The sequence below is a fragment of the Benincasa hispida genome, chromosome 5 (assembly GCF_027475165.1).
Source record: "Benincasa hispida cultivar pf3 chromosome 5, pf3_genome.v1.1, whole genome shotgun sequence".
Lineage (NCBI taxonomy): Eukaryota > Viridiplantae > Streptophyta > Magnoliopsida > Cucurbitales > Cucurbitaceae > Benincasa > Benincasa hispida.
The window spans coordinates 37,439,223-37,511,311 of NC_143482.1; the positions used below are offsets into that span (position 1 = coordinate 37,439,223).

The 72,089-nt window shown below is 35.0% G+C and overlaps 1 protein-coding gene and 2 pseudogenes across 1 annotated transcript; all 3 read right to left on the minus strand.

Moving 5' to 3' along the window:
• Positions 1-5,210: 5,210 nt before the first annotated feature.
• Positions 5,211-7,482, minus strand: LOC150036088 (L-type lectin-domain containing receptor kinase IX.1 pseudogene; annotated as a pseudogene).
• Positions 7,483-14,703: 7,221 nt separating this feature from the next.
• On the minus strand, positions 14,704-18,282 carry LOC150036089 (uncharacterized). The gene is made up of 5 exons (XM_090313562.1): positions 17,884-18,282; positions 17,678-17,735; positions 15,141-15,253; positions 14,881-15,026; positions 14,704-14,833 (listed from the first exon to the last, which is right to left on the minus strand). Exons 1-5 carry the CDS (start codon positions 18,280-18,282, stop codon positions 14,704-14,706), a joined length of 846 nt encoding a protein of 281 aa, XP_090169688.1.
• A 10,297-nt stretch (positions 18,283-28,579) lies between these two features.
• Positions 28,580-34,018, minus strand: LOC150036090 (uncharacterized; annotated as a pseudogene).
• Positions 34,019-72,089: the final 38,071 nt, after the last annotated feature.

Here is a 72,089-nt window from a genome sequence, read left to right on the forward strand (position 1 = left end):
CTTTGGAAAGAGGGAGAGAAATTTGAGAGGAAGAATAATTTTTTTTCCTGTGTTCTTTTGGAATCATCAGAATGATCTCTTCTCAGATACACTATGTGAAGAAGATGAAGAAGGCGTCAAAACTGAACTCCCCATACCTTCTGCCACACGATTGATGAAGAGAAAATTAGGGGGGAGGGGGAGTTGTAACTCCCTCCTTTAATTTTAAAATTAAATTAAAATTAAAATAAATTTAATTTAATTAATAATAATTATATATATAATAACTAACTTATTATATATATAACTATATGTTATATCAAATATAACACATAACATATAGTTATTATATTGTATCAAATACAATATAACCTATTGTTTTATTTCTCTCAATAATACATGACATTTAATATAAATCATATTTATACTAAATTTAATTATATGAATCTCATGCATATAATTAATATTTGAATCATATTCGAATATTTAATTCCTTTCAAAATAAACTTTATATTATAATGTATCAAATACGTTATATTAATTATATCACCTATAATTAATTTAATTAATTTTATAATATATAATTAATTTTCTCAATTAATTTAAACAATTCAAGTTAATCCAAAATTATTCTCAATAATCCCTGATGAGGTACAGAGAGGATCTCATAGACCTATGACTGAAACTCCAATGGTACTTGGATAATTAATTAAACCCTTTAATTAAATTACCCAACATCCATTAACTTCCAACCACTCCATTAAAGACCGACAACCGCACTCTTCACACTCTACAAATATATTTTTGTATCCATTAGATATAACCAGTCAATAGCGCAATGACCCTTCACAAATTGCTCGTAAGTACAGCTAGGCCAAAATTACCATTTTGCCCTTGTAGTAACATCTAACTCCTTAAGTACCACTGATCTCTCTAATAAACAATAAGTCATAGTCCAATTATGACCCAATCCCTCTCGGTCAAGAGAGGGTATGGCCACATTGTTCAAGCCCCAGAATCAACCCTTAAGAGAGCAATTTATCTACTTACCTCGACATCAGGGAAGGAGTGAATTCCGTCTTGTATAACTGTGTTCCTAGCTCCCCAATCGGACGAATCCGTAGTATCACAAGGATAAGGTACCCAACCTTATCCATTTACTACAAACCGTTTAGGTTATCATTTAAACATGATCCACCCGTATGTCTCTATATACATGTTTAAATTACATGAAATAACTGAGGATCTTTGTTTATTGAATTGAGTGCATGCTCATAAAATAACAATTATTTTATTAATAATAATTTGTTTATACGTAGTTTATAAACTACGAGAATACAAGAGAGATTTAGGACATCAATCCCAACAAATATTTGCCATAAATCTAGAAAAAAATTTGTTTTGTTGTTCTAAAATAAATCTACCTTTTCTTTATAGTGCATAGTTGAGATATTAACATGATAAGTAGTCTCCTAAACTAAACCATATAAGTACATTATACTTAAACATAAATACACACTATATTTTAAGAATTCAAGCAATCAATTTCAACATAATGATAAGAAGGGAAGGTGATGAGAAGTTCAAGGGAATAGAGATCAAAAGGGAGGGAGCCCTTAGGTAGATGACTCTAACTAGTGATAATTATAACTTTAAGTTGACAGAATCCAACTAAGCAGTGATTAGTAGAGTGATATGTATGAATAAACTAGCCTCATCCTAAATCAAACAGAGGCAATGGGATATAGATTTTTTAACAAACCTATTCAAAATTTGTATTTAGCATATTTATTTGTTTGTAGTTATTTACGATTATGATCTTAGGGTTTAGATTAATGCGCTATATAAACTCTCTAACCCTAGAGGCGCTGTTTGATGTAATTTTCTGAAAACATTCTCCCTAATAATACTGTTCTTCCTCTACCCGTGGACGTAGCTAACACACCGTTAGTAAACCATGTATATCTGTGTGTCGATCTTCTCTATCTCTACGTTCCTTTTTTGTGTTCTTTAATTGTCGATTTCATAACAAAATTCGCTACAACAATCGATAATGCTTTCGCTTCCTTGTATGCCATTTTTGCTATATTCGACATCATCGGTTGTCGTGTCTTTAATATCACCCTCTTCCCCATTGCAAAACTTATGTCCTTTAAGATGATTTTTGCAAAATAATGATAAAATGAGATTTGAAATTAAAGATTAGATCATATTTAATATTTTAAAAAGAAGATTACATATATTTTTTTAAACAACGTGGGAGATAATTTAGCAGAAATTCAAGATATTTGTTAAAAAATCTCCCAAGGAAAAATTACTTTTATGTAGTATAATTAAATATTCTGCTGACGACATTTGTGGGTTAAAAAAAAAAAGATCAACATCACATGCACATGAGGGATTTGCTATAATTCTGAAAAAATTTAGTTGTTTGCCATATATCCAAATAAAATCTAAAATGTTGCCATATACCTCAATTTCCCTAAAATTTTCATTTATTTAAACTCAACTAATTTAGATGAGTTGATAACCTAACCCAAATTATATGGATTGGATTGGGTTGATTGGACTTTTTGAACACCCCTACTTGACGAGAATAAGATTACATAGTTTGGTGCAATAAAAAAGGGTGGGACCCAATTGATTTTCATTCCACGATTATAAATACAATTCGTGGTAGTTAAACGACCTCTAATTGATAGTGATACAACTCTTAAACTTTAGAGGTATAAATTAATATTTGAGATTTTTACATAAAACATTCTCTTTAGGCCATATATTTAAAAAATGTCTTCAAATTTGAATTTTTTAAGAAAAGTTTTTAGTATTTTTTGGACAAGTTTACCCTTTTTATTATTTTTATTTCTGATTTTTATATATATTTCCCTATTTACGAAGACTTCTTAATGATGGAGGGAGAAACTGCATTTATTATGGAGTGAGAAAATGCATTTAATATGACTTTTTAACATCTTCAAATGGATAGAGAAAATGCATTTAATGAAATTTTATTTTCTATTTTCGTTGGTTTCACGTATTATTTTTTTTTCTAGATTCATGGTTATTTAAATATACCTCGGAACATTTTATTAGGTATATAAAAATATTCTAACAAATATATGAAATGTACCACAATATATAAATTAGAGATTGATTCAATTATAGACATGAATTACCATTTCGTTTTTCATGTTGATTTTTGATATTATGTGAAATATTCTATTGTTTGTTCAGTTGTGCATGTAATATATTTCATTGTTTATTTAGAAACTTTCTAAAAAATATATGAAATATACCGATAAATATATTTGATATCTAATTAAATATTCATGGTTATTTTTAAATATACCTTAGAGCGTAAATTTCAGAACATATATACAAGCGTGTATATATCATATATCATAAATTTAAAGAAGTCGAAAATCAACAAAAATATCTACCATAATATATAAATCACAAATAGACTTATATAAATCACAAATGGAGAGAAAATAAATGATTATATATCTATGTTACAGTATGTGTGTATATATATATATACACACATTTATTCTTGTTTTGTGTCCAACAACTCTCATTATCTTCATCTCGTCCAAAACCTCTACCATCGATTGGATCTTCTTGCCTAGCTACGCTGACTGGATCTACCCAAGTTCACGCTAGATTTGCTCATGTCCGGTGTTGGAAGCTTCGTCTTGCACCACGCCGTCTCACACTGTCTGTCTGCAACCATGCCATCATCTGCTTGAGCTCGCGTCAGATCTATTCGTGCCCGATATCAGAAGTTTCGCTTTGCGCGAGGCCATCTTGAGTTGTTTGTCTACAACCACACTGTCAAGAAGGAGAAAAAGAGAGGGAGGAGGAAGAAGAAAGAATAGAGGGAGGAGGAAGAAGATTCCAACGTATTTTTCTTTTTTAAAAAAACATCAATGGATGCGAAACCTTAGGACTGTGCATGGGAGAGAGAGAAACGAATATTCTTTTTATTTTTTTTGTTTTATAAAAAAACATGGATGAGGCCTAAATGGTAAATAGATACAAACTTTAGTGAAATTTTGTATTTTATTAGCCTATTTTTGAAATAAATTAAATGTTAAAGAAAAAAGTGTAGTATGGGTCTAGAATTATGACTATATGTGTAGAAAACCCTTAATATTTTTCTATAAGTTTTTCATCATCTTTCTTTCTCTTCTCCAATTCTCTTTCTTCTCCTCACCACTAAGTTTCTCTCTCTTTTCCCCTCCTCAGCCTGAGCTCTCTTCTCTCTTTCTCCTCATAACAATTAAAACATGTTTGGGAGTGATTCTAAAATGGTTAAAATCAGTTGTGTAATTTTTAAAATTCTTATAAGACTTATTTTTAATCCTTCAAACTAATTTTGATGACATGAAAATTACATTTAAATGTACAAAATTTATATTAAATTAATTTTTAGTGACTAATAGCGTGTTTGAGTGATTTTGACGATTGTAAAATCATTCTCAAATATATACAAAGTTTCTCTCCTTTCTTCTTTTCATCTGTGAGCTTAAGTAGTATGAAGTATGTAGTGATTGTCTATCACCTTTCTCTCTTCTTCTCCCTCACTTTTCTCTCTTTTCCTCAATGTTCCTCTATTTCTTTTTAATTTATTCTCAGCTTTCAGTTTCTTCTCTATCTCTTCTCTATCTCACTCCAACATATCAAAATTAGATCGATCAAAATTAGATCGATCGAGATGTATCCAGTCTATCTGTTTCGTAAAACATCTAAAAATCATCTATCACTGACCAACCGAACAAAAATGATAAGTCGATTTTCGTTCAAAACCGACATCGACGGATCAATGAACAACCCTAAATGAGTCAATAGGAAAATAATAATCATGTGGAAAGTCAACTCAGTAGTTAAACTCAACTAATCCCAAGCGGGTTGTCACGACGACCTTTGCAAAAATTTAAGCCATATTTTTGTAATTTTCAAGATTTTTTAGTTCAATAAATACAAAGGTAGAGATCAAACAAAAAGGAAAATAGCCTCTTTGAACTTTTATTACCACAATATAAGGTTTGATACTATATTTATAGTCAGATCCCACAAAAAATAAAAACCATTTGGGAATTATCACCAATAGCCAAAACTTTCACACTTTACACAAAACCAAATGTAACTTACATTCTAATTTACACAACCTATGTCTTCTTCATACAAATTTTTGAATCTAAGACAAACCAAAAGGAGCAACTGGGAAATTACCTTTAGCCCCATAGAAAGGAAGAAGAATTTACAAGGATGATTTGGAGGAAATAGGTTGAGATGTATCAGATTGCAATGATAATTGGGAGTTTGTGTTGGTTGAGTAAGTATAGGAAAAAGGGTTCTCATTGGCAGCTGTGGGAGCATAGAACAAAGGCACAGGCATTTGTGTTGGGAGTTTAGGCAAAGGGGCCTCAAAGTTCAGCACTTGAATTGCTTGCCTTATTGAAGCTCAAAGATTATGATTTGGGTGGGCACACCATAGCCCCACAGTCATTAAACACAACATTTCTTCTTGATTGAACTCTCCATGCAATGCCTTATCAACTGCCTCTAAAAGCCTTCCTTGTCCATACAACCCCCAAACCCAACTCACCAAACTAATCTTTTCTTCTTCTTCTTCATGGTGCTCCACTGCTTTTCTCCCACAAGCTATCTCCAATGCCACCACTCCGAAACTAAACACGTCAGATTCTTTGCTTGCTTTGCTTGTGAGGAGGGATTCTGGAGCTAGGTAGCCCATCGTGCCTGCCACGACTGTCGTGGGCGAGTGGAGACCATGGTCAACAAGCCTGGCTAGACCGAAATCGCCGACTTTCGCGTTGAAGTTTGAGTCCAACATTACATTGCTTGATTTGATATCTCTATGGACAACGCAGAGGTAGAGCAAGGCAGAGGCTATGCCATGAGCTATTTTGTATCTTACAGGCCAGGAGAGGCACGGTTTCTTACCGAACAAATGGGAATCCAAGCTCCCATTTGGCATGTACTCGTAAACGAGAAGGAAATGGCCACGTTCGTGACTGTATCAGACGAGTTGAACTAGATTCCGATGTCGCAAGTGGCTTATAATGTTCACTTCAGAGATGTACTCCTTTTTTCCTTGCTTGGAATTGCTTGATATCTTCTTTGCTGCTATTTCCATGTTTAGTTCTGTCACAAAGCCTTTGTAAACACCACCAAAACCCCCTTGTCCAAGCTTTCCTTCTTCAGCAAAGTTGTTGGTTGCTTTAACTAGTTCCTTATAAGAAAATCTCTTTGGTCCTGTTCCTTTAATGAACTCTTCATCAACAACATTCTCCACCATGCCAATTTCTTCATCATCAAAATCATCACCATCATCACCATCTCCCTCTTCTCTTTCTCTCTGTTTCCTCTTTATTCTTCTCCACCAAACACCAAATAACAAACCAGACAGAGATGTCAAGCCAACCAATCCAATAACCAACCCCACAATCCACAATTTGGATTTCTCCTCAACAGTTTCAGTTACAACAGTCAGATCCAAACTCGAAGTGAAATTCCAACTTCTAATTGCTTGAATTGGAATCGACTGACCTGTTGATGCAGAAAAGCCAACGATCACTCTCGCCGGAAGAATTTCCTTCAAATCAATGGAAATGTCAGTAAGATTCAACGTAATCGATTCGTTTGGAACCTGAGGATCTTTCAGCGTAACATCTAATCTCCCCAATGTTCCATTGTAAGTGATTCGAGCACCCAAAATATCTCCAGAGACCATTGTATTACTCCAAGTACGATTAGCGATGGAGACGATGGAATTCACGTCGACACCGACATGATTATCGCTAGAATCCCACTGATCTTTAAAGATATCGAACTCGACGGCGACGATCTGATTCGACGAATTTCCATCGTTCGATTGATTGAACAATCCTAGCCATCCGCCGCCGGAATTCAAAGGAGGCGATGTGGAATCCTCGGAAGCAATGAAGAAGGCGATTCCACCGGCGGAGGCGTTCGACATCCCATTAGTAAACAAGATCACAAACTCAAAATAAGTAGTGAAATCTGCGGATATGTTAGTAATTGGATGCCATAGTTGAATCGGCTCCGAGAAGTAAGCTCTTCCAGTATCATTGAAGACGCTGCCGCCGATCTGGTTGTCGGTTAGCCGGAGAGAAGGATGATTGAGAACTGTGCCTCTTGAAGCACTGTTGACGAGAGTGATATTGGAGGAATCAGGGAAAGAAGAGAAGGAGAAATTGGTGGAGCTGCAACAATGGAAGAAGGTGAAAATCAACAACAATAAACAAGATTTGAGAGGGGAATTTGAAGATTCAGAACACATTTTGAACTTCAAACAATTAAAAATCGGAAGAAAAGGATCACGAACCAGAGTTAATATGAAGAATCAAAGCAATATTCTAGAAGGGGGTGTTTGAATTTGTAGATTTATTGATCTTCTTGACAGCCACCAACCGGATTTTGTCCATGGCGTTCTGAGAACACCAGAAGTGACCTGGTCAAGAAGACTGAATCGTCGAATCGTCAAATATTTGGACCTCTTTTGAATTTTCTTCGGGCATGGCTTCAACTGTTTCATCTTCCATTTCTTGCTTTCGCGCGTTATTAGCAATGTATTTTAAAAATGTGACAAATATCAATTTATACCTTAAAGTTGATGTTAGACATTGTATCAATTTAAATCTTAAACTAAGAACTATATAATTTAAATCCTAAATTTTAGGAGTTGTATCAATTTTAATTTTAAACTTTGAGAATTATATGAATTTAAACCCCAAACTAATAATTGTATCAATTCAGACAATGAACTTTCATAATTGTATCATTTTCGCATAAATACTTTAGATCTATATTAAATAGATTAACCCTAAGACTATTTTCTTCCTCAACCAAAACTCCGTCCTTAGTGAGATCTCTGTAGATGAGATTCAAGAAAGATTGAGTGCTTATTGTTTTGGTATATTGGGGACCATAGCCCTAAGATCTCTTTATATACTAGTTCAATTAGGGTTTTTATTAAACCACTAACTAGGAATGAGCTTCTACCTATTAAGTCTATACTCAATTAGGAATCTAGAACCTTAATTAATTAGATCACATAATAGGGTCTGATTTAATAAAACAACCCAATGTGATAAAATATTAATCCACATACATAGCCCATACTTTAGTTATATGTATTATTGTTTAAATATGTCTAACAATCTCCCACTTGGGCTATGGCTGTGTACCTAATGTAATTAAATCACATAAACTTTAAGCACTCATAAACAAGTTGTTTCAATAATAGAATTCCCCTTTAGTTCAATCTAGTCCATCTCCTGTATTAGCATGAAATCAAGGCAACCTTCGTCACTACCCTTATAACTAAACCTTCCTTGATCACCAATTGTACATCCAATGACATACATTAAGTATGGCTGGATTGCATGGAAACTACATGCAAAATGATCTTGATCATGCCTGTTTCCAATTGGTCCAAATTTCTTAGCGAGATCATTCTTAAAAGCTTTATGCTAAACTGCATTTGCTAAACCACATGCATGATAAACAAGTTCAGATAATAAAATATAAACCATCAACTTTATTCTATATAGAAAATAAACAAAATAAGGTCAAAGAATATCATTAATAACAAACTCTCACTAAACCATAAAATAAAAAAAGTGACTAACACCCATGTGAGCAACATGCTCATGAAAAACTTTAGGTGGTAAACCATTAGTCAATAGATCTACCACCATAGAGTTTATTTCCGTGTTCTATAGAAATCTGACCATTCTGAACTATTTCTTTAACAACCAAAAACTTCACGTCTACATCATTGTCGACAAAATAATTCTAGTGATTTTTCTATGCCAACCATTATCCATAGCCCATTGACAAAATTTCGCAACTATATTATATGATTGTACGCCTCATAACATGCTATAAACTCTGCAACCATGGTAGAAGAAACCATAAGTGTTTGTTTAACACTTTTCTAGGTTATAGCTCCTCCAGCCAACATGAAAATATAGCTTGAAGTGGGTCGCAAAGTGTCTTGGCATCCAACATAATCGGAATCAGAATACCCAATGATCTCCAAAACTTTTGATCTCCGATAAGTGAGCATATAATCTTTTGTTCTCTATAAATAACCTGTTTGGCTACTTTCCAATGATTCGTTCTCGAGTTGCTCAAATATCTGTCTGACACTCCAACTATGAACACAATATCTGGACACATAAATACTTTAGCGTACATTAGACTTCCAACAGCCAATACATAGGGAACCTTCTGCACCTCCTTAGTCTCGAGTTTAGTCTTGGGGCATTGGCCTAAATGAAATTTATCACCTTCAACAACCGAGGTATCTCTTTGTGCACAATCTTTCATGTCAAATCTACTCAAAATTTTTTCAATATAGTTCTTTTATGACAATCTCAAAATACCTTGAGAACGATATTGTAGTATTTTAATTTCTAATACAAAAGAAGCATCACCAAGATCATTCATCTTAAAATTCCTTTAGAAATCTTTTAATGTCATGAAATGAACCTATATCATTACTTGCTATGAGTATATCATCGACATATAACACCAGAAAGATAGATTTACTCCCCCTAAACTTGTGATATACACAATCTTCTACTATATTCACCTTAAAACCAAAGGAGGTAATTACCTCATGTTATTTGTGTACTATTGACGAGAGGCTTGCTTGAGACCATAAATGGATTTCTTCAGTTTTCCCACTATAGACTTTGAATTACCAAACACAAAGTTTTTTGGTTGCACCAGATAAATCGTCTCATTAAGGTTACCATTGAGAAACACAGTTTTTACATCCATCTGATGTAGCTCTAAATCAAAGTGAGCTACCAGTGCCATGACTACCCTAAAAGAGTCTTTCGATGAAATTAAAGAGAAGGTCTTTTTGTAATTAATGCCTTCTTTTTGAGTAAAACCCTTTGCAACAAGACGAGCCTTATATCTTTCGATATTGATGTGTAAATCCCTTTTGGTTTTGAATATCTATTTACAAGCTATAGGTTTCATTCCTAATGACAATTCGACAAGTTCCCAGACGTCATTGTTTTTCATGGATTTTATTTCCTCTTCCATAGCATTTATCCACATTTGAGAGTTAGAATTTTGTAGAGCTTGTTGGAAGTTGATTGGATCATCTTTTATTATGCCCACATCATCTTGATGTTCTTGAAAAAATACAATATAATCATATAGAATTGCACTTCTTCTTTCTTTAGTGGATCTCCTTAGTGGCACTTCTTGAAGTTGTTGAGTTTGAACTTCAGGTTCAACAATGGGGACTTCAATGTTGTCTTGTTCTATAATTGGTTCAATAATGAAGTCAGGAATTGAAGTATGGACATCATTTATAATCACATGAGGAAAAGAAACTAATTCCTCTTCAAAGACAACTTTCCTTATGTTATCTTGCCCCCCCTCCCTCTAAACTCAACATCCTTAAGGAATCTAGTATTTCCTGTCTCAAACCATGATCTAGAAGTGGGATCATAAACTTGAATCCCTGAGAGTGTTCAGAATACCCAACAAAATAGCAACTAATAGTTCTTGAGTCCAATTTTCTTTTGTTAGGCCTGTAAGGCCTAGCATTAGTTGGACAAACCTAGATGTGAAGATGCATAATACTAGGCTTCTTTCCTATCCACAGCTCATAAGGGTTTTAGCTACTACTTTACTAGGTACCCTATTAAGGATATATGTTGTAGTCTTTAGTGCCTCACCCCAGAGGGATTCTCCTAGAGAAGAACGACTAATCATACTTCTTACCATATCCTTAAGTATTCTATTTCGCCTTTCCACTACACCATTCATGTTGGGTTTGCTCGGCATAGTGTACTGCGGGATGATTCCACATTCCTCTAGGTATTCGACAAGGGGTCTTGGACGTTGCTCACATGATCCATCATATCTACCATAGTAATCACCACCACGATCAGATTTGACAGCCTTAATTTTCTTTCCAAGTTGAAGTCCAATTTCAACTTTGAAAAACTTGAAAACGTCCAAAGATTGAGACTTTTCATAAATAAAATATAGGTACCCATATCTTGAATAGTTATTTATGAACGTAATAAAATATTGTTGTCTATTCCAAGAAGCTGTAGGGAATAGACCACAAATGTCTGTATGTATTAGTTTTAAGATGTTTGAGTATCTATTGGTACCTAATTTTCTTTTATGTTTGTTTTTCCTTAATACATTCCACACAAACGTCGAAGTTACTTAAATTAAGGGAATAAAAAATTTCATTTGACACAAGTCTCTGAATTCTCTGTTTAGAGATGTGATCTAAATGCTTGTGCCATAACGTAGCGAAATTCTCATTTAATTTACACTTTGTACCACATGAATTAGATAACAAGGTCTTGTTAAGTGAAGCAAAAGAATCAATCATATAAGGATTATCAATTAAAGAACCAGTACCAATAAACTTGGAATCTTGAAAAAGACTAACTTTATTATTTCCAAAAGAACAAGAAAAATCAAATTTGTCCAAACTAGAAATAGAAACTAAATTTCGTCTAAACACTGGTACAACAAAAGTATCATTCAAATCCAAATAACAACCAGTTTTTAAACATAATCTAAAATTTCCAATAGCTTCAACTAGAACTGATTTGTCATAGCCTACATAGATGAATCTTTCAACAACACTTGGCTGTTGGCTCCATAGGCAACCCTACATTGATATACTTATATGAGTAGTAGCTCCAAAATCTACTTACCAAGTATCTATTGATACAAAAGCTAAATTAACTATAGAACAAACTAAAGTAAGAAGCTTACCTTTCGTTACACGCCACTTGGCATACTTGGGACAATCTTTTTTGAAGTGGCATTCCTTTTTGCAGAAAAAACAAGGATTTTCAGTAGCCTGCTTCTTATTTTTATTCTGTTGAGATGTCCCTTCTACAGTATCTATATATTTCTTTTTCCTTTTATCATGAGAGTTAATTGCCAAATGAGCACTTTCTGTCCTTTCTCTATTAGTTCTATTTTCTTTTTACACACACTGTGAGACAAACTCATTAATACTCAATTTATCCTTTTGAATATTATAACTTATCTTAAACTGAGTGAATTGTGTAAAAAGAGAAATAAGTATCAGATGTATGAGTAAATTTTCATTTATCTCGATATCAAATGCTTTTAATTTACCCGCGAGATTGGACATTTCCATAATGTACTCCCTTATATTCCCATTGACCTTATACCTCATGGAAGTTAAAGAAGTCAAAGACTACTTGCATCCTCTTTTTTCTTTTGAGCAAAATATTTCTCAATTTGAACAAGAAACTTATTAACATTTTCACTCTTCATGATAGAGCCTTGAAAAGACTCTAGAATGGAGTGCCTAATGATCATCAGAGACATGCGATTTAACTGTTCCCATTTCTCTATATTAATCATATTCGGCTGTTCATCAGTAGAAATAGGTTTATTGGCCCTTAATGCATGGTCTAGATATTGGGATTGCTGTCCTAAATCTCTCTTGTATTCTCATAGTTTGTAAATTTTATATAAACAAATTGTTATCATTAAAATAATTGTTATTTTATGAGCATACACTCAATCCAAGAAGCAAAGATCCTAGATTATTTTATGTAATTTAAATATGTATGTAGAAATATACAGGTTGGATCATGTTTAAATGATAACATAAATGGTCTGTAGTAGATGGATAAGGCTGGGTACCTTATCCTGGTAACACTACATATACAACTAGCTTTGTAGATGTTACAAGTGGTGTAAAGTGCTACAAATGATCTGATCTTGATCAATTATGTAGAGACATGTGAGCGGGGGCATCCTATACAAAGAGTTTTTATAAGACTGGACTATGAAATGACTAGTTTAATTATATAACACCGTTAATAATAGAGACTTACATTTCACCAAAATGACTATAGGGAACATGACCTGAATCCTGAGTGAGTTGTGAACTCCTGCCTATGAAGGCGATCCTTTAATTTGCATGGGTGAGAGTGGCCAGATCGTCGACTCAATATGCCTACCATTTTGGGATTCGTTCGATTGAGGAGCTGGGAACACAACTACAAAAAATGGAATTCACTCATTCCCTGATGTCGGGGTAAGTAGATAAATTGATCTCTTAAGGGATGGTTCTAGAGCTTGAACAAGGTGGTCACACCCTCTCTTGGCCCGAGAGGGATTTTTTCATAGTTGAACTATGACTTATTATTCATTAGAGGGATTAGTGGTACTTAAGGAGTTAGATATAACCAAAGGGGCAAAACGACAATTTTAGCCTAGTTGTACTTACGAGCAATTTGTGAAGGGTCACTGCATTGTTGATTAGTTATATCCAATAGACACAGAAATATATCTATAGTGCGAAGAGTGTAGTTGTCGGTCTTTAGTGGAGTGACCGGAAGTTGATGGATGTTGAATAAATAATTGTTGAATAATTTAATTAAAGGAGTTCAATTAATTATTCAAGCACCATTGGAGCTTCAATCTATAGGTCTACAAGATCCTCTCTATAGATCAACATGGATTATTGAAGACATCCAACTATGGGCCGATTTCCCTTCAAAAGTTTCTAAGCTTACACATTCCTCTAGAGTATTTTAACTTAGAGGGAAACCACAAGTGTCATGGCCGCCCCAGGTTAATCATACCCTTGAAAAAGAAGACTAAACCCTTATTTTTTCCTTTTTCTTTTCTCTCTCTTTTCTCTTGATTTTTTATAGCACGAAATTTTATATCAATTGACTACATCTCAAAGCATGCATTACTAAATTGAATTGTGGAAGGACTAATATCTATCACCAAGGCCTTTCAGAGTGACAACAAACTCATGGTCCCATAATTCAATTCTAAGCAAGTAAACAAGATCAAGATGGATATGCAAAGGGCTTATAGATGTATGAAAAAAATTAAGCAAAATTTTCGAAAACTCCATGAAAATCATGAATCCTTTCATTCGACCTATTCTCATGCAAGAACAATACATATGAGTGCGTCATAGAATAGTCATCACGAGGAACAAAACATCACGATAAACTACAATTATGCAAGATCGAAATAAATCAAAACACCCAACCCTATCTTTTAAAGCACACATTGTCCTCAATGTGATTAAAAATAAAGCACAAGGGATCAGAAAAATTTCCTAAACAATGGAGTAAAGGAAGGATATATGAGATTCGAATTAACTCTTTTCAACCAACAAACCTAGCAATTCAAGAAGGATAGAAAGAATTAGGCTCAATGATAAAAGAAAAATTACATAATTGAAATCTAATCTATGAAAGAAAGTAAATTTAAAGCCTAGCTACCTCCAGGAAGCACAAATTTTAGGGTCGGTTGCTCGGTCGTGGTAAATCATTATCATATGTAAACCGGTGAGTCCAATTGGTAGGCAATGTCAAAGCAACCTAAAGACTCGCCATCATGGAAGACCTTCAATCTGTGCCCATTCACTTTCAAATTTTTCTCTATCTCAAGATTAATGATATCTACTGCACCATAGGGGTAAACGTGAGAAATGCCAAATGGCCCAAACCACTTTGATCGAAGTTTTCTAGGCATAATTTCAAATGGGAGTTATATAAAAGAACTTTTTACCCTACCTTAAACTCGTTGGTGCATTCATCCTGTCATGAAAATCTTTTGCTCTTTGTTTGTAGATTAGAGAATTTTCAAATGATTCTAACCTGGGCTCTTTTAATTCCTGAAGCTGTAAAAGACGAAAGCCTCCCCAGCTGCCTCAGAATCCCAGTTGCACTTCTTTACTGCCCAATATGCCTTATGCTGAATCTCAACTGAAAGATGACAAGCTTTTCCATAGACCATCCTAGAGACATCCCAATAGGGGTATTGAAGGCCGTTTTGTCAACTTACAAAGCATCGTCAAGCCGAAGGCTCCAATCTTTCCTTCCTGGGTTGACCACTTTCTCCAAAATAGCCTTCACCTCCTTGTTGAACACCTCTGCTTGCCCATTCGTTTGAGAGTGGTATAAGGTGGCAATATGATGTTGTACACCATACTTTTTCAACAAGGAAGAAATTACTCGATTGCATAAATATGATCCTTAATCGCTGATGATAGCTTTAGGGAAGCCAAATCTGCATAAAATGTTAGACTACAAGAACCCTACGACCACTTTAGCATCATCAGTAGTAGTGGCCTTTGCTTTCACCCCTTTTGGAAACATATCCATTGCCAAAAGAATATACTTAAACCCACAAGATGAAGGAAATAGTCCCATAAATTCTATTCCCCATACGTCAAACATCTCAAAGAAAAGAATAGGGACTTGTGGTATTTCATTCCTACGAGACAAACCTCCTGACTTTTGACAACATTTACAAGTCTTACAAAGAAAATATGCTTCCTTAAACAAAGTATCCCAATATAAACCAGAATCTATGACTTTTTTAGTGGTTCTTTTGGGCCTAAAGTGGCCATTATATGCATGCTTATGAAAAAATTCTAGAACAAAAAATAAATCGTTATTAAGGACACACCTTCTAACAACCTAATCAGCACCGAATTTCCACAAGTAAGGCTCTTCCAAGACATAATATTTTGACTCACTTTTTAATTTATCTCGTCTATGCTTGTTCATTCCATAAGGGTGATAGGATATACAAGCATGCAACGAAAGAAAACAGAATCAATAAGCACTATAATTACATTTAATTTGAGTTCTAAAGCATGCTATTTTAGAAAACCAAAAGGTGGGTTTCAAGTTTCACATACCTTTGATGAAATTTTCCAATCCAAGCTGCCCTTCACGTTAATTCACCTCCAAATCTTCAATGAACCACCAAGTGATCTTCTCTACCATTCTCAGCCTTGAATTTAAGTGGTAGATCTCAAAGTGGAGTGAAATTGGTGAGGGAATTAGAGAGGGTTTTTGAGGAAGAAGAACACTGGTAGCATTTTCCCAAAATCAGAAAGCCTTTTTTTTTTATTTTTTATATCTAAAAAATTCAGAGCCTTTTTATTCATTAAGTGCATGCAAGCACTCATGAGTCAGCTCAATGACATCTCATTCAACAACATTGGAGTGGGCTAGGTGTTGAACGCCAAGGAGGAACACCTCCTACTAGGTTCAAATGTGGGAAAAACCCACTTTGAACTCCAATTTGTGTTTCAAATTTATTTCCTTTTAATTAATTCTATAACTAATAAAAATTTGATTTCATTAATTCTTAATTAACCAAATCTAAATTACAAAATTCAATTTCTTAAATTGAATTTAAAATTGGAAATTAATTTTATTTTTAATTAATTAAACATAATTAATTAATTAATTAATTTAATATAAAATTTTAAATTGATCACATGCCTAATTTTAAACATGAATCCTATTCATGTAATTGTTATTTAAATCAAGATTTAAATATTATAAACTCTCCAATTTCGTTTAATTCCAATAAATTAAACGTTAATTATATCAAATATATAATTATACAAACCCTAATTCAAATTCGAACTTATTCAAATTCAAACCCTAATTCAACTTGAACATTTTCAAATTAAAATTCAATTTGAACAGTTCAAATTGATATCATTCCAAATTCACTCAATTTAATAATTCAAGGTGTTCATGTTTTACGAGCTAGTAGAGAGATCTTATGGACCTACAGATCATAAGCTCCAACGATATAAGATTAATTGGCTAAAACTCTGTAGACCGAATTAATCAGTATTCGTTAACTATCAAGTCACACCACTATAGCTCCATAGTTGCACTCTTCTCACTGTAGATATATTTGTGTCCACATGATTTAACCATAACCAGTAAGTCGACCCTTCACAGGTTGTTCGTAATAACGGCTGGGTCAATATGTTATTTTACCCCCGATATTACGTCTTATTTCTTAAGTTCCTATTGATCCTCTAATGAACAATTGGTTTGTGATCCAATCACTAAACTGGATCCCTCTCGGGCCAATGAGATGGTGGGGTCCCTTGTTCAAGACCTGGATTCAATACTTAAGAGAACAACCTTTCTCCTATCTCTAAATCAGGTAGGCATGAATTCCGTCTTGCATCCTATGTCTCCAATTATCTAGTTGGTCTTACCTCTGAAATGGGAGGCTTATTGAGTCGGCGTTGTTGAGCCAACACTCACCTATGCAAATCTAAAGATAATTCTGAATAAATAGGAGTTCATAGTTAGCTCAAGATTAAGATCGAGTTACCTAGGTCATATAAGCGAAATAGTTAGTCTTAAAAAGTAAATAGCGTTATAAGTAAGAGTAACTTTTTCTTGGTCCGATCTTATGCCAACTCATTGCATAGGATGCCCCCACTCCACATGTCAATACATGGATGAATCAAGACCACTTCGTTTGTAGCACCTTTACAACAACTTGTAACCGCTATAGAGTAGGTCGCATCCAATAGTGTTATCAGAATAAGGCACCCAATCTTATTCGTATACTATAGACCATTTTGGCTATTTACTCGAACTTGATCCATTCTTATGTCCCTACATAAAGTTCAAGTATTCATGTAAGAGCCATGGATCTTAGTCTATTGGATTTAGACTGTATGAATGAAATTTAAAGTTTCAATAACATCTTTATTTAAGAAAAGTTTAATAACATCTTTATTGATAATAGAATGTGTTTGACTTTACAAACTGCAAGTTTTAGGACATACAACCCAACAAAGGGAACTCACCAGTAGTCAAATAACTAACGAGGTCAGCATACCAGGGAATAATAGAAATACTGTCTGCCTGCATCAGTGTATGGTCAGGGAAGTCTCCATCAGAACTAAGACAACCACTGTCAGCTACAAGCCTGCTCAAGTGATCGATGACGACATTCTCACATCCCTTTCTGTCTTGAAGCTTCAGGTTAAACTCTTGAAGGAGAAGAACTCACCTCAATAAATTTGGGCTTGGAATCCTTCTTAGATATGAGATAGCGTAAAGCTGCATGATCAGAAAAAACAACTACTTCAGATCTAATAATATAAGAGCGAAATTTTTCAAAAGCAAAAACAACAGCTAAAAACTCATTTTCTGTCGTGTTATAGTTACACTGAGCCAGATTGAGGGTCTTTGAAGTGTAGTAGATCATGTGATATTTCTTATCAATCTTCTGTCCTAAAACTGCTCCTACAGCATGATCGCTCGCATCACACATAATCTCGAAGGGAAGATCCCAACGAGGAGCCTGAATAACCGAAGCACACGACAAGGTGTTCTTCAGCACGTCAAAGCTTGCCTTGCATTCATCATTAAACTTGAAAGCCACATCCTTGTGAAGAAGAGAGGTCATCGGCTAAGCAATTTTGCTAAAATCTTTAATAAACCTGCGATAGAAACTTGTATGTCCAAGAAAAGATCAAACCTTCCTTATGTTTGTGGGGTAAGGGGGCTTAGCAATAAGATCAATTTTAACAGGATCTACCTCAATTCCATGCTAAAAAACAATGTGTCCTAAGACAATTTCATGTGAGGCCATAAAATGACATTTTTCAAAATTAAGAACAAGGTTAGACTCAATGCATCTCTCTAGCACCCTAAACCACGAAGTAAAATAGTTTTAAGTGAAGTTTCTAATAAATGTACTGAGACTTCAACAATGATTGTTGAAGGGGCTAATACATCAACAAGGTTGATGTCCGTTCATCCAGTCATATGCATCCATCTCAAGAGTTGAGATTGCCTCGACGTAGTGGAAGGATTATAAACCCACTTGTACGCTACACGGGTTTAACAGAAGCCCAAGACAACATAGCTGATGATGGTATTGAGGATCCATCGTCTTATAAACAAACAATGGAAGATGTTGACAAGGATGAATGGATTAAAGCCATGAATCAAGAAATGAAGTTTATGTACTTCAATTATGTTTGAGAGCTTGTAGATCAACCTGATGAGGTAAAATCTATAGGTTGTAGGTGAATCTACAAGAGAAAAAAAGGTGTAGATGGAAAGGTACAGATCTTTAAAGGTAGACATGTGGCAAAGTGTTATACTTAGGTTGAGGGAAAGGACTATGAAGAAACTTTCTTACCTGTTATCATGTTAAAGTCTATTAGAATTCTCTTGTCCATAGTCACATATTATGACTATGAAATATGGCAAATGAGTGTTAAGACTGGTTGTTTGAATGGCAATCTTGAGGAGACCATCTACATGAATCAACCAGAAGGATTCATTGAACAAGATCAAGAGAAAAAGGTTTGCAAGCTTAATAGGTCCTGGCCTGAAACAAGCATCTCGATATTGGAATATAAGATTTGATATTGTGATAAAATATTATGGCTTTAATTAGAATGTTAATAAGCCTCGTTACAAGAAAATCATCAACGACTCAATAGCTTTTCTCGTTCTATATGTGGATGATATTCTACTCATTGAGAATGATGTAGGTTTTCTGACTGATGTAAAGAAATGGATGGCTGCCCAATTCCAAATAAAAGATTTAGGAGGCGCAGTTTATTCTAGGGATCCAGATCACCAGAGATCAAAAGAAAAAAGTTATCCTTGTCTCAGGCATCGTATATTGACAAGATACTTATTAGATATTCGATGTAGAATTCCAAAAAGGATTTATTACCTTTTAGGCATGGAATTGTATTGTCTAAGGAATTGTGTTCTATGACTCCGTAAGAGGTTGAAGCAATGAGACGAATTCCCCTTTTATCGGCTGTTTGTAGCCTTATGTATGCAACGTATGTACCAGTCTTGACATTTTCTATGCAGTAGGGATTGTCAGTAGATATCAATCCAATACATGATTAGATCACTAGACAGCGGTAAAAACAATCCTCAAGTACCTTCGGAGAACGAGGGATTATATGCTTGTGTATGAAGATAAGGATTTGATCCTTACAGGATACACAAACTCTAACTTTCAGACTGATCGGGATTCTCGAAAATCCATATCAGGGTTAGTGTTTACTTTAAATGGAGGAGCTATAGTTTGGCGAAGCATCAAGTAAGGATATATCGCAGACTTCACTATGAAAACCGAATATGTAGCTGCTTATGAAACTGCTAAAGAGGTTGTTTGGCTTAAGAAGTTTCTTACTGATTTGGAAGTTATTCCAAATATGTCTTTGCCCATCACACTTTATTATAATAATAGTGGTGCTGTGGAAAATTCTAAGGAACCTATGTGTCATTGAAGAGACAAACACATTGAGCGAAAATATCACTTGATTCAAGAGATTGTGCATTAAGGTGATGTGATTGTCATGAAGATTGCTTCGGAGCATAACGTTGTTGATTTGTTTACAAAGGCTCTCACGACTAAAGTGTTCGAGGGTCATCTAGAAAGTCTAGGTCTATGGGATATGCGGTATGTTGTCTAAAGCAAGTGGGAGATGTTACTGGGGTATAGTATATGCCCTAGTTTATTGTATTTTGCACTTTATTTTTATTGTACATTTGGCTCCCTAAGCTTTAGGACAAGTGGGAGATTTTTGGGATTGGTATCTTAAACCTCTCTTGTATTCTCGTAGTTTGTAAATTAAGTATAAACAAATTGTTATTATTATAATAATTGTTATTTTATGAACATAAACTCAATCCAATAAATAACGATCCTAGGTTATTATATGTAGTTTAAACATGTATGTAGAGACATACAAGAGGATCATGTTTAAATGATAACCTAAATGGTTTGTAGTAGATGGATAAGACTGGGTACCTTATCCTGGTGACATTACAGATACGACCCGTTTTGTAGATGTTATAAGTGTTGTAAAGTGCTACAAATGATCTGATCCTGATCATTCATGTGGAGACATGTGAGTGGGGGTATCCTATACAAATGATATGATCATTAATAGTAGAGACTTACATTTCACCAAAATAGCCATAGGTGACATGACCTGAATCCTGAGTGAGTTGTGAATTCCTGTCTATGAAAGCGGTCCTTTAATTTGCATCGGTGAGAGTGGCTAGACCACCGACTTAATATGCCTACCATTTTGGGATTCGTCTGATTGGGGAGCTGGGAACACAACTACACACAACCGAACTCACTCATTCCCTGATGTCGGGGTAAGTAGATAAATTGCTCCCTTAAGAGCTGATTTTGGAGCTTGAACAAGGTGGCCACACTCTCTCTTAGCCCGAGAGAGATTTTGTCATTGTTGGACTATGACTTATTATTCATTATAGGGATTAGTGGTACTTAAGTAGTTAGATGTAACTAATGGGGAAAAACGACAATTTTTGACCCAGTTGTAGTTACGAGCAATTTGTAAGGGTCATTGCATTGTTGATTGATTATATCCAATGGACAAAGAAATATATCTATAGTGCGAAGAGTGTAGTTGTTAGTCTTTAGTGGAGTGACCGAAAGTTAATGGATGTTGAATAATTTAAAAAAAAAAGAGTTTAAATAATTATTTATGTACCATTGGAGTTTTAATCTACAGGTCTACAAGGTCTCTTTAATAGATCAACTGGAATTATTGAGAATTAATTTTGGATTAAGTTTAATTGATCAAATTAATTGAGAGAATTAATTATATGTGATATAATTAATATAATGTATTCGACACGTTATAACATAAAACTTATTTCAAGAGAAATTAAATATTTGAATATGATTCAAATACTATATATATGGATGAGATTCATATAATTAAATTTAGGGTAATTACAATTGGTAGCATTTTTAGGAATAATAACTAAGTGTATAACATCATTTAAAAAAAATTGCAAATATAGACAAGTCTATCAACGATAGACTTCTATCGTTGATAGACTCTTACCAGTGATTTGGTCTATCACTGAAAGATTCTTACCAATCATATGGTCTATCATTGATAGACTATTTAAATTTGATCATATTCGTAATTTTTTTTATATTATATTATATCTGCTAATACTTTGAGTCTAATGTCTATATTTGCAACTGTCCCTTAAATTTAGTATAAATGTGATTTATACTAAATACCATGAATGATTGAGAGAAATAAAAACTATAGGTTATGTGTTATGTTTGATATAACACGTAGTTATATATACATATAATAAGTTAGTGTTATATATATATATATATATATATATATATATATATATATATATTAAATTCAATTTAATTTTGAATTAAATTGATTGAGGGAGTTATAAAATAACTCCCTCCCTATTTTTTCTCTCTATCAATCGTGTGGCCAAAAAGAATGAGAGAAGTTTTTACGATGTCACTTCTTTACGAGAAGAAAAGACACAGAAGGTCTGTGTGTGGAAAATGGCTTCCTAACATGAAATCCATCCCTACTTCTTGCTTTCATATAAAATCCTCTCCCTCTTCCCAAAAGGATAGCAGAGCCTACTTCTCCTGCTTATTCTCAATCCCTAAGGAGAATACAGGAGGTTCACTTGTGGTCGTAGCCACTTGATTTTGTTCTGTTTGAGATTGCAGTATGACGAGAGTTCGTGATCGGATCGAGGGAATACATGAAGACTTTTTGACTTCAAGGGTAAGTATTACTTCTTCCCTTTTTCCTCCTTCGATTAGCATGCTGTAAACTTTGTATAATGCATATTTTGTAGTTCTATAATTTTAATTATGTGGAAAATTGAAAATTGAGACTGATCCCGCTTCCGCTACGGACCTCATGGTTTCCTTCACCAGATCTATTCACTCGAGAAGTATCTCCAGGCTTTCCTTCCAAATCTTGAACTTCGATCCATTCAATTTAGGGATTGAACTCAGATTTCGAGATATTTGAGTAAGACCAATTGAAACAATAAACAATAATACATATACTCATAATTAAAATATGAAAAATAATTTCACATATGTAGTGGGCCCCTTTTATAAGATACATAACACAACATTGATATGGGCAAATACACTAATTGTAAATGGTACTCTCAATGGAGTAATCGAAGTATTGATAATGAACTTTGTAAAAAAAACAGTCTTTCTTTGGACCGACTATTTTTCACATAAACAATCTTTATAATTGTCACATACTCATTACCACATGCATACCCACAATTTGACCAAATAATTATCTTTGTTTGGACTGATAATCATTCACATAAATGAATAAATATGCACATCTTATATTTTAGAATTAAACTAATCTAGATGGTAACATATTATTTTGACCAATTCAATCTAAAATTTTAGATACAATAATATAATAATATTATTGTACAAAATAAATGAGGAAGAATACCAAATAGTCTTTATCAAAATTCACTTAATAATTGCATACATATAATACAATCAAAGCAACATAAACATGTAACTATCACCAAATATTATCAACCAAATTTAAATTTGAATTCACCAAAATATCAATCAAATCTAAATTACTAATTTTGTTGAATAAAACCCACTTAACCCTTATTAGGTCTTCAAAAAGTCCTAATTTTCAGCCAACTTTTACAATAATTGTGCCTAGGAAAAACAAATTCAATTCTAAAAGAATGCATGACGTACAAAAAATGGCAGACAAATAGTTAAAACATTTAATGAGGCACAAAATATGACGAAGTAGTACCTTACACAGAAACCTGCCGGTTTTGCACTCTAAATCCCAATTTTCACTTCTATGTTGAGTTTTTTCACAAAAAAATTGCCATAAACGAAATAAATTTATAAGACTCAATTTACAAACAATTTGCCCAAAATAACGGGTCCGAACAATGATCAATAATCTTCAAACTTAAATCTATGATGCCAAAAATCGAAATCATCTATTATACAAATCTTAAATTTTTTTTTTACCGAATAATTGAATCATAAATAATAGTAAACGATAAAAAATCCGACAATCTAACATGAAATTCATGCTTTGATATCACTTGTTAGCATAAATACTTTAGATCTGTATTAAATATATTAACCTTAAGATCATTCATGCTAAATTGCCAAGAATAGATAATATAACAGATTCCATTGAGATTGATGACAATAACTTTAAGATGACTATTGTCTTCTTCAACCAAAATTTTGAATGACCTTAGTGGGATCTCGCTCTAGATGGGATTCAAGAAAAACTTAGTGCTTATTGTTTTGGTATATTAGGGACTGTAGACCTAAGGTCTCTTTTATACTGGTTCAATTAGGGTTCCCATTAAACTCTAACTAACCAGGATTGAGCTTCTACCCATCAAGTTCATACTCAATTAGGAATCTAGAACCTTAATTGATTAGCACACATAATAAGGACTAATTTAAAAAAATAACCCAATCTCATAAAATATTAATCCACATACATAGCCCATAGTTTAATTATACGTATTATTGTTTAAATACGTCTAACATATTAATTTAAACCTTGAACTTTCATAAATATATCAATATAAACCCTGAACTTTCATAAGTGTATCCAAATAAAACATAATGGAGAGTTTAAATTGATACAATTATGAAAATTGAGGGTTTTAATTGATAGAATTATAGAAGTTCAAGGTCTAAACTAATACAATTATTAGTTTGAGGTTTAAATTGATACAATTTCCAAAGTCCAGGGTTCAAATTGATACAATTATAAGTTTAGGGATTAAATACATACAACACCCAAAGTTCAAGCATATAAATTGATATTTGCCCTAAAAATTAAGTGGATCCTAGGCATATCCTATATTAGGGTAGTATGGAAAAATTTTCATACTACTACTTATCGTGTGTCACGTCAACACACTTTTAAAAATATGGTGAAACCCACTGATATCAATGTGTGGTCCATGAATATTTATTAGGTAGATTTATAGTGTGAACACAGGGAGTATGATTATATGCAAGTACTAGAAAATTTCCCAAGATTTATGCATCCCACTAAGTTGTCCAATCATAATTTGCCACATGGAAAAATATTTTTATTTCATTTTTTGAAATATTTTAATTATTTTTATGCTGTGAGTGATGAGAAGGAAAGTATAGAGATGAATGTAGCTTGGAATGCATCCAAGTATTAGGAAAAAAAACTTAGATTCATTTCAACAGCACCTAGTGTATACAATAATTTTAAAATATTGAGTCGACAAACTGACCATTCACATCCATACAAATCAAAGGACAATCCCTTGTGAACAGAAGTTCATAATATACTCAAGATTAAGACTAAGTTGTCTAGGTCATCATATTGAAATAGAAACATAACTAGTCAATAGAGTTACATCTAGTGGTTACTATTTCGTGGTCCGGTCTTATGCAAACTCATTACATAGGATACCTACACTCGTTCCCTACATGAACACGTTGAATCATTGCATTTGTATCAATTACAAAGTCGGTCATATCCATAATATCACCAGGATAAGGTACCCAACTTTATCCATATACTATAGACCCTTTAGGTTGTATCTTGAACATTGATCCCCATATGTCTCCATTCAAGATTCATACAACAGCTCAGGATGTTAGTTTATTGGATTAGGGTTATTTAGGCAAGATTGTAATAAACATTAATTACACTTTATTAATGATCGGTCAAATGTTATATTTACTATATACGAGTTTTAGGGCATAAAATCTAACATCGACTATCTCCTTCATTAGAAGTTAGAAGTTTGTAATTATCCCTTCTAAGAAGGAAGTGTTTGGCCTTCATTCTTCCCCAATGATGACCCACTGGGAGTAGCTAGAAGAGGCAACACGACACCAAAATTTCTAGTTAGCATCTCAATCTACGAACGTGGATGATAACTTGATGCTTTGGATATACAATGATAGACCCAAGGGACCAACTCGCTTTGTCTCTACAAAGTAACGAAAACCAACAATGTTGAAAGCTTTTAAGAGAGAGAAGGAGGTGAGGTTTTGAAAGGTCTTAAGAGAGATGACGATGAGCGTCTGCCTCCTGACTGTAAGTTTCAATTTCTAGAGTATGTCACACATCTTATTTTAATTTATCTCACATTATTTTCTGCATCTTCTTCCTTTATTTTCTTGTTGTGTATGATTAAATATTAACGTTTATTTATTAATTATTTTGAGATTATTATGTATTTACAATATACTTTCCATTTCAAATACTTTTTTAAACAACACATACAATGTAAATATTACAATTGTCTTATAGCTTTGACTTAGTGCAAGTATTATTTTCAATATTTGTAGATACTGTCTATTCACAACATTTTATATTTGTGTTTAACCATGTCTACACCGAAATCATAAAAATATTCAATTGAATTTTTAATTCTCACATACAATGTATTTATGTCGTGTCTACTCCTAATAAATGGTGTTTTGGTTAATGTTTCTTCTTTTTATTATTCAACTACATCGTATTTGGCTAACAAAATTACAAACTGTTTACATTCTTGATGATGTGTTCGTTTTATTTTTGTTGAAATGCCTTGAATCTGTTTGCTGGCGCTTCGAACAACCTAGTACAGAGCAGTGCGATATATAAACTCTCTAACCTAGAGGCGCCGTTGTTCACACGAGGTTTCCGGAGAAACGTGTTTCGTGGAGTTGAACTTAAGTTGGTGTTGATGTTGGAGTTGATTTGATGCGATGTAGTTCGATCTCTAATACTTGATCCTCTAATTCTCTCTCAATTGGGTGAATATGCTTGAGAAGGAAAGCACCGAACGTTCTTGAAGTAGAAGTCTTGGAAGCCTCGAGTAGAAGTCTTGGAAGAGTATTTGTGTCTTCAAAGATCTTTTGTCTTATAGGAGTGCAGCTTCAGGAGTCTTGGAAGCTTAAAGTAGAAGTCTTGGAAGAGTATTTGTGTCTTTAAAGGTCTTCTGCCTTATAGGAGTGCAGCTTTAGGAATCTTGGAAGCTTGAAGTAGAAGTCTTGGAAGAGTATTTGTATCTTCAAAGGTCTTCTGCCTTATAGGAGTGCAACTTCAGGAGTCTTGAAAGCTTGAAGTAGAAGTCTTGGAAGAGTATTTGTATCTTTAAAGGTCTTCTGCCTTATAGGAGTGCAGTTTCAGGAGTCTTGGAAGCTTGAAGTAGAAGTCTTGGAAGAGTATTTGTATCTTCAAAGGTCTTCTGCCTTATAGAAGTGCAGCTTTAGGAGTCTTGGAAGCTTGAAATAGAAGTCTTGGAAGAGTATTTATGTCTTCAAAGGTCTTTTGCCTTATAGGAGTACAGCTTCAGGAGTCTTGGGAGTCCTCTGCTTGTTAGTGAATTCTCTCTTGGTCTTCTGAGTTTAGAAAACGATGCCCTTACAAATGAAGAGAACTTCTCTATTTATAGAGTTCTCAGGTTGGCTTTGTAGGCTTAGTTGGTCCATGGGCCTGACCCTTGGGCCCAATTAGTTGGTTTTGGGCCTGATCTGGAATTTGGGTCCAATTCAACTTTTTTTGTAGTTTAGACCTTAAGCCCAAACAGTAATATCAAATTGGACCAATTTAATCTCATCTGATTCATCCGCGTGACGTCATCGAAACTTGTCTTCAATTCAATTCGGGACACGTGTCAACTTCTAATTGGACCCAAAGTCAATGATTTAGAAATTCATTGTTAATTTAGCAAACGACGTGGTGACTTGTGATTGGTCCAAAATTTCTCATTCAACAAGTGCCCCCTTTTCAAGATTTATGCACGTATATGGGTGGATGAATCTCGAAAAAAATGTAATTTGAGATCAAAGTATGATTTTTTGACTCTTTCAATTTGATGCATCATCATGGTCAAAATATGAGAATTTAGCTCAAAATTTTGATTTGAAATCTTCTTCGTTTGACACACTTTCGCTAAGTAAACTTTAATTTGAACTAAAGCAGAATTTATGTTCCACTTTAATTGTAAATTTAATTTAATTTGAATTCAAAATAGAATTTGGGGTGAAATTGAATCTTGATCAATTTTGGTTTAAATTTGGGATATGCTCAATTTTACTTGGAAATGAGTATAGAAACTAAGGTTGATTTAAATTTGGAATATAGCCAAATTTTGACTCGGTATTTTATTCATAATTCAATATCAAGATTAACCATTCAAATATTGATAAAATTTGGGATATGGCCAAATTTTAATTTAGGACGGATTTGACATTTATCTCACCCGATTTGGCTGGCTTGAATTTAGAATAAAAATTTGGATTAGAAGCTTTAGACTGAGATTTTGAATAACAGTTGATTTTAATTCCAATTTGAATGGAATATGAATTTTAACTTAAATGGAAGAGATTTTGGAGAGCCAACGTATTGGAAGACAGCCTTACTAGCAAGATTAGACCTTTACCAGTGATACCAAGCCATAATCAGCGAGATCAGGCCATTACCAGTGATACCAAACCATTACCAGCGAGATCAGGCCATTACCAGCGATACCAAGCCATTACTAGCGAGATCAGTCCATTACCAGCGATACCAAGCCGTTATAGCGAGATCAGACCATTACCAGTGATACCAAACCATTACCAGCAAGATCAGGCCATTACCAGCGATACCAAGCCATTACTAGCGATACCAGGCCATTACCAGTGATACCAAGCCATCACCAGCGATACCCTACCAACTTCATGGTGATATCCTACCAACTTCACCAGGAACTTAATTTGAGAATCAAATTCGATTTGTTTAGCAGCTGAAGATAGAATGATACTCTGCTGCCAGAGACAAGAAGAAGAAGAGAACGAAGAAGAGTGTAGAAACGTAGAAGATCTACATCTTCAAGGTGCTGAAGCAAGTTCATCCAGACATCGGTATTCCAGCAATGCCATGGGTATCATGAACAACTTCATCAACGATATCTTCGATAATTGGCCAAACACGTTGTCTCTGAAGGCACCAAGGCGGTGAATAAGACCACAAGTTTCTCTCCTTTCATAATCTTCTGTTTGCAGTGCTTGCAATTAGCATGTGAAGTTTGTTGGAGAGAGCGAGATTTTGAGCGAGAAAGTGGGAAAGAGTGAGAGTGGAGAGAGCGAGATTTTAGGAGAGAGCGACACTGGAGAGAGCGAGATCGTGGGAGAGAGCGAGATCAGCGAGAGCATTTCGAGCGAGATTGTGGGAGAGAGTGACGCCAGCGAGAGGATTTCGAGCGAGATTCTCCCTTATTATTATTATTATTATTTTTATTCATAATTTTTCCCTTTTTTTATCTCATGTAGCCGTCTGCTTTGTGGCTAGCGATACCAGCCTTAGCGAGATTTCCTTCTCCATACTGTTGGCTTATGCCAGATTCTCTCAAGTCTTAAGCTCAAAACTCCTCGCTGTTGAATCTGGCAATTCAAAACTCCACCGTGACCCTTAATTCAAGCAGCCTCTAATCGAGCACGGTCTTTTTTGTTGATTCTTAACTAATTTCAGCAAGAATCGGAGTTCTACAACAAAATAAACAGTATTCAGTTCGAGTAACCCGTGATTTTATCAGATTTCAACTGATTAGTAGAAAAAAATCCCATCGAACTTAGCTATATAAATACTGGCAGGACGTATGCTCTTCTTCATCTTGTAGTGTGATCTCCTTCGTTCTTACATCCTTTGCAGTTTGAATTGTGATTCTCTTTCGATCTTACGTTCTTTACATCCTTTGTCAATCGGACTCAGATTGCAAATCAGCCTTGAATTGTAGTAGGAAGCTGAGGAGAAGGGAGAAAGAAGGAAAGATGGGGAATTAGGGCTTCCCTCCCTTTTTTGTTTCATATATATTTTTTTCCTTTCTTTTGTTTCTTAAATTTTTTTTCACACTTTTCTCTCTTTTTTTTTTTTTTTTTTTGCTCTCTTTATTTTTATTATTATTATTTTTTTACTAACTTTTTTGAAGGAGTTACAGTGCAACCAAAGGAGCACAATAAAACAAATTTTTTTTAATCTCATCGACCCGTCTTTGGTACGCATAAGGACGACCTTGGCATGGTCTATCTATTGTATCCCTATTCATGCTTCCTGATCGTCATGTGGAAACCTGCAAAGGTGCAACACCGTTCGTGCATCCTGATCGTCATGGGAGGGGCCCCGCAAAGGCTTACAACTCTCCCATTCGATCACCCTAGGTGGATCTCGAAAAGGTCTACCTTGCAGCATCGCTTGTGTATCCTGATCGTCATGGGAGGGGCTCCGCAAAGGCTTGCAACTCTCCCATTCGATCACCCTAGGTGGATCTCGAAAAGGTCTACTTTGTAGCACCGTTCGCACATCCTGATCGTTATGGGAGGGGCCCCGCAAAGGCTTACAACTCTCCCATTCGATCACCCTAGAGAGGATCTCGGAAAGGTCTACTTTGTAGCGCCGCTCGTGTATCCTGATCATCAAGGGAGGGGACCTGCAAAGACTTACAACTCTCCCATTCGATCACCCTAGGGAGGATCTTGGAAAGGTCTACCTTGTAGCGGTGCTCGTGTATCTTGATCGTCATGGGAAGGGGCCCCGCAAAGGCATATAACTCTCCCATTCGATCACCGGAGGATCCTCGAAAGGTTTGCTTTGTTATGTTACTCCTTGATCAAAATTTGAAGATAAGGGAAATATGCCATTGAGTATTTGAAGATGAGGCGGATATGGCATCAAAACTTGAAGATGAGAAGAATGTGCAATCAAGATTTTGAACGAAGTCAGGTTAGCTAGAGTCGATCTTGCGTACAAGGTGGAGCCAGACGAATCGGAGTTGTCCTCGCATATGAGGTGGAGCCGGATGGACTAGAGTCGTCCTCTATATGAGGTAGAGCTAGACAAACCAAACATAATCTCGCATATGAGGTGGAACCACACCCACATTTTTGGAGAGGAAGCGAAACTACACAAATTTTGGAGAAGAGGTGAAGTTGTACCAATATTTTTTAGAGGAAATGAAACCGCACCACAACTTTGAAGATGGAGCGAAGTTGCATCATCAGTTTGGAGATGAAACGAAGCCACGCCATGACTTGGAGATGAAGTGAAGCCGCGTTATTAGTTTGGAGATGAAACGAAGCCACGACACGACTTTGAAGATGAAGTGAAGCCACGTCATTAGTTTGGAGATGAAGCGAAGCTGCGCCATGATTTTGTAGACCGAGTCATTGAAGATGAAGCCGAGCCATGCAGACCAATCTTGAACTTAAAGATGGAGAGGCATCAACGAAGCCTTTGAACTTAAAGATGGAGAATCATCGATTAAGCCTCTAAACTTGAAGATGGAGGAGCGTATAAGTTTACTTTTAAAGAGGAAACGAAGCGCATTCCACATGTGTGCCTTTTATTTACTGTGTTGGCTTTTTACGAGGTATGAACATCTTCAACCCATTGTGTTGCCCCCAATAGAGATGAATATCTTCAATCTGAAGTGTCATTCTTTGATGGGGATTATCAACATCAATCTTATTGTATTATACTTAGATGGTTGTGGTACCTCTTCTGATGGACTAAACTTAAATTTTTTTAAGTTTCTTTCGTACCTTTAAAGAAAGGGATCGAATTATGACGTAGTTCAAGTTTTTTTTTTTTTTTAACTGGACTGAATTGAAGTTTCTTTCAAGCTGCCTATATACCCTTCTTAATGATAGGGATCAAGTCATAATGTAGTTCGAAGAGATTTTTTTTTCTTTTTATGCGCGATTGAACTTAAATTTCTTTAAGTTGCCTACATACCCTTTATAATGAAAGGGATCAAGTTGTAACGTAGTTCATACAATTTTTTTTGGGCCGTTCACATTTTAAGCTCATGCGGGCTAGGAGCATCATGCAGTTTAGGCTCTTGCGATGAGGAGCTTCTTCATTGAAACTTTAGAAGCTCTTATTTCATCATGGTTTTGATTATCCTCTTCATTTGTAGGATTCGTAAATATGATGGGTTTTGGCTTCACTATCAAGGAACCTTCTGTACTTATGTCCACAGAAAATTTCCTCTTCATGCGTGAAGGGACACGACTGTGAATCTTTTCGCCGTTGTTTTCTTCATGGAATGACGTTGGCTTCAAGATTTTCATCCTTCCTTTACGTTGATCGCTTGTTGTCTTGAGACGATCAAAAGTAGATGCTAGAGGTTGATCTTTCTTTGATGTGGATGTATTTAGCCTTTTGAAGGTTGAAGTTCGAGCAGAAGTAGTCGTTGGACATTGGTCTTCTTCTCCTACCGTGGCCATACTCAATCTTTGAAAGACTGAAGATCAAGCACTTGAAGGCTTAATACGATCGAAGACAGAAGTTCTTTGCTTCATTTCTTTTGAGTCTTTGACTTCTTCAGCAGTCACATGATTGTTGTCGACTTCCACTATGCCGACAGTATGACATGCAATAACTTCTGATACTTTCTCTAGATGATTATTGACAAAGCTTCTTGGGAGAAATTTTGCCGAAGTTGTCGGCCGTCGGAATTGAGGGAAGTTTTTGTCTTATTTCTTAGCAGGCTTAGGCTTCCGTGTTATCTTTTTGTCTTTCTTTTCATGAGTCTTGTTTCTTCTTCTATAGCTTCAATAGGAACACAACTCTTTTTTGGTGGAGTTTGGTTGTCTTCTCTTTCGATGAGTCACTACTATCCACCTTGCGTTGTCATCTTCAACAAGCTCATCTTTCTTTTCGAAATTTTCTGTTTGAATCTCTTGTTGGAACCGAACAACTATAGGCTCGAATTCTCCAAACTGGATTGGACTTTGTCTTTTTGCGTGGGACACAAACAATATTGGAACATTTGAAGTCACCTATACTGTAGCGTGATTTTTCTGAGATACTTAATCCAAATCTAGCTCAATCTTCTTTTCACGAGCCAACTTCATAATTCGTTCCTTCAGCATGAAGAACCTTTCAACTGGGTGACTAATGACCCGATGATACTTACAGTAGTTAGGATCATCTATTTTTCCTACTTGTTCCGGCCACTTGCATTCTGATAGCTGAATAAGTTGCTTCTCTATTGCTCCAACATATTTGCCACATCAGAGTCAGGGAATGGATAAACCTTCTCTTGTCGTTCTTTAAGAGTTGGACGACACTTCTCGCCCTCATTGTGCCTTATTTCAATTTTGTTTGTTTTCCTTTGGAGGAAAATTTCAACGGAGTCACATGAATGACCATAGATTCTTTTGTGGTACTACCCACGATCTTTTCAGTGCCCTTGGCATCATTTTTGTATTTTCTCCCTTCAGAGACTAGGAAATCTTTAGTTCCCCTATTGACAATGCTCAGCTCCATATCATGAGCGCGTGTTGCCAACTCCTCAAACGTACGAGGTTTTATCCCTTGTAGGATGTAGAGAAGCTCCCAATGCATGCCTTGAGTGCACATCTCCACTGTAGATAATTCAGTAAGTCTATCTTTGCAATCTAGACTTAAAGCTCTCCATCGGTTGATGTAATCGATGACTGTCTCTCCCTTCCACTGTTTGGTGTTTTTTAGCTCCATCATGTTAACAGTACGCCTTGTATTGTAGAAGCGGTTCAAGAACTCCCTTTCTAGTTGTTCCCAACTATCAATCACTTCTGGCTCCAAATTAGTATACCAATCGAAAGCATTTCCTTTCAAGCTACGGATGAACTGCTTGACTAGCTGGTCTCCTCTGGTTTCTGCATTTTCACAGGTTTCAATGAAGTGTGCAATATGTTGTTTTGGATTTCCCTTTCCATCAAACTGCTGGAACTTTGGAGGTTGATACCCAACTGGTATTCTCAGGTTGTCGATTCTCTTGGTGTATGGCTTGGAGTACATAAAGGAAGTTTGCAACGGTCCTTTGTACTAAGCTCTTATGGAGTTTGTGATCATATCCTGGAGCTGTTGAACTGACAGAGAGGCGATAGAGGTGGATTGTGGTGGCTGACTTTCCTGCAAGATAGTCTTTCCTTTGTCATTGGCTTTTGTAGATGAGAATTGACTTGATTTAGCAGTATCTCGAGCCTGTATCTGATCTCTTAAAGCAGCGCTTTCATGATCTCATTCCTCTACAGCCTTCATTAGGAGATTTATCTTTACCTCCATCTCTGCCATGGTCGACTCAGTTGTTACGTCAGTCATCATGACAGACACTACATCAAAATGTGATTCTTTCTCTAATAGATCAGTAACAGAAGCATAGTTTTCAAACAAGGGATTTTCTCTGATGACGATTCTGCCTTTAGGAAATTTCATCAGCTGGCCCCAGATTTCCTCCGTGATGACAGAGCTTATGTAAGTGTTGCTTGCGACGGTAGTTTTGGATGCAACTTTCTTTGGTGCCATCTGTAGATTTTTTGGCTTGGATGACGAGAGAGAGATGAGAGGTAGAGAGATCCCACTGGACGTGCCAGTTTGTTCGCACGAGGTTTCCGGAGAAACGTGTTTTGTGGAGTTGAACTTAAGTTAGGGTTGATGTTGGAGTTGATTTGATGCGATGTGGTTCGATCTCTAATACTTGATCCTCTGATTCTCTCTCAGTTGGGTGAATATGCTTGAGAAGTAAAGCACCGAACATTCTTGAAGTAGTAGTCTTGGAAGCTTGGAGTAGAAGTCTTGGAAGAGTATTTGTGTCTTCAAAGGTCTTTTGCCTTATAGGAGTGCAGCTTCAGGAGTCTTGGAAGCTTGAAGTAGAAGTCTTGGAAGATTATTTGTGTCTTCAAAGGCATTTTGCCTTATAGGAGTGCAGCTTCCGGAGTCTTGGAAGCTTGAAGTAGAAGTCTTGGAAGAGTATTTGTGTCTTCAAAGGTCTTCTGCCTTATAGGAGTGCAACTTCAGGAGTCTTGGGAGTCCTCTGCTTGTTAGTGAATTCTCTCTGGGTCTTCTGAGTGTAGAAAATGCTGCCCTTACAAATGAAGAGAACTCTATTTATAGAGTTCTCAGGTAGGCTTCGTGGACTTGGTTGGTCCATGGGCCTGACCCTTGGGCCCAATTAGTTGGTTTTGGGCCTGATCTGGAATTTGGGTCCAATTCAACTTTTTTTGTAGTTTGGACTTTAAGTCCAAATAGTAATATCAAACTGGACCAATTTAATCTCATCTGATTCATCCACGTGACGTCATCAAAACTTGTCTTCAATTCAATTCGGGACATGTGTCAACTTCTAATTGGACCCAAAGTCAATGATTTAGAAATTCGTCGTTAATTTAGCAAACAACGTGGTGACTTGTGATTGGTCCAAAATTTCTCATCCAACAGCCGTTTTTTATGTAATTCTGAAAACATTCTCTCGAAATAATATTGTTCTCCCTCTGCCCATGGACGTAGCTAACACACTGTTAGTGAACCACGTATATCCGTGTGTCGATCTTCCCTACTCGACGCTCCTTTTTGTATTCTTTAATTGTCGATTTTCCAACAATTTTAAACTTTATTTTTTTTCTTTCACAATTTTAGATAATGTTGCTAGATTATCGAGTTTTGAACACGAGATATTGTCTCCCAATTTTTTAGGCTTTCCAATTAAATAGATTTGGTCATATTCATTGATAGTTTCTTGATTGGGTAACGGTAATTTAATCTATTATTTCTATTTAGATTTGTTTTAAAATTAAGGATTAGCCATTTTTCCCCAAAAAAAAAATAAAAAATCCTTTGGCCTCTTTTCAAAATGTTTAATTAAATATGATCACTTATCTAGTTGCCCCACGATACTAACTATTTCAAGGGTGTTTTCCTATCAACTTGAGTTGAGTTGAGTTAGTACTGATTGGTTTACCAACTTCACAATTCATTGTTAAATAATTCATACTACAAGAAAAAGGGACTCTCCCATGGCTAGAAATAACCATCGGGAGTTGAATAGTCGGGAGGAGAAATACTAACTCTCAACGTTGAAATACAGTTGTCGAGTGTTAGTATATAATCTCAATGTCGTATAGACCCGTCGGAGATGGGGTTACAAACCTCAGCTTTAGGATTATTGGTTGGTTGCTAGAATTGTTTTTAGGATTCATAAGTGTGGCTTGGATTGTGGTATTTGTTTGTGGTTTTGTGTGTATTTGTGGAGGCGTGGGTGTAAAATCATATAGATTCGACATTATTGATTTATTGATAAGAGTTTTTTTTAGGATTCCTTAAATTGGCTTGAATTGTACTAAGTGTTTGTTTGTGGTTTTGTGTGTGTTTATGAGGTGTGTGAATGAAATCATATAGATTTGACATTATTGTTTGGTTTCTAGAATTGTTTTTAAGATTCCTTAATGTGGCTTGAATTGTAACTAAGTGTTTGTTTGTGGTTTTGTATGTATTGGTGGCGGGGTGGATGTGAAATCATATCGATTTGGCATTATTGTTTTGTTGATATTATTGTTTTTAGGATTCCTTAAGGTGGCTTGAATTGTACTAAGTATTTGTTTGTGGTTTTGTGTGTTTGAGAGGTATAGATTTGAAATTATTGTTTGATTGCTTGAATTGTTTTTAGGATTCCAGAATCTGCTCCAATATTTCAGTCTAATTAAATTGTAGGTAAATTTGATGCTTGAGAGGTGTTTTATGGAGTCACAAGCTCACAATATGTCAATATACTTCTCTAGTACCTATGTTACACAAGATATATTTTTGTGAACCTCTCTATATATGTAAACATTATTCTCTAGTACACTTCTCTCTCTTTTATGTAACAAAGAATATTCTCGACGATTGTGGTTTGATTTGAATATATGTCAAAACTTTTGATTTGCTCAATTACTATTTATTTAGATTTGAAATTTTAGGTTATGAAGACCAAAATTTAAAATAATTAAAAGTAAAAGATAGGGTAACATCCAACGGTTCAATCTGTCGTTCGGGAACTCATTCAAGCAAATTCAGGTTGGCCTTCACACGTAAGGAACTCCCAACGGTGCTCCAGCTCATTGGCAAATAGGCTAACACCCGATGCGATGTGTACTTCGTCGGGGAAGAGTTACTCTTGGCGCTGTATACTTTACATTAGGAGTTATAAGTGGTTTTGCTTGAGGTGTCAGAAGTAAGTCTCCCGACAGGTATTCCTCGATCATTTGCCTGATGACATGAACAATGTTAGGAGATCTCTCGATGTGTTTTTTGTTATTTCCCGACAATATTTAGCGTCAGAAAATTACTTTTTCCTTATAGTATCAACTTCACTATTTTCAGCAGTGTTCCCTGTTGAAGTTAGTACAATTTCAACTATTTGGTCTATGGTGGTTTATCCTATAATTAATGAATAAAGAGTAATTAATTAAATAAGTTAGTTAATTAATCTTGTATTGATAGAATTTATAATATCTAGGTTCATAAGGTCTCCTTCCTAACTCACAACAAACCAACAAGGATCAAAGGTATTGAAAGAACATTTAAAATGTTCAAATTTATTTATCGAAGAAAAAATATATTTATTGTATTAATATAAAATATAAGTATTAATGTAGTATGATACATTATTATTATAAATTTTAAAATTTTATAATATAGGAGAATTAATGTATCGAATAATTAATTAAAACTATATAAGATGGAAGAATTAAATTATTTGAATATGATTCAAATTAATAGATATTTTAATAATGAGATATTAAAATATTAATAATTCGGATAACTCGATGGAAAGAAAGTTTGTCGAGGCTTTCTATAAGATAATACATTTCGAGTGCTATCATTACCCTAATTATATATTATAAACAAGACCTTGTAAAGGAAGGATAATAAAGCTATTATGAGATCTCTCCCAAAAGCATAGAGAAAAGTTATTTGTTTTTCTTATTCTCCTATTTCCTTCATTTCTTTTAAGAAGGCTTCCACAAGTCGGATCTTTGCCAAAGTCATCGATCTCGTGTAGGAGAACTTCAATTTGGAGAAGAATTTTGTTGCAACTATGTTACTACAAAGGTATAATTCTCTTATACTTAACCACTTTTACTATTTTTGTTTGATTTTTAATTCTAATAAGAAATCAAAGCAGTGATTCTATCAATGGTGTGGGATGGAAACTTTCGATCCCTTCAAACCTAAATGGTTCCTATTAAGTTATTTTTTTAAAAAAAAATAATTAGAAAGAAAATTTGTATTTTTTAAAAGTATTTAGTACATAATTTTTAGAATTTAGTATTTTATTAGTTACTATTGAATTATTATAAAAATTAATATTAACTTTTGAAGCAAAAATTTTGAGGGGAAAACGCACCTAATAAATGGAAAAAATGCATGATTTTGGACATAGTTCTTGATACTTTTCTTCAGTAAAAAAAGATGTCAGCTGCATGATATTTCCCTCTTAAATGCTGTTAATTAATTTACATTCTTCGTAACTCTACGATCGTATCGCGTTTACTAAAGTATCATTTACATGATCTTGTAGTTTCTATCGCATTATGTACACGATCGTTTAGCTTCGCGTCCAATCGTCTAGCTCTTTAGCTGTTATCTATATGATCGTTTAGCTCCAATCAACTGTCGTCTACACGATCGTCTAGTGCTTTGTTCTATCGTTTACATAATTGAACTATCGTTTAATTCTTGGAGCTTCGTCTACACGATTGAGTTGCCATCAAGTAAACGACAGAAGAGTTTCAAGCCTCAAGCATACAACCTCCCTTGACTTTTGAATTGTTCTTAACCATTAATTCTGAGTAATTTGTGATTGCAAATGAGAAGATCTTAGTCATCTGGGATAACAAGTGGTAGTAGAGCCCAATGAATAGTTCAAGACAAATCCAAGATTTGAATTCTTGCATACTTCGAATCAAATTAGTCAATCTTGAAGATCAAGAATGGCCACTACTAGATATGAAATTGAGAAGTTTGATGGTAAGATAGACTTTGAACTATGGAAAGCGAAGATTAAAGCAGTCTTGGGACAGTAGAAGGCACTACTAGACATAGTACCCTGAAACACTCACTGAGGCAGAGAAAGAGACAATTGAGGTAAACACTTATGGAACCATTGTCTTGAATGTCACAGATAGTGTTTTGAGGTAGATTGTAGACCAGCCTACTGCCTATGCTCTCTGGAACAAACTGAATAAAATTTATCTTATCAAAGACCTGGCTAAAAAAAGCTTTCTTGAGGGAAATATTTTTCACCTATAAGATGGATGCTGCAAAGTCCCTCACAGATAATTTGAATGAGTTCAAGAGACTGTCTTCTGAATTTAGATCAATAAAAGACAATATTGGGGAAGAGAATGAGGCTTTCATATTACAAAATTCTCTACCAGAATCATTCAAAGATGTCAAGAAAACCATGAAGTATGGTAGAGAAAAAAAAACAGCAGAGGCAATCATATCAGCAATAAGAGTCAGAGAATTAGAGTTACAAATGAGCAAGAAAGATCAACAAGGGGGTGAAGGCTTGTTTTCAAAAGGGAAAAACAAGAACAATGGGAAAAGGAAACAAAATAGAGGTGACAAGTCCAAAATTAAGTGCCATTTTTGTCACAAAATGGGGCACATGAAAAGGACTACTTTGCCTTGAAAAGGAAGCTAAACCAACAGAACAAGGGTGGAAAATAGACTGAGGCTACTGTAAGGGAGAATTCCTTTGTGTATTCAGATGCATTGGCTGCAATTGAAGAAGTTAGAGAGCAGAATACTATGGAGACTCAGGACTAGGTGTTCGATTCTGGTTGTTCAGTCCATATGAAACCATCTAAAGGATGGCTTTGCACATACAAGAAGTGGGATGGAGGGCTGATCTACATGGAAAACAACAACACTTGCAGAGCTGTTGGAATAGGGTATGTATCCTTGAAAATGCAAGATGGTTCAGTCAAATTGATTAGTAACGTGAGACATTTCCTACATTGAAGAGAAATCTCCTATCTTTGGGGATGTTTGATGCTATTGGCTATGAGTATAGAGGTGTTGGTGGCACCTTTGAAATAATTAAAGACTCTAAAGTAGTATTGGTGGAAACCAAAGTGAATGGCTTGTATGTCATCAAAGATATGCAAATGGTACATTCGGCTTTGATGACAACTGATGAAGAACCCACAGAAGATGGAGACAACTTAAAATTCTATGAACAGAGGACTCTTCCAAGTACTCTCAGGGGGCTGCAAGTACTCTCGAAATAGAGGACTCTTCCAAGGGGAGTTGAAGACAACTTAAAATTCTATGAACATTGCATACTAGGCAAAGCAACAAAACAAGGTTTCCCCAAAAGATAACACACTTCTAAATAGATCCTTGAATATGTGCATTTGGACTTGTGGGGGCCTTCCCTCTCCATCTTTAAGGGGAGCAAGATACTTTCTTTCCTATATAGATGATTACTCAAGGAAGAGTTGGGTTTACTTTCTAAAATCCAAAGATGAAGTATTTAGTAGATTCAAAGAATGGAAGACCTTGATTGAAAAGCACACCTCTAAACATATTAAACATTGAATAACTGATAATGGTTTAGAGTTTTGTGGAGAGGAGTTCAACTTGTTTTGCAGGAAGCATGACACAGTGAGGCACAGAACAGTGAGGTACACATCTCAACAAAATGGAGTAGCTGAAAGATTGAATAGAATAGTGCTGGAAATAGTTAGATGTCAGCTGTCCAATGCACTATTGTGTGAAAAGTATTGGGCTGAAGTTGTTCCTACACAATATACACACTTAATAGGTGCCCACATCAGTCCATAGAGCTGAAAACTCCTGAAGAGAGGTGGACAGAGCAGTCACCTAAACTGGAACACTTGAAGGTGTTTGGATGTGTAGGCTATATGCATCAAAGCCAAGGTAAGTTCTAGGGCTGTAAAATGCATGTTTTTAGGCTTTACACTGGGAGAGAAGGGTTATAGGCTGTGGCATCCTATTGAGAAGAGATGTGTGAATAGTAGAGATGCGATATTCAAAGAGAATGAGATGTTTATGATGTCTGAACAATCAAATACATCTATGTCAAAGACAAGTAGCACAAAGTTTAAGGTGGAGCCTCAAAATGATCATGGAGCTTCTACTTCCTCTCAAAATCTAGAATTTGAAGGTGATGATACTGCTGAAACTAGTGAACATGTGTCAAGCGAATAAGTAGAGACACATGGAGACTTATAGAATTATTCACTAGCAAGAGACAGACCTAGAAGAACTATTGTGCCACCGACTAGATACGAAGAATCTGTTTTGCTAGTGTTTCTCTATGTGCTACCATTTCATTGAGCAACAATAAACCTACCAGCTTTGAAGAAGCAACAAACAACCCTGATGCTAGATAGTGGATTGAGGCAATGATTGATAAAATGAAGTCCCTCAACCAAAATGACACCTAGATACTAGTACCTTTGCAAAAAGGGTACAAACATATTTCATGTAAGCAGATTTACAAATTTAAAGAAGAAATTCCAGGGGTGCAAAAGTCTAGGTTTAAGGCAAGACTAGTTGCTAAAGGGTTCACACAAAAGGAAGGTATTGATTACACCAAGGTCTTTTCTCCAGCAGTGAAGCATACATCTATTAGGCTAATCCATTCCTTAGTTGTGCAAAAGGACATGGAGTTAGACCAATTGGATGTGAAGACAACCTTTCTATATCAGTTGTTGAATGGGACCATTTACATGAAGCAACCTTAAGGGTATGTAAAAAGAAGAGAAGAAGACTTGGTGTGTTTGCTAAATAAGTCTATCTATGGCCTTAAGCAGTCACTAATGTGGTTGTATGAGAGGTTTGATGAAGTGATCTCTAAAATGGGATTCAAGAGAAGCTTATATGATTGGTTCTTTGATTAGCTGGCTAGAAGTTCCAAAGAAGAGTTGAGGTAAGTTAAAATGCTTCTAAAGAAAGAGTTTGATATGAAAGACCTAGGAGAATCAAGAAGAATCCTAGGCATTGAGATTGAAAAAGGTAGAAAACAGGGTAGATTGCAAGTGAATCAATCAGAATATTGTGCAAAAATATTGCAAAGGTTCAAAATGGAGGGTGCTAAAGTAGTTGGCACTCCACTTGCACCTCACTTCAAGCTTTCAGCTGCAAATAGTCTAGAAAGTTCAGATGAAGAGCACTTAAACCATATGAAGGCTGTTTCTTATTCCCAAGTAGTGGGTTATCTGATGTACCTAATGATTTCTACTAGACCAGATCTGTCCTATGCAACAAGTATGGTTAGTAGGTACATGGAAAACCCTGGTAAACGACATTGGGAAGCAGTCAAGTGGATACTGAGGTATCTGTGTTCATCAAAGGATGCATGGGTCTTATATAGACAGAAAGAACCATCTAATGATGAAGTGTATGGTTATGTTGATACAGATTATGCAGGGGATTTGGACAGAAGACGCTCTCTATCAGGCTATGTTTTCCTATGGAGAAACAATTTGATAAGCTGGAAGGTTAGTTTGCAGCCAGTTATGGCCCTTTCCACAATAGAGGCTGAGTTTATTGCATTGTCTGAGGCTGTGAAGGAAGGTTTGTGGCTGAATGATTTACTAAACGATTTCGACATAAGACAACAAAAGGTCAAAATATATTGTGATAACTAGAGCACGATCTACCTATCTAAAAACCAACAGTTTCACAACAGAGCCAAGAACATTGACATTAAATATCATTTTATCAAACATGAGATTGAGAAAGGGGAAGTTGAGGTATTGAAGATTCATACTGAAAGAAATCAAACAAGAGGATTTCCATGAGCAGCGGAAGCGATCGTTCCAAATTCCATTCAGATTGAACACAAAACAATTCTAGTCTAAAACGGAAACTAACAGGTCATGCAGAAATAGAAATTACAGCCTGCTATAAGAGAACAAAGGATAGAGTATGTGTACCTTTGAAGAACCATTCTTCAAGAATCACTCGAACGAAGTCCATTACGTCCACAAACAGCACACAGACGCAACAAACAAACTACTACCAACAACACAAACACAACAAATGTTCGATGCTCCTCGAACCCAATCGAGTTGAACTCGATTCACGAACTAAGTAAAGACACTACCACAAGTGTTACCTTAGTATTATCGGTGTGAGAATCCAAGAGTTGTAGGCTCTGTATGATATTGGCTTGAGGATGAAAGGAGGTCTACGATCGAGTAGATGGTCGAGAAAGTGGGAGATATGACACCATCTTTTGAATAGACGATGTACTCGATCGTTTGGTAAACAACAACCTATCACATAAACTTTGCTACTCGATCGTGTAGTAATGATCAGCTGAGTAACTATCGTATAGTCAACTCTAAGTGATCACTTAGCTGATCATATAGTCTTTCAATGGCTATCGATTAGTAAAATAATTTTACTTGATAGCCTATTTCCATGAGTACTTTCCAAATGAGGCAACCTTTAAATTTAGGAAAACAAATTTTCTTTTATCTCACGGTTACCATAAAATTTCCAATAACCTCCCACTCAATCGGTTATTAGGGAAAAAATGTTAATTATCATGTAATTAATATATTATAAATAAATATGATAACCAGCTTATCATATTATATTTATAACCTATAATTTTAATATTTCATCATATAAAACATAGAAACCATAGTTCTTTTTCTATTTTATGGTATTTAATATAAATCATATTTACTTTAATTCCTCAATGTAATGTATCTCATACATCACACAAATAACATATAATTGAATTTTCTCTTATTAATTTAAACACTTCAAACTAACCCCAAATTCTGATTCTCAACATGAACTCATTATGCTACCAAGGGGACCTTATTGACCTGTAGCTTGAAGCTCCAACGGTATGTGAATAACTAACTAAAATCTTTAGTCACGAGATCAACCATCCATTAACTGTCAGGCACTTTACTAAAGATCAACAACTGCACTCTTTTCACTACAGATATATTTCTGTGTCCATATAACAAATCAATAGTGTGATAACACTTCATAAATCGCTCGTAAGTACAGTTGAATCAATTTACCGTTTTGCCCTTGTAGTTACATCTAACTCCTTAAGTACCACTGATTCTTCTAATTAACAATAAGTCATAGTCCTACTATGACTGAGTCCTCTCTTCAAAAGAGAGGGTGTGGCCACATGTTCAAGACCCGAAATCAGTTCTTAAGGGAGCAATTTATCTACTTACCCCTGCTTTGGGGAATGAGTGAATTTCATCTTGTGTAATTGAGTTCCCAGCTCCCTAATCAGACAAATCCCCAAAAAAGGTAGGCTTGTTGAGTTAGCAATCTAGCCACTCTTACCCATGCTAATCAAAGAACCACCTCCATAGGCCAGAGTTCCCAAAACACTCAAGATTAACGTCATGTTACCTATGGTCGTTTTAGTGAAATGTAAGTCTCAATTATCAACGACGTTATATAAGGAGACTAATCATCTCGTGGTCCGGTCTTATACAAACTCTTTGTATAGGACACTCTCGCTTGCATGTCTCCACATGAATGGTCAGGATCAGACCATTTGTAGCATTTCGCAACATTTGTAACTATCTATAAAGTGGGTTGTATCCTTAGTGTCACCAGGATAAGGTATCCCTCCTTTATCCTTATACTACAGACCATTTAGGATATTACTTAAGGCATGATCCACTTATATGTCTCACATACATGCTTAAGTTTAAATGAAATAACCATGGATCTTAGTTTATTGGATAAGAGTAAATGCAAATAAAATAACATTTATTTTATTAATAATAATGTGTACAAACTGTTTACAAACTACGAGACTCCGGGAGAATTAAGACACCAATCCCAACAATCTTCCACTTGTCCTAATGCCTTGGGAGACTAATATACAATACATGAAAAATAATACAATATACAATAAACTAGGGCATAGTGTATACCCCAGTATCATCCTCCATTTTCCCTAGACAAGATGCCGCATGTACCGTAGACCCAAACTCTCTAGATGACCCTCAAACACTTTAGCCGTGAGGGCATTTGTAAATGGATCAGCAATGTTGTGCTCCAATGCATTCTTCATGACTATCACATCACCGCGTTGCACAATTTTCCTGATGAAATAATATTTCCTTTCAATATGCTTGCCTCTACGATGGCTCTGAGGTTCCTTTGAATTTGCCACAACCCTGCTGTTATCACAATAGAGAGTGATTGACAAAGACATATTTGGAACAACTTTCAAATCTGTAAGAAACATCCTAAGTCAAACAACCTCTTTAACAGCTTCACAAGTGGCTACCTATTCAGCTTCTATAGTGGAGTCCGCAATGCATCCTTGCTTGATGCTTCACCAAACTACAGCCCCTCCATTCAGAGTGAACACTGAACCTAATGTCGATTTTCAAGAATCTTTATTAGTCTGAAAGCCAAAGTCTATATATCTTGTAAGGATCAAATTCTTATCTCCATACATGAGCATATAGTCTCTCATTCTCCGAAGATACTTGAGAATCATTTTCACTACCTTCCAGTGATCTAATCCTGGATTGGACTGATATCGACTGACAATCTCTATACGAGCAAATATTAGGTCTAGTACATAACATTGCATACATAAGGCTTCTAAAGACCTAAGCATAGGGAATTCGTCTCATCTCCTCAATCTCCTGAGGTGTCTTAGGACATTGCTCCTTAGATAAAATAATTCCATGCCTGAGGGGTAATAAACCCCTTTTGGCATTCTGCATCCTGTACTTGATCAACGTTTGGTCAATGTACAATGCTTGAGACAAGGCCAACCTCTTGTTCTGACGATCCCGAATGATCTGGATCACTAGAATATATTGTGCCTTTCTCAATTCTTTCATTTGGAATGAGGTGGCTAGCCATTTTTGAATGTTAGTAAAAAACCTACATCATTCCTAATGAGTAGGATATCAACCACATATAGTATCAAGAAAGTTACTGAGTTGTTGATGATTTTCTTGTAAACACAAGGCTCATCAATGTTCTGATCAAAGCCAAATGATTTGATCACATTGTCAAATCTAATGTTCCATGATCTAGATTCTTGTTTCAGCCCATAAATGGACCTATTAAGCTTGCAAACTCTCTGCTCTTGATCTGGAATAATGAATCCCTCTGGTTGAGCCATGTAGATGGTTTCCTCAAGATTACCATTCAGTAAGGCAATCTTAACGTCCATTTGCCATATCTCATTATTATAAAATGTGGCCATGGACAGGAGAATCCTGATAGACTTCCACATGACAACAGGTGAGAAAGTTTCCTCATAATCCATTCCCTCAACTTGGGTATAACCTTATGCCATGAGTCTAGCCTTAAAGGTCTGGACCTTTCCATCTACACCTCGTTTTGTCTTATAGAACCACTTACACCCTATAGGTTTTATCTTATTAGGCTGATCCACAAGTTCACAGACAGAATTGAAGTACATAGACTCCATTTCCTTGTTAATGGCCTTAATCCACTCATCTTTGTCAACATCCTTCATTGCTTGCTTATAAGTCAATGGATCCTCAACCCCATCATCTGACATGATGTGTTGGACTTTAGTCAAATCCATGTAGCGTTCGTTGCAATCCTCCAACTACGTCAAGACAGTCTCAACTCTGGATATGGTTTACTAGACGAGCCGACATCAACAACTTTTGTTGATCTATCAGTCTGTTCAACAACTGTTGTTGAACCCTCAGTAGTCTCACTAGAAATCTCATGTAAAACAAGCTTGCTTCTTGATTTATGATCCGTGATGTGGTCTTCTTCTAAGAAGATGGCATTTGTCAACACAAACACCTTGTTCTCACTCGGATCATAGAAGTATCCACCCCTCATTTCCTTGGGGTATTCGACAAAGAGGCAAATTTTTGAACGTGGTTCCAACTTTTGAAAGTTAGCCATAAGCACGTGGGCTGGACATCCCCAAATCCTGAAATGGCATAAACTACTTTTATAGCCTCTCTACAGCTCAAAAGGCATTTCAGAAATACTTTTCGAGGGAACGTTATTCAAAATATAACATGCAGTCGCCACTGAAAATCCCCAAAACGAGTATGGAAGATGAGCATAACTCATCATTGATCGAACCATGTTAAACAAGGTTTTGTTTCTTCTTTCTAATACACCATTCTGCGGAGGTGTACCTGGGGCCAAGAGTTGGGACTTAATTCCATGTTCTATCATATAGTTCTGGAATTCAAGGTCCATATACTCTCCACCACAATTAGATCGTAGTGTTTTTATCTTCTTACCTAACAAGTTTTCAACTTCAGCCATATACTTCTTGAACTTGTCAATGACTTCACACTTACGTTGCATTAGATATAAATTCCCATATTTTGAATAATCATCTATGAAAGAGATTAAATATTCATACCCACCTCGAGCTCTAACACTCATCGGACCACAGAGATCTGAATGTATAAGCTCCAAAGTTTCTTCGGCTCTATAATCTTTTCTAGTATAAGGCTGTTTGGTCATCTTGTCTTCAAGACATGATTCAGATACTGGCAATGAGTTATCTTCTAAACTCTTTAGAAGTCCACATTTCACCAACTTATCAAACCTATTGAGATTGAGGTGACCTAACCTTAGATGCCAAAGATGGGCATTGTTTTTAGGAGAAACCTTTGGTCTTTTTGTAGTTGTCGCTGTACTGAACATTTCAGTATTAAGCAAGGCTTTTATGACTAACGGCCTTAGTACATAGAAGTTATTTTTCATTAAACCAAAATAAATCTCCATACCATTCTTGAAAATAAACACTTTACTCTCAGAAAAGGAGACGATATAACCTTGTTTAATGAGACAAAAAACCGAGATTAAGTTCCTCTTGATATGAGAAACTACAAAAACATTATCCAGTAACAGATAACGTTTCTTGTCCAAAAATAACTTCAACCTGCCTACAACAACAGCTGAAACAACCTCGTCAGTCCGACTCGAAGAGTCAACTCTCCTTTTTCTAATGCTTTCTAGGAACTAAATCCATGGTAGGAAGAACGACCGTGATTAGTAGCATCTGAATCAAGTATCCAGGCAGAATCATCATTCTCTACCAAACATGTCTTCAAGACAACTAAATCACATTTATTGTCCTTAGACTTCTTCCTCTTTTGGAGAGTAGTGGGATCAGTATCAGATCATAAATAAGCTCCAAGTTCCATTTCAAAGAACAATTCTCGTCGATGAAATTATCCAGAGTCAGCAACAATTGCTTTCTCTTTTAGTCCCTTGACATTCAAGAAAGATCGGAGGTTATCTTGGGAACTAACACTACTGGTTTCTTTGTCATCCATCCCCCTGTGCTCAAAAAATGAGAACTGACTTTCAAAAAATTCTTGCAACGAGTCCATGATCTTACGTGAAATGACCATGTTCTCAACCTGTTTGGCCAATGCATCAGGTATGTTCGCCAAAATGTGAAGTCGAGCCAACGAGTTAGCCCTCATCCATACCTCATATGCATTACAAAAATTTCACAGTGCATCAAGGGTTGGGACATGAGGACACTCCTAACCATGACAAACTTGAGGTCGTTTACCATGAAATATTTTTTAACGGACTCTTTCCAATGTATGTAATTGGTCAAATTAAAAGAGGCAACTAATGAAAAATCATTCATGTTGCTGCAAAAAAAAAAAAAAAAAACACATTGATCTACATTAGATTTTAGCAAATACTCGTTGCAAAAAAAACATCCAATATGGTTTAGAAAAAACTTAAATGAACCCCATATGACATCTAGTTTCGCAATGACGCTCTAGTGGTTTAGGAAAAAAGCCACCGAAGGGTGGTCAATTTATCCCTTCTCTGAATTGAGACACTCTCAACTAGTTATTAATACTAGAACATCTCTTGTTCCTCCACTAGTCATCATTGATTTGGTCAAGAAATCATTAACTTAATAATTTCCTGTAAGTGTGATCCTTCATTTTAGATCCTAGAGTTTCGCCTCAAGTAGCCAATCCGAAGGAAAAAATTCTGATTGGGGCAAAAACTAAAGCAACCCTATCCATTTCTGGAGTTCACATTGATATTGACCAATCGCATAAAAGCCATCCGAAGGGGGACACTCTTAGGGCACCACGAGGCAGTGTAAGAAGATCTCATGGTGCAAACCAATGAAGGAGACCGCAGGGCATGTTGACACATCCTTCACCCACTTACTATAAACACTCCTTCGTCAATCTTGATATTGACTCATGCAAATACCATCCGAAGAGGGATGCTTCTAGAGCACCACAAGGCTAAGCATGAATCTCATGGCATAAATATTCAGGGAGAAACATGAGTGGAATTGACATATCATATACGTCTTTTCCTCCCACTGAGTATTTTATAACTTAGGGTTCGGTTTACTTAGAAAAAACACGGCTAAGGATTTTAAATAAGTGACTGTTTAGGTTTGCCCAAAAGTAACTCCTACTTTGGAAAGTTGAACAACTTTTGATCATTATTCATTAAACTCTTTAACGAAGTCTTTGATCAACTATCGCATGCTTGTAGCAAATCTATCTAATTCATCTTTCCAAGTAGGTTCCTAGGTAGGGATCTGTTTCCGTCAGCTTAAATACCCCAGCCTAGACAGAACACGCCTTAGAAAAAAGGTACCTTATAGATATATTTAATACAAATTTAATCTTTTATGGAAACCGATTGAAAATATTAAACTTAGGTTGCTAATCTCATTAGAAGCTTGAACTTAGGTCTATCTCAATCCAATTTTAAAACTCTTTTAAAACATGAGTTCACCTAAGTTCGCATGCAACGCTTTCTTATTGATTTTAGTTTTAATTTTCATTATAACACTTATATACGGAAACAACCAAAACCATCCATAATGCAAAGTAACACATATAAGGCATTCATAACTTTTATAAATAACCTAAGTGTCATGCTCCATGCATTGTTCATTCATTGCTACGTTTATACAACACTTATATAACAAAGCAATGAACCAAGCATACATGCTCTCATACACCCTTATACTAGAACTCTTATAATATAAAGATGATGCATGAATATGCTTAATGCATGCATAAATATAACTCTTATAGTTCATGATGCATGCACATACTTTCTTATAATTTCATCTTGTCAATAACTATATTATAACACTTATAATATATGATTAAATGCATAACGTAAGGTGGGTTTTAAATCTATATGTCATACACTATGGCTTATAAACAAACATATATCTCATGTACATTAAATAAAAGTTGATGAACCGGGATAATTAGCCTCAAATCCTCAAAAAAAAAAAAAAAAAATCTAACTATTACAAAGCACAATGAGTCTCCGGTTTAAACAGGCGAACCAGTGCTTGAACTGTTTGGGCGATGAAAACGTCTCCTTGATCGTGTACAGAAGTTCACAACTCACTCAGGATTAAGGTCATGTTACCTATGATCATGCTAGTGAAATGAAAGTCTCTGTCATGAATGGCGTTATATAACGAGACTAAACATTTCGTGGTCCGATCTTATACAAACTTCTTTGTATAGAGTATCCCCGCTCGCATGTCTGATCATTCCGTCCCAATTAGTTAATTAACCTTAAATTGGCAATTAACCCTACTTTAGTTCTAAGATGCTTCCTAAAGATATCCCGCATCAAATTCCTAAATTCATTAATTCTAAGGTTTTCTAGGTTATGACATGCTTGAAATACTATAAAGTCAAATCAAGAATGATTTATTTGAATGTTCTAAACTAGTCATGCTTTCAAGAAAATAGGAAAAAGTCCAATTTTTCATTCAAGTTTTCTAGTTCTTGCAACTTCATTACAATAATGATATAGAGCCATGTAATTTTTCATACAAAGATCTAAAAAATTTGAGATGTCAACTCATTTCTATCTAATTTTATTGAAATTAAAATCAAGAACATTCAAGAACAATCAATTATACAAGATGAAAATACTAGAAAAAACCTCAAGAATTTACTAACCTAACAATTTCCCCAAGAAAGAAGATTACATAGCTCTGAAGTGGTAGATTCTTGAAGAAATCCATTGAATCAAACAAGAAATTGATACAAGAATTAAACAACTTATACAAAATCGTGAAATTGGGCCTCTCTCTTGTAAAAATGGGTATCTTTTCATGAAAATATGTGAAAAGATGCTCTTATATCAAGGTTATAGCGTTGCAATGGTGGTAGGAAGCGTTGCAACGCTCTCTTGCGTAGGCGTACACATTTTTTTTAATCTTTTCGTCAAAATCCATAGCGTTGCAACGCTGCCCTGTATATCAGCATTCTGCCTTGACCTTTTAATGACTGACAAACATGACAGACAGTAGAAATTTGCTTTTAATGATGCACAAAAGATGTCGGTTGACAAAAACTACACATCTTCATATTTTCTTCCTTCTTTTCTACTCTTCCTTTGATCCATTGCTCGGTTTTGACTTCTTTGGCTATATTTTTGGTCCTTTTTGCTCCAATTTAATCCAATTTTGTTGAAATGACTCTAAAATGCTCCCGGAACTATTTTACCTATAAAATTTACATATTAAGTAAAGTGATAGTATAAAATTGATAGAGTTATGTACTAAAATGTAATTCTTTCCAAGGCCTATCAAAATACTACCTATGCTTATGGCTTCTAGGTTCTTTTAATTTTCAACTACTCCACTGTTATCATAATAGAGGGTGATCACAGTAGAAGCAGATGCATATTTTGAAACCTTTCCAAATCATTCAAGAACTTCCTAAGCCATACTGCTTCTTTTGTTGCTTCACATGCAGCTACATACTCCACTTCCATGGTGGAGTCTGTTGGGGTTGATGTCCTAAATCTCGTAGAGTCTTGTAGCTTGTAATCATCTGTATGAACAAACAATTTTGTGATATATAATATGAGATATTTTATTCACTTCAATCTATGAAATATGAGATATTTTAGTTGCATTAAACCACAAACCAATAAACTAAGATCCTTGGGTATCGTTGTAACTTAAGCATATATGTAGAGACATACAATTGGATTGTGCTTTAAGTGATAACCTAAATGGTCTGTAGTATATGGATAAAGGAGGAAAACCTTATCCTTGTGACACTATGAGTGTAGCCTGCTTTGTAGGTGTTATAAATGTTGTAAAGTACTACAAATGGTCATTCTTCCTAACTCTACGATCCTATAGCATTTACTAAAGCATCGTTTACACGATTGTGTAGTTTCTATCGCATCGTGTACATGATCGTTTAGCTCCACGTCCAATCGTCTATACGATCATTTAACTCCAATCAACTGTTGTTTACACGATCTTCTAGCGCTTCGTTCTATCGTATACATAATTGAACTATCATTTAGTTCTTGGAGTTTTGTCTACACGATTGAGCTGCCATCAGGTAAACGACAGAAGAGTTTCAAGCCTCAAACATACAACCTTCCCTGACTTTTGAATTGTTCTTAACCATTAATTCTGAGTAATTGGTGATTGCAACAGAGAAGATCTTAGTCATCTGGGACAACACTTTATTAATTATGAACTAAATATTTAAAGGATTTAGTTATGTGGATATCCTAAGTTATCATGGCTTGAGCATTTGCTAGTGCAACTCTCTCTGCTTTGACTTGAGCATTTAATTCCTTAATTGATTTTAATGATAAATGTGTTAAGTTGATTTGACTACTTAATTTAACATACTAGTGGAGTCTTAATGTTGAGAGATTAGGATACAAAATAATGTCACAAAGGAATACATGACAAAGAGCCTAGGGATAGGATTGTCATGCGCACTTAGAAATAAGGTACATTATAGGATAAAGAAATTGTATGCAATGGATCTAATATTAAGTTAGGGATAGAGATATAGGTCTAACTATTTATGCTTCAAAAGGAACTTGATGCAAGACTGAATAAAAGACAGTTTTGTCCATGCTAAGTCACTGTCGAACTAATACGGCCGCATAGCTTAAGGCATAATACTCTTTTGGTTGAAACAATACTGTAATCCTCTAGCTATCAACACTTGTTTACTACTTTTATTCATCAATAAAGCTACTCATAATTCATTTAAATTGGTTATATTGATTTCATTCACTTCTTTATATTTAAAAAAATTTAAATTAGTTCAAGTCTCGTAGGATATGATACTTAGAATACTCCCAAGTTATTACTTGTGATAGTGTATGCTTTCACTTAGACCACTTTTACTTACATTCTTACCATTCATACACATTTGGTCAATCAAAACCTGACCTTCATGTGATATAAATAATAAATTTGTAATTTAGGGAAGAACATGGCCTAATGAAAGACCTGACATCACTGTGGTACCTGCAACATAAAGATAAGTATTAGAATAAACTTACTTCCTTTGAAGTCTTAATGATGTATTTACAGTGAAATTCTTACTTAAGGCATCCATATCAAGGGTTTGAGTCATATTAGGTTAATTCTCGAGCAAAATTTGGTGGTTTGATCTTGACCTCATCTTTGGTCGAGGCCGATTTGACCAAGACTATTCTCTTTTCGAGGCCCAAATAGGCCATACTATGATCCACTCATCAAACGAGAAGGTTTACCTTGGCCCCATCCTTTGCCATGGTCGAGGTTGAGCAGGTTAGGTTGGGTCTTGGCCAGAACTCCCGTTTTTCTCATGCTTAATTGTGCCCTTATGGTGCAGTTTTCTGGCTCGAGTTTAGCTATTTTCTTGATTGGATAGTTTGCAAACTCCATAAACTTGATTATGTCCTTTAGCCCAAAGTTACCCATAGCATTATCTTCCACTCCCAATTTTGGGTTCGTGGTTTAACTATGTTTCATGGATTTAGCTCATAAGAAATCAACTTATGACTCTCCTTCCATTGCCATGTAACACGTTGCGATACTTATCTTGGGCTTTGTGGATATTGGATCTATCGAGCCAAACCCTTTTGAGTAGCAATTGAGTTCCAATGCGTTTCTTTACCTAAGAAGGAGTGATGCTTCAAATTGGGTCATGTCCACCTTATTGATAGGCCTTGGCAACAGAACATTGCTCCTTTGATCTAAGGTGGGCTATAAATCATAAGTTAACCTTTAACATTACTTGACCAAGCCTATTAAGGCTCAACTAACTTCCTGGTATCCTTTCTCACTTTAAAGGGTAGAGTTATGGTTATTTCATCCATCATTTCTCTGCATAGTTGTAGCTTTTTCTTGTATTCAATTGTTGTGTAGCTTGTTTATAAAAGGCTACTTTCCAAAACATTACTATTTATGAAGCTTAATTTATAGGTGTACTAGACCTACGCCCTTCCCCATAGGGTTATAGAGTTACATTGGGATTATTCTTAGGCTCACTGGGCTGGGGCGTGCGATGAGTGTGCCCCATTTAGTATCCTATCAAGGTTGTCCTCGACTTCTTTCAGACACATTTTGGGCCGAAGATGATCCATTAGGTTAAGTCACACGTGAGCTATGGCCTATTAAGCATTTTGTGAGGCTTGACCTTGTCTTTGGACGAGGCCGAGTACACTGGCTTGAGTCAAGGCCTAAGCTAGTCACTTTTTCTAGGTCTATTTTGGTTTTAAATTGCCACTTTTTGCTCGAATCATGTCATCTTCTAGACTTTTTTGTTTCTATTTTTGCTCGATGTTGATTCCCTACTATTCAGCCTCGGCAAGGGCAAGCTTAAAGCTTCATAAATTTCTTCCCTTAATATTCCATCACCTACATCTATATGTCTAGTCTATTTCATACAATCTTAAGTTTGCCATATGTCTCTTCTCCACTAGTTGGCCTCAACTAGATCAAATTGTTTCCTTTGTGCAACATTTTTCTTTCCTAGTATAACACTTGGATAGCCACGTGTCAACTTCTGTACGGTCAATCTCAGCAATGACTAAGCACAAGTCTTCTCCGTCCCATCAATGGTAGCTAGATGATAATCCTTCCATGTAGCTCTCGAATGTTCCACATGTCATCTCCTCGCTAGTCGACCTTAGCATTGAGATGGGAAAGCATATTTTTTTCTACTTTTCTATTTTTTTTTGGAAATTTTTCCATAGAAAATTTGATTCCTATGTTCCTTTTGTATTGCCACTGTCTTTTGCAACATTCTTTAATGCTTGATGTAAACCCTTTAAATCTTCATAATTAGCCATGTCTTTCTTCTCTTTTATGTGTTTTATGGGTATAGCAGCAAGTTGCTGATTATCAGTGAGTCCTTAATTGGTTTCTCAATTGTCTTTTATTTGAAACAAATGCATTTTTCAACGTAAATTCTTAGTTGCAAAATTTTTTGCTGAGTAAAAATGCTTAGTAACCATTGAGACTTTCTTTTAAATAAGATTGCTTATTGCTTTATTGAAATCATTTGAAGATTGAGGTTGGCGTTGGGCTTAGTGAACTCCATCTTTGTATCCATGTCTTTACTTACTAGTGAGTTTACCCCTAGTCTTTCTTTTTGATTTCTTCTTTGTGTTGCACTGGTCTTGCACTTTTAGTAGAATTTCTACTTGTTGTTCCTCCAATTATAGTATGGATCTCCCTGGGAGGGTCGATTGCCTTGGGCCAGCCTCAGCCTTGGATCCTTGTTCGTCTGCCTTTGCTTTGTGTTCTTTCTTTCATCTACATGTTCTTTGAGGAATTCATTTTCTTATTAGTGCCTCAATCTCGTCTTTTGAGTTGAATGCATTTCTTAGTGAAATGTTCATGGACACTATGATAAAGATAATGTTTTTCCTTTTCTTTCTTGTGTGGCCCTACTTTTATTCGGTTTAATCTTTTAACGAATTCATGTGACGAATCTCCACAAGAATTTCTTTTGCTCCATCGTGCTTGGTGTGTATTTCTCAAATTTATAAGTTTGTTGGGATCTAATTGTCTCCTTGTCATCTAAACGTTGCCTTTTTGAACTTTGTTTTCTTATATCTTCGTTCTTGATCTCTAGGTTTTGGCAATTTCTTATATCACTACTTACTATTTTTGATCGAAAGAGCTCTTTCGCACTTATCTAGTTTGGGCTCATTGATAGCTTGATAACATTGAAATTGTGCTATCTTGTTCCACTTAATTCGGATTGTTATGAGATTTTACATGTTTATTTGATTATTTTGTAGATTTAGGGCATATTAAGGGTAGAATGGGCGTTAGTGATGGAATGAAGTAAAAAAGAACCAAAATAGAGCTTAATTGCATCGATCAGGAAAGAAAAGGTCAAAGAGAAAAGTTTTACCCCTGCTTGAAGGACGTCGTAACACTCTATGGCACCATGTTTGATGGTAAAAACATAGAATACCTAGTTTTCATGCAAAGTAAAAAGTGTCGCAACGCTGGCTGAGAGCGTCGTAACACTCCGAAATTTCATTCGTGCAGATTTTCATTAGCATCGCGGTGCCATCACGATTTCTATCAATAGTTGTTTAGCCCCCTAGGTCAAACTCTTTCTGATTCTAGCCGCTTCAGCCACAATTTATCTCTCTTCTCTTCATCTTTTTGGTCTGTTCATGTCTCTAAAGATTATCTTGATGTCTATCATGTCAATCATTGTATAAAGGTAACATTTTCTAACTCAGGCATTGAGTAGATTTCCCTGTAATTGTACACTTGTGAGATTTTGATCTAATTTCCGTGAATTCCTATATTGTTGAAAATTTCTTGTCAGTTTATGAATGATCAACAATTATATTTCTGTTTATGTTGTATAATCAATATCTATGGTTTTATTTGTTGAGGATGATACCCTAAACTCTTTGTCTTGTAGTCTGTAAACACGGTTTTGTACGAATGCTTTTGATGTATAATATATGATATTTTATTCACTACTTGTCTTTGAACATTGGATGTTTTATTTACTTTACAACAAACCAATAAACTAAATTCACTGGTTGTAATGATGTAACTTAAGCATGTATGTGGTGACATACAAGTGGATCATCTCTTAAGTGATAATCAAAATGGTCTGTAGTATATGGATATAGGAGGGAAACCTTATCCTGGTAATGCTACGGATGCAACCCACTTTGTAGAATAGTTACAAGTGTTGTGACTTGCTATGTACTAGGCCAGAAATATGCTATGCTGTGGGAATAGTCAGTAGGTATCAGTCTAACCTAGGCTAGGGTCACTGGACCATAGTTAAGAACATCCTCAAGTATCTTCGGAGAACGAGGTATTACATGCTCGTGTATAGAACTAGGGATTTGATCCTTACTGGATACATGGATTCTGACTTTCAGACTGATAAGGACTCTCGAAAGTCCACTTCAGGGTCAGTTTTTACTCTTAGTGGAGGAGTAGTAGTGTGGCGAAGCACTAGGCAGGGGTGCATCGCTGACTTCACGATGGAGGCTGAGTACGTAGCGGCTTGTGAAGCTGCTAAGGAAGGCGTTTGGCTCAGGAAGTTCCTAACAGAGCTAGAAGTTGTTCCAGACATGTCTAGGCCCATCACTCTCTATTGTGACAATAGTGGTATTGTGGCGAACTTCAAAGAGCCCAAAGTCACATGTGCGATAAACACATAGAGCGGAAGTATCATTTGATCCGCAGGATAGTGCATCAAGGGGACATGATCATCATGAAGATCGCTTCGAAGCACACCCGTTTACGAAGGCTCTCACGGCTACAGTGTTTGAGGGTCACCTTTAGAGCATGGGTCTACAGAACTGCCTGCGACTGGACTAGGGCAAGTGGGAGATTTTATTGTACTGGGCCTTAGTGCCTTAGTTTATTGTTTTGTACTAGTTTCTGTACACCCCACTCGCTTTAGGAAAAGTAGGAGATTGTTGGGATGATGCCTTAAACTCTTGTATCCTATAGTTTGTAAACATAGTTTGTACGAGCACTTGTGATGTATAATATATGATATTTTCTTTGCTACTTGTCTTTGAACATTGGATGTTTTATTTGCTTTACAACAAACCAATAAACTAAAATCTCTAGTTGTCATGATGTAACTTGAGTATGTATGTGGTGCCATACAAATGGATCATCTCTTAAATGATAACCAAAATGGTCTGTATTCTATGGATATAGAAGAGAAATCTTATTCTGGTAACGTTACGGATGCGACCCGTTTTGTAGAATAGTTAGAAGTGTTGTGACTTGCAACAGATGGTTTGATCCTGATCATTCATGTAGGGATGTTCGAGTAGGGGCATCCTATACAAAGAGTTTGTATAAGACCTGACCACGAAGTGTTAACATCTGGTTTTATAACGTCGTTCATAATAGAGACTTCACTTCACTAGGATAACCATAGGTAACATGACCTCAATTCTGAGTGAGTTGGGAAGTCTTGCCTTTGAGGGCGGTCCTTTGATTTGTATGGGTGCGAGTGGTTAGGTCACCGACTCAAACCTACCACTTTGAGGATTCGTCTGATTTGGGAGCTGAAAACTCAGCTACACAAGATGGAATTCAGTCTTTCCCCGAAGCAGGGGTAAGTAGATAGATTGCTCCCTTAAGGGCTAATCCCAGGGCTTGAACGATGTGGCACCACACACCTTCTCATGGCCTGAGAGTTGTCCACACATAATAGGAATATGTTGTATTATTCATTAGAGGGATCAGTGGTACTTAAGGAGTTAGATGTAACTACAGGAGAAAAATGGTAAATTGGCCCAGCTATACTTACGAGCATCTGTGAAGGGTTATCGTACTATTGATTAGTTATATCCGATGGATACAGAAATATATCTGTGGTAAGAAAAGTTGAGCTGTCGGTCTTTAGTGGAATGTCTGGCAGTCAACGGATGGTGGATCTTGTGGCTAAAGAGTTTAATGAGCTACTCATGTACTGTTGGAGCTTCGAGCCATAGGTCCATAAGGTTCCCTTGGTAACTCAATGGATTCAAGTTGAGAATCAGTTTTTGGGTCAGTTTGAAATGTTCAAATTGACAATAGGGAGTTCGATTATATATGATATGATTGAATTGGTTAATTATATATGATGATTAACTTTATGTATGAGATACATTAATTAGAGGAAAATGGATATAAATATGATTAATGAATATGGTTGATATGTTTAATATTAAACTATGGGTTAGTGAATATAATATAATATTAAACTATAGGTTGATATGTGATAACACTATGGTTGATATGTGATATTAAACTATAGGTTAATGAATATAATATGATTATATTTATTATCATTATTTGGATAATTATGTGATAATTGACCGTCATTTTCTCCATAACCGTGTGATAATAAGAAGTTCCAATCAATTTTCATCGCTTAGCTAACCGTATTTGCTCACAAAGTGTATATTGCCCATCGCTTAGCTAACCGAGAGACTATATGATAGCTCGAAGTTACTACCCAATCGTATACACGTGTGCCATCTTTTAGACGATCACATACATTTTTCTTAACGATTGTCTACTGCCCGAGCATTTACTAAACGATCATATAGACGATCGCAGCCTATTTACTACACGATTATATACTTCTTCTAAACGATCAAGCATCGTCTATACGATAGACCTACCTTCTCCCACTTGCTTGATTGTTGTATACAATCTTCATATCTTCCTCCCCTCTACCAAATCCCAATAGAGCCCACTCTTTGGATTCTCACATCGAGAATACCGAGGGTTCTAAGTGGAGGTGTCATCCTCATTTCTTCTATTTGTGTGGAGGCCGTTCGTGAGTAGACAACCGGGTGTTGGTGAACGATTGCTATGACGTTCCAACAAGAGCGAGAGCGGTCCCTTGAAGAGAATGAGATTTTCTGCTGGAGAAAAGTTCTTGAACTAGTACGTATCTCTTCTCTTGTTATTTATTGTTCTAAGCATGCCGGTAATTTTGTAGTTTAATATATATCTGTATGTTTGAATGTAAATGTGGTAATTTTGTCACAATGTCTTTGGAAGGATTCGTTTCTGCTCAGTACTCTTGTATAAGAGTTCCTTCATTATTTGCAATGCGTGACATTAAATTTCATGTTAATCCGGCATAATAATAGGTTAAATTAGATTGTAAGTTATAAATCTATCTCAACTCAGTGACCTAGGAATAAATTGATGAATCTGTGATCAATTTAGTTTACTTTATGCAATTTAGATTCTCTAGCAACAAATGACTCCAAATTGGAACGAAATTGGACAGCGAGTTTCGTCTTCCAAATTGGTACCCTTGCTCGAAAATAAAGAAATTTCTCTTTTAAAGGGTTTACAATTCTTTATTCATTCTTAAATTTTTCTCTCTTTGTATGACCTAATTCTCCTAGGATTGAAATTCTTTGTTATAGTTTGTAGAGCTTGGAAGGGAGGAGAGGAGACGAAGGAGAGAAATTAGAAAACAAAGAGCTCAAGAATAGCAAATTCATGCAGAAGAAACATTGGAAGAAGAGCATGAAGAAGAAGAAGAAGAGGGGACGATGGCTCAACTAGAGCTAAAACGTACATTAAAAGACCTTCTACCCTTAATGTTAACCAAAACCCCCTCTACATCATATATCCTGAGACTATAGATAACTTTGAGCTTAAGTTTGGAACGATTCACTTATTACCTATTCTCTATGGTTTGGTAGGAGAGGACCTGCATAAGCACTTGAAGGAGTTTCATATTATCGATGGTATGAGACCTCATGGTGTTACAAAAAAGTTAATTAATCTGAGGGCCTTCCCATTTTCCCTTAAGGACAATGCCAAGGATTGACTTTGCTACATTCTTACTAGATTAGTGGCTACATGGGTTGAGTTAAAGAAGCAATTTCTCAAGAAATTCTTTCTTGTCTCCAAAGTTTCAAGGATAAGGAAAGAGATTTATTGCATCACCTAGCTTGGAGGGGAGACCCTGTATGAGTATCGAGAGCGCTTCAAGTACCTTTGTGGCAACTTTCCACATTATCAAATCTCTAATGCACCCATGATACAGTACTTCTATGAAAGGCTTGTCTTTAATGATAGGAGTACCATTGATACAGCTGCAAGAGAAGCCTTAGTTAGTATGACCCTTTCAGAGGCCAAAACACTAATTTCCACTAAGGTTGCCAATTCCCAGCAATTTGGGACGTGAGATCGCATCTCTCAATCTTCTACATCTTCACAAGAGGTAAACAAAGAGCCAATTACAAAAATTAACACTTAATTAAAGAGAATTTAAATTTCAAAACTGAAATTACCCATATCAGCTCTCATTTTCATACAACCTATGAAAATCACCCACCATGTTAAAATTAACATGAATTGAGTGCTTAAATCATGCTTTGATACCAATTAATGGAGTTAGCATGCAATTAGCGGAAGCAATTAAGATCTTAAGCATTCTAATTTTATCAATTTTAGCATAGAAACATGCATGTTCATAACAAGCGAATAGGGTTTTGAGATTACCTTTATAGAACTCTTCAATTCAGCAACTCCAACTTGAGTTTCCTCTTCAAAAGGTTGTGAACCACCATTTGATCTTTTCTACTATTTTCTAGGACCTTAGATTGAAAAGTGGATTCCAAAATGAATAGCAATTGAAGGGAATTTTGAGGTTTTAGTGTTTAGGTTTGAAGAACCTTTCTTCAACTAAAATTTCAGTAAAGATTCAAAATTGCATGTCAATTCCTCAACTGAAATGAATTTGATCTATATCAAATTAAATGTGCCCGTCTCTTGTCTCACTATTTGACACCAAAACACTTAAATTTTAGGTGAAGATCTTGGTGGACTAAGTGGAAAAAGTCCTCTTAATCTATTTTAAATTGAATTTAATATTCAATTTTAAAATTTTGAAATCAAAACTTCAAAAAAAAAAAAAAAATGAAATTTTAATTTTATATATTAATTCAATAATTAATATTATAAAATTTCATTAATTTTATACAAAATTAATTTCAAATAAAATTAACCTTTAATAATTAATAAAAAAAGTTAATTAATTATTTTAATTTACTATCAAATATTAAATTAATTAAACACCAATTTCTAACATGAATCCCTATTCATATAATTAAATATTTAAATCATATTTAAATATTATCTAATTCTCCAATTTCGTATAATTCGATAATTAAACGTGTGGTTATATCGTATAAAATTACTAAATCCCTTAATTCAAATTTGAACGTTTCAAATTCTTTCATCACACTATTTTAAAGTTTAATCCGTATGTCAGCTAGTAGGGGGACCTAATGGACCTTTAATTGGCTAAACTCTTTAAACTGAATTTATCAACATTCGTTAACTACCAGATCACTCCACTAAAGTCCAGTAATTGTACTCCCCTCACTGTAGATATATTTCCGTCCACTTGATATAACCATAATTAGTAAGTCAACCCTTCACAGATTGTTCGTAATAATGACTAGGTCAAAAGCTGTTTTACCCCTGAGTTTACATTTTGCTCCTTAAGTCCCACTGATCCTCTAATGAACAATTAATTTTTTATCCAATCACCACACCGAGTCCCTATCGGGCCAATGAGAGGGTGGGTCCCCTTGTTCAAGACCTGAAGTCAGTACTTAAGGGAACAACCTCTCTACTATCCCTAAAAATGGGTAGGATTGAATTCCATCTTGCACACTATGTCCCCAGCTATCTACCTGATCTTAACCTTGAAATGGGAGGCTTATTGAGTTGGCGCTGTTGGGCCAATCCTCGTCCATGCAAATCTAAGGATAATCCCGAATAAACAGAAGTTAATAGTTAGCTCAGGATTAAGGTCAAGTTGCCTAGATCATCGCTTTGAAATAGTCAGTATTAAAACAGTAAACAATGTTATAAAGTAAGAGTGATTTATTTCTTGGTCTATATACAAACTCTTTGTATAGGATGCCCCTACTCGCATGTCTCCACATGAACGATTCAAGATCATATTGTTTGTACAAAATACAAAGTGAGCCACATCCAATAGTGTTTTCAAAATAAGGTATCCAGCCTTATCCGTATACTTATAGATCATTTTGGCTATCTACTTGAACTTGATCCACTCTTATGTCTCCACATAAAGTCCAAGTACTCATATAATAGCCATGAATCTTAGTTTATTGGATTTAGTGCAATTTTACATATTCAATAACAGTATTATTAAACTTTAATAACTTTTTATTGTAAATAGAATATGTTTAATCTTACAAATTGCGAGTTTTAAGACATACAACCCAACATTCTATATCCTGTCCAATAAGCACTAGGAAATTTTGAGCATGCTATATTAGATTTAGGGTTAGGTATAAATTTAATTCTTGCTCTTGTTTTCTATGATTTTCAGTCTCATATTCTGCACTTTGCTGACATTTTAGTGCAGTTAGCTTACATATCTTTGATTTAGGACTAGTTAAAGATGTTTTGGTTAGAGTGAATATCATACCTTTTCCTACTGATTTTTATGTGTTGAATGTGAAACTTCTTCCCCTCCCTCCAATTTCTGTATTTTTTAGAAAGATCCTTTCGTAAGACAACTAAGATAGTCATTGATGTAGACAAAGGGTCTCTGCAAATTGAACAGTGAGGTAAAATAGTTTTTTATTTTTTTTATTTTTTTTTTATTTTTATTGATTCTCTCATTACCACTAACCTAGTTTGTTCTAGTCCTATGATTTTTAAGGATAGTGGCCAACCTCCTAAGTTCGGGATGGAAGATGGCGGCTCGATAGTTTGTGATGAATATGGTTAAGGAAGCCGAGTTAGGTCGAGTATAACGACCTTAAACGATTGCACTATTTGGAAGCAACCATGATTTACATTATGTATTACTTTCTTAGTGTAGGTTTCTTTTCTGTTTACTTTTATTTCTTATCGAGCTTAGTTCTTTCTATATTTTTTATTATTAGGTTTTTGTAGTCGAATGAGAAGATTGAAAGAATTATATTTTTAGATGAGCCAAATGTCACTGGCATCCTTGTGCCAAAATTTCAGGAAAGATATTTATTTCCCTTGTTGTTCTTTTCTACATCACATTGGGGACAATATTAGATTTTAAGTTGGGGATGAGGGGTGTCTCTGTTTTGGCTGGAGCCCTTGAGCATCTGAGCTTGGACTTTTTTTTTTTTTTTTTTGGTGTGCTTTATATGCATGTTTGCTTGTGTTATATGGATCGTTGTGATAAATGTTTATGACATACTCCCTTTTGATTTGAATTTATAGGGAATGATATTTGAAATGAATGATCATGATTTTTATCCCTTTTTTAAAATTTTTTTCTTACTTTTCATGCATGTTTAAGTTCTTTGTCTGCCTATATTAGGTTGTACATGCTTAGAATTGTATTACTTGGCTTGTAATTTTGTTGTTACTCTAATAGGCCCCACTAATTAGAGAGTGTCTTGCATAATAGGTTGTAATGTAATACTAAGGAGTGAGAATGATCTATTTTTCTATGTGAAAAAATCTACAAATAAAAAGATATATTGCAAAGAAAAGAAAATATCATGAAAAACAAAATGAAGTTGTAATGTTGTGAATGACTAGAGGTAGAAAGAGCTATCTTTACTGTGGTTAGTTAGGACACTCGTGAGAAAATAGTGAGTATAGTTTCTTGCAACGATATGTGAAAGCTAATATCCCTAGATAAAAGAAATGCAGATTTAGGGATCCATAGAATTAAATTTTCAGGCACCTTACTTGACATATTGTCATCTTGATCGTCTAGATAGTTAGTGCATGAGCAAGTGTAAAGGAAAAATGAACTAAGATCTATTTAAAACCATTTCGGTTTGCTAGAACTTAATTAGGAGGGCTTTGAAATCATTGTTACATGAATACGTTTAAAATTAGTTTAAAATTATGCTTCATTAAATGATTATGAGTTGATTGCATTGTTGAGTACAAGTTAAATCCTAATAAATTGTTAAAATAGAAGTAACGAACCATGCATTTTGAGTGAACATATATGTGTGTGACTGTGTACTTTATTCTACCTTGCTCGAGGACGATCAAGAATTAAGTTGAGATGTTTGATAGCACTGAAAATGTGTTATCTTGTCTTGATTAATTTGGGATTGTTCTAGAATTTTATGTGTTTATTTGATTGTTTTGTAGATCTCGAGCATATTAAAGGTAGAATCAGGCGTTAGTGACAAAATGGAGCTAAAACGGACAAAAATAGAGCTTAATTGCATCAACTAGGAAAAAGTGCCAAAAAGACAAGTTTTGTCTCTAGTTGCACCGTACTGTGGTGCTTTACGACGCTACGCTCGATGCTAAAAAGGTAGAATACCTAGTTTTTGTGCAAAGAAAATAGCGTTGCAATGCTCCAAAGTTTTGTTTCTGCAGATTTCCATTAGTTGCGGCACTACATCATAGCACTGAAATTGTTCTATCTGACTTTACTTAATTTGAGATTGTTCTTGTATTTTACGTGTTTATTTGGCTATTTTGTAGGTTTCGAGCACATTAAGGGTAAAATGGGGCATGACGAAATAAAGTTAAAAGGGTCAAAACAGAGCTTAATTACATCAACTGGGAAAGAGAAAGCCAAAATGACGAAAATGCTCTTGGAGGCGCAGTGCTCCCAACTCTGACGCGTGAGGATTTTCGTCAGCGCTGCAATGCTACCAAGATTTTATAAATATAAATTTTAGCCACCTAGGTCAAAAGCTCTCGGATCCCAACTGAATTGAGGACGATTTCTCTCTACTTTTTTCTACTTTTTGTCCTGTCTATGTATCAAACCATATCTCATCGAGCAACATGCTGATTCTAGGTTAAGGTACTTAATCTAGCTTGGGATTTAGGATCTTCCTATCTATTCAAGTACTTTGTAAGCATTTGAACTTGAATTTATTTGTATTCAGTTATGTTTTAATAGAATTTTATCATATTATTGAACGCTTGGAGATTGTATGATTTTTGTTTTATGATTAATGTATGATATGTGACATTTAATTACGTTAATCTGCAAGAAGCAATATGTTAGTTTAGGTTGTGAGTCGATAATGATAGGCATTGTTCTAATCAACCTATGATTGAGTCGAATGAATGTTTAATTAAGGCTTTTTCTGTTGCCTTGGAACTTAACGGTATTAGACCAATTGGATTTGTATGCTTTTCATCCAATTCGACTTAGGCTAATAAGATAATTGGGATAATTAATTGGCTTTTCCAATTAATTTTGTTAAGTACAATAAATACTGAAATTTATCTTATGAGAATTCGATGAGTAAGTATATCGAATAGGAAAATTCTATAATAATGCAAGCTAGACATTTTTCTCATTGTTATCACAACTACTCTATTTTATTTTTACGCAATTTGGTTTTCTCGCAATGGATCAATTTCAAAACCCCCTTTTTATTACCTTGGACGAAAACTGTTTAATTGAAAAATTCGAGGACTCCCTGAGTTCGACCCGTTGCTACTACTACTACATTAGTTTTGAGTGGATACGGTTAAAACTATTTGGTTTGGATTTAGGCAACGAAATCCACTTCGACCACTGCATCCTAATGTTGTGGCACTATCACGATTTCTGTAAATTGTTGTTTAGCTGCCTAGGTCAAGCTTTCTCTGATTCTAGCCAATTCAACTACAACTTCTCTCTATTTTCTTCATCTTTTGGGTCTGTTCTTGTAACAAAATATTATCTTGATGTCCATCATGTCGATTATGGGGTAAAGGTAAAATTTTCTAGCTTAGACATTGAGTAGATTTCCCTGTAATTGCACATTTATGACATTTTGATCTAGTTTTTTGTGAATTCCTATATTGTTAAAAATTTATTCTCTATTTATGAATGATCAACAATTATATTTCTACTTATGTTATGTAATCACTATCTATGATCTAATTTGCAATGCGTGACATTAAATTGCATGTTAATCCGGTGTAGCAATAGGTTAAATTAGCTCGTAAGTTGTAAATCTATCTAACGAACATTGCCTAATTAACCTAGGGAAGAATTAAACTGAATATTTCATTTGACTTTTCATTTCCTCAATCTCAATTCGATTAGCTAAATTAGTAGGGTGCGTTACATCTATTGATTTTGTTATTTTGATAATTTGGACCCTCACCTAGGTTCTCTAAGTGAGGTGACTAAGCTATAAAGGAATAATTTGATAAATCTATGATCAAGTTGTATTTGGGGCATCAACTCACGACCTACGCTAGATATTTTAATTATTCGAATTTAATCCTAGTTTAGTTTTCTTTATGCAATTTATATTCTCTTGCAACAAATAACTTCGAACCCCCCTCCCATCAGTTACCCTCGAGCTGTAAACCATTTGATTGAAAATTCGACGATTATCTGTTTTTGATTTGTGCTACCACTACTATATTTTAGTGGTGACAAGTTCCTTTAATGAGCTATTGTTCTTCAACCTAAATCATATAAGTGAAGGAATTGAGTTCCAGCGAAAATGCATGAATGCTTTTTTGCCTCAACTTCATTCAAGAACAACTAAAAAATAAAAATAAAAAAAAGAAAGAAAGAAAGAAAAAAGAAGAAGTAGATTTAGCATGTTGGGATTTCAATCAAGGGAGAAGAAAGTTTACCTTTGAATACCTTTCTTTAAGATCTTCTTCAATTCTCGAATTCATAAACTCTTCGATCACGAATCAGAGAATAACAAACACCACCACTTGGCTACCTTACTATTCTCAGGCAAGAATTTGGATTGTGGTATCCAAAAACTTCTTGGAATAAAGGAATGGAAGTAAAAATTTAAGAGAGATTTGTTCTTTATGTTCTCGAGAAGATGAGAGAACTTGTAGAAAAACCAACCTTACTTCTCAAAAATACAAAACCCTTTCATATTTTATTTAAGTGAAAGGGAGAGGAGGAGGGAAGTTACATTAACTCTCCATCCATGTTAAACAATAACTCCCTTGTAGTGAAGAGTTAACTAATATTTCAAAAATTCAAATTATAAATAAATAAATCTTATTTATTTAAATTTAATTTAGTCAAGAAAATTAATTATTTATCTAAATCAATAATTAAATATATATTTAAATCAATTCTTATTTGAATCATATTCAGATAAACATCTCTCATATAACTTATAATTTTAGTATGAATCTTATTTGTATTATTTTTAACCTATAGTTTTTATATGAATCTCATTCATATAATTAATATATGAATCTTATTCAAATATCTCTCTCTTATATTATATAGTTTAATTTTGAATCTCATTCAAGATTAAATTTATATTAAAATGTATCCATATACATTACATTAATTGTATCTTATACAATTAATTTATATTCCCTTATTTAATTTGAACAATTCAAATTATTTCAAAATAAATTTATTCTTGTTTTACCCTTAGTGAGTTAGCAAGGGGACTTAATGGACCTACAAATTTGAAGTTCCAATGATATGAGATTAAATTAATTAAACACTTTAATTAAATTAATCAACATTCATTGATAATAGGTCACTCCACTAAAGACTCACAACTGCACTCTTCACACCGTAAAATATTTTCGTGTCCATGGATATAACTATTATCAGTAAGTCGACCTTCACGAACTTCTCGTAATTATAGTTGGATCAGATTATCATTTTACCCTTGTAGTTACCTCTTTACTCCTTAAGTACCACTGATCCTTCTGATGAACAATCAGTTTACAGTGTAACTATAAACTAAATCCCTCTCAGGCCAAAAGAGGGTAAGGCCGCATTGTTCAAGACCCCGGATTAGCACTTAAGAGCGCAATTAATCTACTTACCCTAAAGACAGGAAGGAGTGTATTCCATCTTGTGTAGTTATGTTCCCAAATCACTATATGGAAAAGTCCCCAAGATGGTAGGCTTATTCAGTCATCGATATAGGCCACTCTCACCCATATAAATCAAAGGACTGCCCTCATAGACAGGAGTCCATAACTCATTCAGAATTAAGATTGAGTTACATAAGGTAATCCTATGAAATGCTAATCTCTTTAATCAACAGTATTATAAAGAGAGATTAATCATTTCTTGGTTCGATCTTATACAAACTCATTGTATAGGATACCTTCACTCGTATGTCTTCACATAAATGATTTAGATCAAATCGTTTGTAACACTTACAACTCTTGTAATATTTACAAAGTGGGTCGTATCCGCAGTGCCACAAGGATAAAACACCCAATCTTATTCATACATTGCAGACCTTTTAGGTTATTACTTGAACACGATTCACTTATACGTCTACCACATACTATTCAATCTACATAAAATAACCTTGGATCTTAGTTTATTTGATTGAGTTACACAAGACTAAAAATTGAATAAAATAGCTCTTTATTTTATTAAATAAATGAATATTATTTGTACGTTATAAACTACAAGATGTAGGATATAAATCCCAATAGTTAGTTCTTAGGAATTTAACTTTTATTTGAGTTCTTAGATAGGCTATTTAGCAAAAGAAGTCGTTGAGACGCTTCAGATGCAAATCGAGCTAAAATAGATCACTTAGCAAGCAATGAGAAGCAAAACAATGAAATCGGGCAAAAGAGGCACGTCGCCACCCATAGAAACATAACACAAAGTAAGCATCGTGGCACTGCCCTAGGACATTGTGGCACTCATAATTAGATGCACGTACATGATAAGATTCAGTGTTGCAGCACTTCAAGGCCCTGCAACACGACACTGTGGCAAAGGGGCCACAGTACCGCGATGCTATCCCACAGCGCCAAGGCGTTCCTTTGTGTTTTATAAAAACCACCTCTATTTTTAGGGAAAAAAAATGCATGGATGAAGGGGAAGCACCTATTTTGGGTTATGAAGCCTTTGTTCCAATTTTTCTTCGCCTTTTCTTATATTTTCTTAGTTTTTTTTTGTTGTTTTCTTTCAATTGTAAGGCTCGGTGTTTATGAGCTTTGATTACTACTAAAGTATGCAAACATTGTTATTTTCATTTTCAAGGATTTGGAAGAACTCATTTTATAATTATGAGAGGATTGTGCTTAATATACTTAAATTTCTATCTCTTGATCATCTCTATCTCTTGCTTGAATTCTTTAGCATGTATGAATGATTAGGACTGACAAACCAACCGTTAAACATGAGCTAGAACCTTAATACATAATCTATAATTGTTATGTGTTGGTTGTCAAAGTAGATAGGGTCATCTTTAAGGTACATGGTCTTTTGTCAGACATACCAGAAATATCATGTAGTTGTCTTAAATGACTTAGAGGTAAAGAGCAATCAATTAATTAATCGTCATGGCTTTGTTGGATTTTATATCCTAAACCCGTGGTTTGTAAATAAACTTATTTTTTATGATTAATAAAATATTTTGTTATTTTATTGTTAATTATTGCATAATTTAATCCAATAAAAAAAAAGTCCAAGGTTATTTTATAAAAACATGAACAGTATGTAGTTGCCATACATGTGGATCATGTTCAAGTAATAACCTAAATGGTCTATAATATATGAATAAAATCGGGTGCTTTATCCTGGTGACACTATGGATACGACCCACTTTGTAAATGTTACAAACGATTTGATCCAATCATTCATGTGGAGACATGTGAGTGGGGGTATTCTATACAAAGGGTTTGTATAAGATTAGACTGCGAAATACATAATCTCTCTTTGTAACTCCATTAATTGAAGAGATTAAATCTCAGGATGATTATAAGTAACTCGATTTTAATCTTGAGTGAATTATGATTTTCTGTCTGTGAGGATTCGTTCTTTGATTTGCATAAGTGAGAGTGGCCCGAGCTATTGACTCAGTAAGCCTTCCAATTTGGAGATTTGACCAAATAAGGAAACATAATATCACAAGATGGAATTTGCTCATTCTCGTATAGGGTAAGTAGATGAGTATTTCCCTTAAGTGCTGTCTCCGGTACTTGAACAATAGGACCCCACCTTTTCATCGGTCTTTGAAGGACTTGGTTTATTGTTGGACCATAAACAAATTATTCATTAGAGAATCAGTGGTACTTAAGGATACAAAGGTAACTATTGGGGTAAAAACAGACATTTGACCCAACTGTAATTACAAAAACTCAGGAGGGATTGACTTATATGTAGTGATTATATCCATGGATGCAACTTGTTCTACAGTGCATAAGAGTGCAACTATGATTGTATAGTGGTTTTCCCCGTAGTTAATGAATGGAGGTTAATTAATTTAAAAGTTCAATTAATTGATTTTATATCATTAGAGCTTTTAATTTGTAGGGCCATAAGATCCTCTTGCTAGCTCACAACAGATCAACAAGGAATAAGATATGGAAAGAAAAATTTAAAATGTCCAAACTAATTCAAGGAATAATATATTTATTGCATAATATACAATTAATATTAAATGTGATAGATACATTATTATATAGTTCTTATGAATATAATTCAAATTTAAGCTATATAATATGAGAGAATTAGTGTATTTGAATATGATTCGAATATTAAATTAATATGTTATAAATTAATATGAATAAGAGAAGTATACATTTGAATATGATTCAAATCTTTATTTAATTAAATATGAGATAAATTAAATTACATTTGAATAAGGGAAGTAAGGAGTAGGGGAGATGACTCCCCTACGTTAAATCTCATATGGGAGTTATTATGGAATAAAGTTATATATATATGTGTGTGTGTATATATATATATCTACAGAAACTCCTACTCTCTTCTTTCTACTTTCACACATAAGAATAGAAAAATTCTTTGAGATTTTTCTTTTGATCTCCTCTCAATTCCCTGTCTCTTTCAAGAAGAAATACTCCCACAAGACGGTGTCTTGCCTAAAGATATAGTGAGGAAGACCCTTTAGAGGCGTTCTACAAAAAATGAAGATCTAAAAAGGTTTTAACAAAAGTAGTTAACTTTTTATCCTTTAATTCTATGCTTAACCTCCTCGAATTCACAACATGTTTAGTGTCTGTAATATAGTTCTAGATTTTTCTACAATTTTCATCTAAACAAAAATCGAAGAAAAGGTGATCACACACTTCCACTAGAATTTGATTCCTTGAAGTTTAGCTCTTGAACTTAATGCATGTGAATATTAATCTTTGAATGTGGTACATTCTTAATAAATCGGCACATAGTTTAATTATGATGCAAGTCTTAATTAATTGTTTAGGACACTTAATGTCAACATTATCAGTTAAGTAGGCCATGTGCTCGATTATTTCATTTTCTCCATTTCACACACAAACCCCTTCCCTATTCTCCGTTGTAACGACCTGACTTTTTGAGATCTCTAACATGGGTCGTTACTATAGACATGCATGCATGAAATTTAAATGGACATCTTTTCATAACTTAGTAAAACCAATAATTTCATTAAAACTAAATAATTAAAATTCAAGTAGCAGGGTACCCTTAAAACCATAAGACAAACTAGAAAATCCTCATGAAAAGTTTGGAAATACAATACCAAAATGTGAAGTCGAAACATCAAAACTAGAAACTTGAAGACATCAAATCCTGAAAACATGAGCGGAAGCATATGACTGGTCCCAGTGGCTCGATCACGAATTCCACTTGTCATTCATCGACATGCTCTTACCCATACCTAAAAAAAAAACATAAAAAAGAGTGAGTATAAAAATACTCAGTAAGTAACCCCACTACCGGGGTCAAGCTAAACATTTATGTCCTTGAAGATTTCTCTTACATGGCGTACTCTTTTTCCTTTCCCCTAGAGTGTACCTCTTACGTACACCCTAGGTATTCTCTATGAATGTAGGGACGTGTACCTCTTTTGTATACACATAACCCATTGA

What these genes read in the sequence shown, in the direction of transcription:
- LOC150036089 (XM_090313562.1), bottom strand. Translation starts at nt 18,282, where the DNA reads ATGACCTCTCTTCTTCACAAGGATGTGGCTTTCAAGTTTAATGATGAA. An exon ending in CCAAGCCCAAATTTATTGAG is followed by an intron (nt 17,736 to 17,883) that starts GTGAGTTCTTCT and finishes ACACTGATGCAG; the next exon opens with GCAGACAGTATTTCTATTAT. An exon ending in CGTTAGTTATTTGACTACTG is followed by an intron (nt 15,254 to 17,677) that starts GTGAGTTCCCTT and finishes TATGGGGAATAG; the next exon opens with AATTTATGGGACTATTTCCT.